The sequence below is a fragment of the Myotis myotis genome, unplaced genomic scaffold, assembly GCF_014108235.1.
Source record: "Myotis myotis isolate mMyoMyo1 unplaced genomic scaffold, mMyoMyo1.p scaffold_m19_p_6, whole genome shotgun sequence".
NCBI lineage: Eukaryota > Metazoa > Chordata > Mammalia > Chiroptera > Vespertilionidae > Myotis > Myotis myotis.
Genome location: NW_023416368.1, coordinates 30,452,106 through 30,523,532, shown reverse-complemented (window position 1 = coordinate 30,523,532; position 71,427 = coordinate 30,452,106). Strand labels below are relative to the sequence as shown.

Here is a 71,427-nt window from a genome sequence, read left to right as displayed (position 1 = left end):
TGCAGATGGCAGTCCATGTAAGTTTCAGTCTTCACGACAATCCTATATGTAGATATCATTAACATTAGCCCTATTTTACATTTGAAGAAGGTGAGATACAAAAAGCCTGGGGAGCCCTAGCTGGTTTGGCTCAGTGGATAGAGCGTCGGCCTGGGGACTGAAGGGTACCAGGTTCGATTCTGGTCAGGGTCATGTACCTTGGTTGCAGGCACATCGCCAGTAGGGGGTGTGCAGGAGGCAGCTGATAGATGCCTCTCTCTCATTGCTGTTTCTAACTCTCTATCCCTCTTCTCTATTCCTCTCCCTTCCTCTATGTAAAATATCAATAAAATATTAAAACAACAACAACAAAAACACACAAAAAGCCTGGGGAAGGTACCTCGCCAGGGAGTGGCAAAATAGGCATTCAGACACAGAACCATATGACCCTGCTTGGCTGGGCCTTCCTACCCTGCAGGAGGCCTCAGACAGGCTCACCACTCTTGCCCCTTAATGGACAACTCCAAGGATAGGTGGTGAGAGTGGGTCCCCTACCCAGCCCTAGGCACTTGGGATGGGGAGCTCAGACCTAGAGCAGAGAGACAAGGGAATCCTGGTTCACTGCATGGTTCCTTAAGAAGATTTTTATAGCCCTAGCTGGTTTGGCTCAGTAGATAGAACATAGGCCTGCGGGCTGAAAGGTCGCGGGTTCAATTCCAGTCAACGTACATGCCCAGGTTGTGGGCTTGATCCCTAGTAGGGGGCGTGCAGGAGGCAGCCATCAATGATTCTCTCATCATTGATGTTTCTCTCTCTCTCCCTTCCTCTCTGAAACCAATTATATATATATATATATTTTAAATGTGTGTGGTGGTGGTGGTGGTGGTGGTGGTGGGGTGGTTACAGAGGGATGAAGCCCAAGAGAGTCACAACCTCACCTCTACTCCCCGCACCCCCCCCCCCCCCATTCAAATACCTTGACCCCGACTTTGGGATCCTAGAGACCTTGACCTGCCCTCCTCCCTCCAGGTGTCATCAGCACCCTCCTTCCACATACACATCTGCTTTGTTTTTATTTTTTCAAATATATTTTTATTGATTTCAGAGAGGAAGGGAGAGGAAGAAACATCAGTGATGAAAGAGAATCATTGATCGGCTGTCCCCTGCACTGGGGATCAAGCCTGCAACCCAGGCATGTGGCCTGACCGGAATCCAACCTGACCTCCTGGTTCATAGGTCCACGCTCAACCACCGAGCCACGCCAGCCAGGCTGCTTTCTGTTTAAATTCAGAAAAACAACACTTCCCCTGGATTCAGAGCTAGAGCTGGTCTTCCGCCCCCGGAATCCCTGTTGTCTCTGGGGTGCGCATTTAACTGCGGGCAGACCGGCCGGGGAAGGGCTTCCCTGTTTGCGTCCGCCTCCCGGGAGGCCTGCGGTCACGGTTCCCGCCCCCACACTCTCCATCTCAGGGACGGAAGTGTCCTCCCGCCCGGAGTCCGGTGGCCTCGGCGGTGGCGGCTCCCTGGGGACTGCGGGGAGAGCCCGGGCTGCGGCGCCTGCTCAGTTCGCGCTCACTGCGTCTCCGGCTCCCCCGCCTGGCCCGGCGCCCGGCACCGGAGCGGGAGGGGGAGCAAGACGAAGGAAGAGCCCACTCGGCAGGGGCCGGGAACCGAGCTGGAAAAGGGCCTCCAGGGGGCAGCACCGCACCGCTGGGCAGGTCCTCTCTGCTACTAGCCCGGGGTCCCCACACTGCCCGCAGGGAAGCCCCCTTTCCAGATTCCGCACTGTCCACCCCGCCTCCACCTGTCTGGATAAAGATGGGCAGGTCTCCCACCACCACAAGGATCCCCGGTTCCTGGTGGGAAAAGGACTCAGGTCTCCCCGGGGGCAATCAGATTCCCTCATCAGGTCACCCAAAGGTGGTCCCTTTCCCGGAGGAGACCAGGGAATAGCCTTTCGGTTCTGGGTGGCCAAGAGGGATCCCCAACTCCAATATCCCAGTAGGAAATGTCGGGGAAGCGGGCGCCCAATGCAACGCATAAAAACCCAGGAACCATAGCTCTTCTGTCCCAGCCTCGGCTCCCGGGTGACGACCTGGAAAGGCCCTGCGCCGCAGGTCGAGGCCGGGGTCAAGGCCCCGCCCCTCCTGGGAGGCCTCCGACCCGGCGGTCCGAGCCGCTCCTCCCCTTCGCTCCCGCTCCCACGGTCCCCGAGGTGGGCGGGCGGGCGGGCGGGCACCGGGTGGCGGCGATAGAACGCCGGCCCGGCTCGCCCTCGCCCCCGCCCCGGCCCGGGCTTCCCCAGCCCAGTCCCGCCGGGGAGCCTCGGGAGCCGAGGCCTCCGCGCCCGGGCGTCCCCCGCTCTCGCACGCGTCCGGGCTCCCGGCTGGTAAGCAGGGAGGAGGGGGAGCCCGGGCGCAGCCGGCGGAGGCCCGGAAACGCCATATAAGGAGCAGGAAGGATCCCCGCCGGAACAGCCCTTATTTGGTCAGCGCCTTATTTGGAGCGGCTCGATATGGCCCGGCCGCTTCCGGCTCCGGGCGGGGGGAGAAGGCGGAGGGAAGGGGCGGGGGCAACGTCGGGATCCCGGGGCAGCTGGGATCCGGGAGCGCCCAGCTGCGGCTTCGGCCTTCGGCTTCCGCGAGGTTTGGGCTCCGGGGCTGCGGGAGGCGGCGTAGGGCCCCGGGGTGCGGGATGGCAGTGCCCGCCGGACTGGGACCGGGGGCTTCACGTCACTCCGGGTCCTCCCGGCCGCCTTTCCATATTAGGGCTTCCTGCTTCCCATATATGGCCATGTACGTCACGACGGAGGCGGGCCCGTGCGGTTCCAGACCCTTCAAATAGAGGCGGATCCGGGGAGTCGCGAGAGATCCCAGCGCGCAGAACTTGGGGAGCCGCCGCCGCCGCCAGCTACCGCCGCCGCCAGCTTCCGCCGCCAGCACCGGCCGCGGCCCGGCCTCGGCAGCCACGCCGCGCCCACACCGGCCGGCGGCGAGGGCCAGCCTGGGGACCCCACCTGCGCTCTCCCCAGTGTGCCCCGAGCCCCGCATGTGACCCGGCCAGGTTCCCGAGCGTGTGTCCCCCGCATCTCCAGCCCCGGGCTGCCCCCCTCCGCCCCAACCACCGCTCTCCAGCCCGCCCGTCTGGGATGGCCGCAGCCAAGGCCGAGATGCAGCTGATGTCCCCGCTGCAGATCTCTGACCCGTTCGGCTCCTTCCCTCACTCGCCGGCCATGGACAACTACCCAAAGCTGGAGGAGATGATGATGCTGAGCAACGGGGCTCCCCAGTTCCTCGGTGCCGCCGGGGCGCCCGAGGGCAGCGGCGGTAGCAGCAGCAGCAGCAGCGGGGGCGGTGGAGGTGGCGGGGGCAGCAGCAACAGCAGCAGCGGCAGCGCTTTCAACCCTCAAGGAGAGGCGGGCGAGCAGCCCTACGAGCACCTGACCTCAGGTAAGCGGTGGCCTACGCCGAGGATTAGCTCCTACGCCACCATCCCCGCGTCCCATCCTTTCCCACAGCCTTTGCAGGACCTCAGGGATGCAAGTGGGGTTTCCCTTCTATTCCTTGCGTCCCAGAGTCAGGTGTTAGAGGGATGCCTGGGGACGTCCCTCACCCCCACCCTCCTCCTCCCCAGCGGTGCGCGGAGGAGCCAGCTTTTGTTTTGGATGGAGAGCTCTAGGGCTGCGTGGGTGGGTGACGGTGGGGGAGGGCTTGTTTTGATAAGCAGGACGGCGAGGCCCTCTCCCCCTCCGGAAAAGCTTGCCTTGCCTGGCGCCCGTTCCCAAAGAAGGGCTGTGATCCGAGGCCAGGGATGTCCCGGCTCCCGGGGGTAGGGGATGCGCACTGGCGGTGGCTGAGCGGGTGCTGGCGGGAATCCCTGGGCCGCGCCGCCGCCGCTGCGGAGCGCTGGGAGCTGCAGTGGAGGGGGATTCTCCGTATTTGCGTCAGCTGTTGTTGAATTGGGTTCTGCCGCTGGAGCGGGTCCAGGAACATTGCAGTCTGCTGCTATCAATTATTAACCAGCTCGGCCGTCAATGGTAGCCGGCCCGACCTCTTGCCTGACAGCCCCGCTCCTCCTCTCCTCCTCGTCCTCCAGTGATTGCTCTCCAGTAACCCAGCCTCCTCCCTCTCTTTCTCCTGCCAGAGTCGTTTCCTGACATTTCTCTGAATAACGAGAAGGTTCTGGTGGAGACAAGTTATTCCAGCCAAACCACCCGGCTGCCTCCCATCACCTACACTGGCCGCTTCTCTCTGGAGCCTGCACCCAACAGTGGCAGCACCTTGTGGCCTGAGCCCCTCTTCAGCCTGGTTAGTGGCCTCGTGAGCATGACCAACCCACCGGCCGCCTCATCCTCAGCACCATCTCCAGCAGCCTCTTCCTCCTCCTCGGCTTCCCAGAGCCCACCCCTGAGCTGCGCAGTGCCGTCCAATGACAGCAGCCCCATTTACTCAGCGGCACCCACCTTCCCCACACCTAACACTGACATCTTCCCTGAGCCACAAAGCCAGGCCTTTCCAGGCTCAGCGGGCACCACGCTCCAGTACCCGCCTCCTGCCTACCCTGCTGCCAAGGGTAGCTTCCAGGTCCCTATGATTCCAGACTATCTGTTTCCACAGCAGCAGGGGGACCTGGGCCTGGGCACCGCAGACCAGAAGCCCTTCCAGGGCCTGGAGAGCCGTACTCAGCAGCCTTCCCTCACTCCCCTCTCTACCATCAAGGCATTTGCCACACAGTCGGGCTCTCAGGACCTAAAGGCCCTCAACACCACTTACCAGTCCCAGCTCATCAAACCCAGCCGCATGCGCAAGTACCCCAACCGGCCCAGCAAGACACCCCCTCATGAACGCCCCTATGCCTGTCCAGTGGAGTCCTGTGACCGCCGCTTCTCTCGTTCAGATGAGCTCACCCGCCACATTCGCATCCACACTGGCCAGAAGCCCTTCCAGTGTCGCATCTGCATGCGCAATTTCAGCCGCAGTGACCACCTCACCACACACATCCGCACCCACACAGGCGAGAAGCCCTTTGCCTGTGACATCTGTGGGAGAAAGTTTGCTAGGAGCGATGAACGCAAGAGGCATACCAAGATCCACTTGCGGCAGAAGGACAAAAAAGCAGACAAAGGTGTGGCCTCCTCTACCACCCCCTCCCTCTCTTCCTACTCATCACCGGTGGCTACCTCCTACACCTCCCCGGTCACTACCTCTTATCCATCCCCAGCCACCACCTCATACCCATCACCTGTGCCCACCTCCTACTCCTCTCCTGGCTCTTCGACCTACCCATCCCCTGTGCACAGTGGTTTCCCCTCGCCCTCAGTGGCCACCACATACTCCTCCGTTCCCCCCGCTTTCCCGGCCCAAGTCAGCAGCTTCCCTTCCTCAGCTGTCACCAACTCCTTCAGCGCCTCCACAGGGCTTTCGGACATGACAACAACCTTTTCTCCCAGGACAATTGAAATTTGCTAAAGGAGAAGAGGAAGAAAAGGGAAAAGGGAGGAAAAGAAACAAGAGATTGAAAGGACAGGAGGAGGAGGAGATGGCCATAGGAGGGTTTCCTCTTAGGTCACATGGAGGTTCTCGGAGCCCATCCTCTCCCTCTACTTGACCCCCGGGGTCAGCGTGGAAATTCTGTTGGCCAACAATCCTTTCTGCCCTCTCCCCCTTCCTCATCTCCCTTTGACTTCAGCTGCCTGAAACAGCCATGTCCAAGTTCTTCACCTCCATCCAAGAACTTGATATGCATGGATTTTGGATATATCATTTCAGTATCATCTCCACCATATGCCTGATCCCTTGTCCCTTCAATGCTAGAAAATCAAGTTGGCAAAATGGGGTTTGGGCCCCTCAGAGCCCAGCCCTGTACCCTTGTACAGTGTCTGCTATGGATTTTGTTTTCCTTGGGGTACTCTTGATGTGAAGATAATTTGCATATTCTATTGTATTATTTGGAGTTAGGGCCTCACTTTGGGGGGGAAAAAAAAAGAAAAGCCAAGCAAACCAATGGTGATCCTTTATTTTGTGATGATGCTGTGATGATTAAGTTCGAAGCTTTTTTTGAAACAGCAGTCCTTGGTATTAATCAGAGCATGTGTCAGAGTGGTGTTCCGTTAACCTTTTGTAAATATTGCCCGACTGTACTCTCTCACATGTGGCAAAATATGGTTTGGTTTTTCTTCTTTTTTTTTGAAAGTGGTTTTCTTCGTCCTTTTGGTTTAAAAAGTTTCACGTCTTGGTGCCTTTTGTGTGATGCGCCTTGCTGACAGCTTGACATGTGCCAGTTTAAGGGACGTGCTCACCTCTAGCCTTAAGGGGGGCAAGGAGTGATGATTTGGGGGAAGCTTTGGAAGCAAAATAAGGAAGAGGGCTGAGCTGAGCTTCGGTTCTCCAGAATGTAAAAAAAAAAAAAATCTAAAAAATCTGAACTCTCAAAAGTCTATTTTTTTAACTGAAAATGTAAATTTATAAATATATTCAGGAGTTGGAATGTTGTAGTTACCTACTGAGTAGGCGGCGATTTTTGTATGTTCTGAACATGCAGTTCATTATTTTGTGGTTTTATTTTACTATGTACTTGTGTTTGCTTAAACAAAGTGACTGTTTGGCTTATAAACACATTGAATGCGCTTTATTGCTCATGGGATATGTGGTGTATATCCTTCAGAAAAATTAAAAGGAAAATAAAATAGCTATGGTTGCACGTATCTTTCCTGGGCTGGGGGTGGGCTCTGCAGTCATCCTCCTTGTTGAAGGTTTTGAGGATATTCCCACCAGAGTTGTGGTGCCCACTGTGTGTCATTGGAGTGAATTCTTTTTTTAAAATTGATTTTAGAAAGAGAAGAAGGAGAGAGAGAGACGTCAATACGAGAGAGATACAGCGATTGGTTGCCTCCCGTATGTGCCCTGACAGGACCACACACACAACCTAGGTATGTGCCTTGACCAGGAATCGACCCCGTGACCTAGTGCACAGGACAATGCTCCAACAAATTGAGCCACACCGGCCAGGGCTGGAATGAATTCCTTATAAGGACTAGGTGTGGGTCTTCTCTTTGTTTTTTCTCTTAAGTACATATTTTTAAATTTATTTTTTAATTGTTTTCAGAGGGAGAGAGAGAGAGAAACATCAATGATGAAAGAGAATCATCATTGATCGGTTGCCTCCTATACATCCCCCTACTGGGGATAAGCCAGCAACTAGGGCATGTGCCCTAACTAGGAATCAAACGACCTCCTGGTTCATAGATCAACACTCAACCACTGAACCACACGACAGGGCAGGGTCTTGTCTTGTTGATTCTGGGCCTGTTCCTTCTCCATCTGGTGGGCTTCAGCTTTATCTTGGTTAGTTAAAGCGAAAGAAGGCCGGAGGTAGGGGGAACACATGTGGTCAGAGGCAGAACTATTCTCCTGGCTCCAAATGTTCAGCCAGCCCTGCCCCCCATCTCTGCCAAGGGTTGGGAAAAATCTATGTCCTTGGGAATTCTTGCCCATATGCACTTGGCAGGAGTTAAGGAGTGGTCACAGGGCTCTGGGAAATAGTAAACGCTGGAGCTGATTCAGGCTCTCCCTCCCATCCCCCATGTCCCCAGGAACCTGAGGGTGTTGAAGAAACTTAGACGAGGCGAGGGCCAGTTCTCAAGCCAAGAATCCTTCCAGGAAGAAATTTCATTACTTGCCAGCTGGAGCTGCCATCCTTGGCAGCTTCCGGGGGCATGAGACAGAGTGGGCAGGAGACTGGCCTGGTGTTTAAGGTTCCCATCCAGACTAAGTCTGTACTGTTTTGTAGGAGGCCTGAGATGCTAGGTTCCTCTGGTCCCAGCCCGTGAGGTTCCACATTTGTGACTATAGCAATCCTTGTGGGCTCGTGAGCATCTTATATTCTGAGAGGCCTTGAGCTGGCCACAACCACCATGCAGATTGCCAGTTGGGGAAACAGAAAGGTTAGCCAAATATTACAACATGGTGTTTTGTTATATAATATGGGCAATCATGGGCCTCTATGGGAGCGCAGGGAAGGACACCCAACCCACCCCGGGGCTTAGGAAAGGTGGAAAAATTGAGTTGGGAAGGATAAATAGGAGTCAACCCAAATGACTTGCTTTGTGTGTCAGGTAGGAAGGGTGTTGGTTGAGCTTTTGGCGGGGAAAGTGATGGATGGATCACTGAATGGAAGTATTACCTTCAATCCTAAATCTTCTGTGAATTGATCAGACACCACCATCTATTGGTCAGATGGGTGCAATAGATTTGGTGTCCTTAAATTCCCAAGCCTTGGGTCCCCCCTCCCAATTCCTGACCCCCCCCCCCAAATTAAGGATAATGAATAATTGCCCTCCCTACCTGGTATTGTTCTAAGTCCTTGAATGAAGTCAAAGTCTCACCTGCCTCCACTCTTCTCTCTGACGGTCTCTCCCAAGTTACCCATGGACACCTTCTTCTGGGCCCAGGGGAATTCCAGCAATCCCCTGGAATTGGCCCAATTCTTTTTCTTCCATTCCAGCCTTCCCGAACAACACCGTTGATCTCTGCCTTTTCCCATGATACCAGACTCCTCAGCCTGGAGCAGGGGAACCAAGCCATATTCTCTAGCAAAGGGCATATCCTTGTGTGCCTCCAGGCAAAATTGCCAGGTAGTGATGGGACAATATTTGCATTGGCGCACCTCTTCCCAGCCCCACCCACCTCTCCCCATCTCACTCTAAGCCCAGGAACACAAGCCTATGCCTGTTACAGATTCTTAAGAATTTCTCCCACATACTCCCAAGAAACAAAACACGGCAAGAATAAAGTATGAGAGAAAGAGCAAAGAGAATCTGTTCCTTTAAAGCAGAGGGTCTCCTGTGCTATTACAGTGCATCAGAACCAGATTCCCAGATTATCTGCTTCTTGAGGTCTGGGACGGGGTCCTGGAACTAGCCTCCGTAGCAAGCACCCCAGGCGATTCTAATGCAGATGGCGTGGTGAGCAATTCTGCCAAGGCTGCTAGCTACTTTTTATAAGTCCTGTCAGCAGGGTATCTTTGGGTTCTGACGGTCCAAACTCAAATTCCTTGGCATGGTTAAAATAGGCCAAGACTCCAAAATTGCCCCATTTTATAGTCCTATAGTATAAAATAAAAGTGTCCATTTTAACTCCTGCTCCTGGGAGGGAAATCTGAAACCAAGGGCATAGGACAGTGCTGATAGAAGCTATCATCATAAAGGCTAACGTTAGGGGAGGGACCCAGACAATGTTGAGCAACTGATAGATACCTGGGGACATTGTCTAGGGCTTCAGGAATGTGGGGAAGGATAGAGAGGAGAAAGGTGATAGAGGCGAGAGGGTGGGGTACTTCTCCAGCAAAGGAAGGGTTTAGATTCTGAAGAAAAAGAAAGAACCAGGTCCTAAGGACTCTTCACCCTTCCTCTCAGGACCTGAGAGAGACTCTTTTCTCTTGAATTTCCGGAATGTTCAGCCTCTTTCATTTTCAAAGATTCTAAGCACTCAGGACAGCGAGCTTAGCCTGATTGTCAGGCAGGGTTGTCTATCTCCCCTCGCTCTGAGCTCCCCCACCCCCAGTCAGAAATGGAGTCAGGAATGGGTACCATAGGCTCAGAGGTATCCCTGCAGCATCACCCTCTCTCCCCATTCCTGCTGTTTTCCCCAGTTCGGCCGTACATAGGACCGTCTGAGAGGGAAAGATTGGGCAGAGTGAGATGCCAGTGTCCTAGAGAAAACGAGGCCAAGTCTAAGAGAATCAGGTGTTGAACGAATAAAATTACAACATTTTACCCATAAACCTTTTGGTGCTAATAAGACTTTTGCACCCAAATAGCAAATCTAGCCCTCCACTTCAGTGATTTTTCTCCCCATCTCCCTTTTCCTATTGCTAGAATCTAGGAGAGCCTTTTTGAGGCAAAGCTGACTTGAGAAGGTCTCTTAGGTCAAGTTGGCACAGCTCCTCAGAGCCAGGTGAACACTATCTCGTCTCTCCTTTCAGAGAGCTCTCCAACAAGCCCATTCTCCTCAGTGCTAAGGTTGTTTTATTATTATTACAGTGGGGCCTTGACTTACGAGTGTCCTAACGAGTTTTTTGAGATACCAGCTGTCTCTAGGCTGATTTTTTGCATTGAGTTGACAGAGTAATTTGAGTTAATGAGCTCCTTAACGAGCTCCTTAACGAGCTCGGTCTCAGAACGAATTAAACTCCTAAGTCAAGGCCCCACTGTATTTTAAAAACTTTGTGGGAGTACAATTGATATACAGTAAACTGTACATATAAACTGTCCAATTTAGGGGTCTTGATGTATCAGTGCACAGGTGAAACCATCACCACAATTAAGATAATGAACCTATCCACCACCTCAAACACTTTCCTCCTGTCACTTGGTAATCTCTCCTTCTTCCACCCCTGTCCCCAGGCAACCACTTACCTGCCTTCTGTTGCCATATAGATTAGTTTGCCTTTTGGAGAGTTTCCTATAAATGGAGTAATTCAGGATACATTCATTTCGGTCTGGGTTCTTTCATTTAGCGTCATTTTGATTCATCCATGTTGTTGTGTGAATAAATAGTTCACTCCTTTTATTGCTGAGTAGTATTCCCCTGGATGGCTATAGTACAGTTTGCGTGTTCTTTCACCTGTGGATGCATATTGGGTGGGTTCCCCTTGGAGCTGCTGTGCACACTTGAGTACAAGTCTTTGTGTGATGTGTCCCCATTTACTCCAGAGCCTCCCATTCCGGCTCTTTCATCCCAGCACATCTCCATTTCCTCGCCTTGCTCTTACTCAAAGCAATAATCACCCATCTCCACGCCACCCCCCCTCCCGCCCCCCGACACACACACACTCAGAGTCAGGGCCCAGCCTCCTAAGGGTTTGTTTCATTCAGTCTTTCCTCCTATAAACAGAACCAGCCCCTTCATCATTTTTATTGCTCTACTTCAAACTCCTTCCCGTTTGTTTATTCCTTCCCTGTAATGAGATGTCTGGGACTAAGTAAGATATGCTGTCATCATTTATTCAGCTTGGCAAAGGTATGTAAGTCCTTGGTGATACTTTTCTAAAGAGAAAGGCTGAGAGAGGGTAGGCTACATATTGATGAGGCACTCCTACCTCAAAAGGAGGAAGGGGCTAAGATCAGATGACGAGGAAAGTTACCCTGGGGAGACCAGTCCTAAGAAGTTATCTGTACACTTTGCCTTCTATGACTATCTTCTGAGGGTTCTTTCTCGGATGGTGTTTCTGGAACACAGGCCCTACTCACCCGACGGTTGTCAAAAACCCTATATCCTACCCACCTCTGGGTTCTGAAATAGTGTTGTAATCACATCTTCTCTTTCTTCTCTTTGGGCCCTAGGAGCCCGGGACTGTGGAGCAGCCTGAGTGAAAGGGCAGCGGAGGCCAGAGGTCTGGTCTTGGTCTGTGTTCCCAACTCCGATGAACTGGCCCTTGCTGCCTGCCCAGGTATGTGTCAAGGCTGGGACAGAGGGAGGGTGGCTTCACTTATTTTAGGAAATGATCCTTAATAATTAGCTTTTCCTGACAGATAATAACAGGCGTTGGTGAGGATGTGGAAGAACTGGAACTCTCATATGTTGCCGGTGGGCATGTAAAAAGGAGCAACCACTTTGGAAAATGGTTTAGCTCTTTTTTTATAAAATGAAACATACACTGATCATGTGACCAAGCAATTCACACTCCTGGGTATCCACCCAAGAGAAAGGAAAATGTGTTCATATAAGTATATGATGCGAATGTTCATAGCAGCAGCATTCACAATAGTAAAAAAGTGAAAACAATGCGATGTCTATTTTACTGGTGAACGGATAAGCAAGAGGCGGTACCCCCAAACAAATACCATTCAGGAGTAAGAAGGACAAAATGCAGGTGTGTGCTACAACGTGGGTAAACCTCAAACATGTTATGATAAAGACGTTAGGTGCATGTTGTATGATTGCATTTCTATGAAATGTCCAGAAAAGGCAAATCCATAGAGACAGAGAGTAGACTAGTAGTTGCCAGGGGCTTGGGGTGAGAGTAGGTTTTGACTGAGAATGAGCTTGTTATTTGGGGGATGATGCAAATGTTCTAAAAAGGGATTGTGATGCTTGAACAACATTGTAAATTTACTAAAAGTCATTGAATAGTACACTTAAAATGGATGCATTTTGCTGTATATATCTGCTTGGAGGACACAGCCCTCTAAAATTATGGTGCTGATTTGCAAACTGGAGGCCAAAGAGCAGGCCCGGGAGTAGTGGGGAGAAGACCTTCCTAATATTCTCATTGGGACTCATTTTTTTTTAAAAAATATATTCTATTGATTTTTTACAGAGAGGAAGGGAGAGGGATAGAGAGCCAGAAACATCAATGAGAGAGAAACATCGATCAGCTGTCTCCTGCACACTCCTCAATGGGGATGTGCCCGCAACCAAGGTACCTGCCCTTGACCGGAATCAAACCCGGGACCCTTGAGTCCACAGGCCGATGCTCTATCCACTGAGCCAAACCGGCTAGGGCATTGGGACTCATTTTGAGGAAGGGGATTTAAGAAATCTGGGGAGAACCCTAGCTGGTTTGGCTCAGTGGATAGAGTGTTGGGTTTGATTCCAGTCAAGGTCACTTGCCCGGGTTGCGGGCTCGATCCCCAGTAGGGGGCGTGCAGGAAGCAGCTGATCAATAATTCTCATCATTGATGTTTCTATCTCTCCCTTTCCCTTCCTCTCTGAAATCAATAAGAATATTTTTTTTTTTAAAGAAAGAAATCTGAGGAGAACCCTGGCTGGATTTCTCAGTGGTTAGAGCATCAGCCCGAGGTCCGAATGGTTGTGGGTTTGACTCCAGGCAAGGGTTGCAGGCTCGATCCCCAGCCCTGGTTGGTTAGGGTACATGCAGGAGGCAACCACTTGATGTGTTTTTCTCTTTCCCCCTCCTCCTCCTTCCTCTCTTCCATTTCGTCTGGAAATCAATGGAAAAAATATCTTCGGGTGAGGATTAAAAAAGGAAAGGTAAATGGGTAGAAATGAATTTATTCTGAAGTGTCTTCTCCCATCCCCATGACCAGGTACAGCAGGCTGAGGCCGGAGTGTGTCCTCAGGTCCCAGACAAACACAGAAGTTGCTTTTCCACAAAACCAGCAACGTGCCCTCCTCAGAGACAACTTCAGTCTCTGCGGAAGCTAATTCCTCCTCAGAACCAACTTCTCATCCTAGAAGCTCTCCAAATCCAGTGACCAGACTCCTGAGAGCCAAATTGCACCTCATGTAGTGAAGAAATTAACAGAGCACCTACTGTGGGCAAGTTGGTCCAGAGGCTTTAGAAGGGTTCTGGGAGAAAGAAAAGAAAAACCACCATAGCTTGCCAACCATCCTTGAATCTCTCTAGAGCCAACTTTGAATTTCCTCAAACTGGCTTCTCAGAGACAGCAACTCTCCTCCTGCCGCCTAATCAGAACTAGTTTTCAGCCACTCAGCACCAAAGGTCCACTCAAACTGTCCTCTCAGAACCACCCATTTAAACTCTCAGGTCCGCCCTGGCCAGGTAGCTCAGTTGGTTAGAGTGTTGTCCCAATACGGCACACCAAGGTTGTGGATTTGATTCCTGGTCAGCACACATACAAGAACCAACCTGCCCTAGCCAGTTTGGCTCAGTGGATAGAGTGTTAGCCTGCAGACTGAAGGGCCCCAGGTTCAATTCTTGTCAAGTCACATGCCCGGGTTTCGGGCTCTATGCTCAGTAGGGGGTATATAGGAGGCAGCTGATCAATGCTTCTCTCTCATCATTGATGTTTCTATCTCGCTCTCCCTTTCCCTTCCTCTCTGAAATAAATAAAAATATGTTTTAAAAAAAGAATTACCAATGAGCCCTGGCCGGTTTGACTCAGTGATTAGAGCATTGGCCCATGGTCCAAAGGGTCACAAATTAGATTCCCAGTCAAGGGCAAGTACCTTGGTTGCAGGTTCAATCCCCAGCCCCGGTCAGGGCACATGTGGGAGGCAAGGAGGCAACCAATCAATGTCTCTCACATGGATGTTTCCCTCTCTCTCTCTCTCTCTCTCTCTCACTGCTTCTGATCCCATTACAGCAGCCTCAGAACCAATTTTGCCCCCTCAGATTTGTGTTAACTCCCCCAAATCATCTTCTCAGAATCACCTTTCATTCTCTTCAGAGCCAGATTTCATTTTGGACTAATGAAACTACCAAGGTCCTTAGAATTTTCTTCTCAGACCATCTTGGCTCTACCCAGAAAGATTTTTTTCAGTCTCCTCAGACCCACCTGTCAGGCTTCATTCATAAAGCAAATCTTTAAGTTATTAATCCATGGCCTTCGGGTTCCCCATCAGTTTAATGGGGAAAATAATGCTTATTCTTTTTCTTGAAAAGAACAACATTACTTTTTTCTGAATATAGAAACACCTCACCATTTTTACAACTTACCTTTGACACACAAAACTCATACACTGATGGAGGGAGAATAACCATCACATGCTTTCCCGAGGGCAATTCAAGACCATGCACCCAAAGCCTTATTAGAGTTCATGCCCTCAGACCTAGCAATTCTTCCAAGACTGCTGTTAATTACAGTATTATTTGTAATGGAGAAAAGTTGGCAACAACATGAATGTCCCATGGCTGATATCAATTGTTATATAATGGACTACTATGCAGCCATTACTATAAATCATGTTTTGAAATAATTATTGACCTGAAAAAATGCCCACAATATAACACTAAGTGATAAAGTAATATATAAAACTTTCTATATGGCATGACTCCAATTTTATAAAATACATACTAAGGTGCTTACATATACATCAAATGTTAACAGTTGTTACTTCTGGTGGGACTATGGAAAATTTTTATTTCATATTTTATACTTTATTTTCAAATAAGCAGGCATTTTTTATTATCAGAAGAAAATTATTCTATTTATGAAAGAAAAAAATAAGGCTAGGCAAGCACATAATTCTTCTCTTTTTGGGGGGTAGGGAGGTGACTTAAACAACATAAATTTATTTCTCACGGTGCTGGAGGCTAGAAGTGCAAGATCCAGGAGCCAGCCGACAGTTTTATTTTCCTCTGAGGGCTTTCTGCTTGGCTGCCCTCTTGCTGCCTCGTGACCACCCTCTGTGCACACAGGCTCCTGGTGTCTCAATAATTATTTTCCAGAATCTGTGTGATGTAGGGGTCATTTTTCTTTCTTTTATTTTTTCTTTTTCTTTTTTGTTGTTGTTGTTGATGTAGGGGTCTTTATGAAGACTCTGATGGAATATTCTCTCCCCTGCAGATACCTGCCCCTTCAGCCGTAAGGCATAAAAGAAAAGTGCTAAAAGTAAAGAAGGGAGAGATTTTGCCGAGCCGGTTTGGCTCAGTGGATAGAGCGTCGGCCTGCGGACTCAAGGGTCCCGGGTTCGATTCCGGTCAAGGGCATGTGCCGTGGTTGCGGGCACGTCCCCACTGGGGGGAGTGCAGGAGGCAGCTGATCGATCTCTCTCATCGATGTTTCTGACTTTCTGTCCCTCTCCCTTCTTCTCTGTGGAAAATCAATAAAATATATTAAAAAAAAAAAAAAAAAAAGAAGGGAGAGATTTTCTAGGAACGCGGGGCTCTAGGTTCTTTGCTGAGTGGACACATTTGGCTGTTAGTATTGCCCGTAGGTGGGTGGTCTGTTGGGGCAGGATAGAAGAACCAGTGAGCTGCTGCTGGCTTCTGAATTTGGGGGCTGTACATTTGTGTGTTTTTTAAGTCAGAAAGGGTAGTTATTTTATTAGATCATCAAGCTCCCTCAACTACTTCTTCGAGAATTCATGAGATCTTGCCCTTATCTCAGAATGATGTCTCTATCTCCATTACACACACACACACACACACACACACACACACACACACACACGCATGCGCGCGCTACAAGGCTCAAAGCCTTGCTCCTAAATTTCTTTCTCTGCTTATTACTGAGCTGGTGTTAACCAGGTGGTCTTGTTGGTTTTCTTGGATTGGACTGTTTGCCTGGGTTGAGAGGGCTCTTGGAAGGAAGAGCCCAAATCTGGATAACTTTCTTGGGACCATACCCAGCACTGGACCATCCAAAGTCTACGCTGCTCCTTCCGTCGCTCAGTCGTGTGTCAAATACTGACTTTATACCAGGCCCTGAGCATGTAAAGATAAACTAGATGGAGTCTGGGGCAGCGGAGAATTGGGAGGTGGTGGTGGTGGTAGGTTTAGAAATAAATAATTACCTTACAGTGTGATGATTTAGAGGTGTATATGGAACAGAGAATGACTAATTCTGTCAAAGAGGAGGAAAGAGAGAAACAGGTTGTAGAAGGAAGCTTGGGAGTTCACGGGAGGATTTGCAGGCAGAGGAAACAGCAAGTGCAAAAGCAACAATGTTCAGGGATGAAAGGTGGGGTGGGGTGGGGTGGGGTGGCCGGGAAGTAAGGAGAGCAGGAGCAGGAAATGCTGCTGGAAAGGCAGGTTGGGCCAGATTTGGAAGGTTCTACTTTTCTTTTTTTAATTGATTTGAGAGAGAGGAAGGAAGAGACAGACAGAGGGACACAGATTTGTTGTTCCGCTTATTTATGCATTCATTCGTTGATTCCTGTGTATGCCCTGACCAGGGATGAAACCCACAACATTGGTGTATAGGGACGATGCTCTAACCATCATTACTACCCAGCCATTGCTGGTTCTACTTTTCTTAGAAGCAAGAAGGACTAAAGAGATGTTACAAAGAAGACTGACAACTTAATTTGAGCACGTTTCCAGGTGTTGGAAAGTTGTTCTCTGTTCCATTCACACTTCTAAATTATCTCTCTGCTTCCTGCCTCCATGGGCGGGTCCTGGTGCCCCTGATTCACTTCCAATGTAGTTATTGCAATAATAGCAGTAATGATAAAATAATTTGGGCTGGTCACTTCAGGTTGTATACATGCTCTTTAATTTCAACTTTCAATAAAGTATGAATTGCCTTGAACTCAATTATTCAATCTTAGCCCATTTTCTATCAAATAAGATATAACTTCTAACTATGATCTGATTTCATGAATAATAATTTTTTTTGTTGTATAAATTTTCAGTCTCAAAAGTAGGAGGGAATAGTGTAATAATCCTCCCTGTATCTATCAAGCAGTTTGACAGCTGTCAATTCACAGCAGCCTTGTTTTGTCTATACCGGCGGTCACCAACCTTTCCGACCTCATGGACCACCAGTGGTCCACGAACCACCGGTTGGCAACCGCTGGCCTATACCACACCCGTTCCTCCTTGCCACTGCACACTGGATTGCTTTGAAGCAAATTCCAAATGTTATATAATTTCATCTGTAAATACATCAGTATATATCTTTGTAATTATTTTTAAGTTCTTTTTTATTGAATCAAGACCTAAAAGAGACCACACTTTGCATTTGGTTGATAGGTTTTAAGTTTCTTTCACTCATTACGGTTCCTCTTACTACTTATTAATTGAAGAAACCAGGTTATTTGTTCTGAAGAATTCCCCACTTCCGGAATTTGACAGATTGCACTTTCCCCCTATAATATGTTCTTCTACCCCATGAATTTCCTTTAAAATGTGTGTTACATCTAGGGGCTTGATCAGATTCAGGTTTACTTTTGAAGTGATGCGATGTTTTTGCTATTATAACATATCGAGAGACACATAATTTTTAGTTGTATCTCTAATTTCCTACATGGTTTTTTAAAATTGCAGTATAATTTATATAACATAAAATTCTCCATTTTAAAGTGTATAATTCAATAGTTTTGACTATATGTACAATGTTATACAATTATAGCCACTGATTTCAGAACATTTCCATCATCCCCAAAGGAACCCCCCTACCTGTTAACAGTCACCCTCCATGCAATCCCTACTCCCAGCACCTGGCAATCAGTAATCTACTGTCTGTCTCTATGGATATGGATTTGCCTATTATGGGCATTTTATATAAGTGGAATAACAGAATATGTAGCTTTTTGTATCTGACTATTCACTTACGGTAAGCATAATGTTTTTAAGGTTCATCTATATTATAGCATGCATCATTTCTTTCTCTTTTTTTTTGCTGAATAATGTTCCACTGTATGGACATACCACATTTTGCTTACCCATTCATCAGTTGGTGGACATTTGGATTGTTTTCATTTTGGGTTATTATGAATAATACTGCTGCTGTGAACATTATCGGCAGGTTTCTATGTGAAGATATGTTTTCAATTCTCTTAAGTGGTCTCTCTTTTTGTGATGTTAAAGTTGATTGGTGGGTTCAAGTATTATTGGTATTTTAAAGTTCCCCTCTATCTTTCACCCAGTGGTTTTAGAAATCCCCAATGATTGCTGATCCTTATCTAAATCCATTATCTCATTAGAGGTTACAAAATGGTGATTTTGTAATTCTATCATTCTATTTGCATTTATTAGCCAGAATTTGTAAAAGAATAGACACTAAATCATAGTTGTAAAAAAAGAAAGGATAAATACGAGACTGCTTTCTTTTGTTTCTCAAATAATGATATTTTGTACTTTCCTGTATGGAACCCTAATAAATTCTGGGTCTCAATATGGTTAAAGTGCTACATGAAGTTGCAAATAAAGAATTATGATCCTGGAGCCCAAAAATAAAAAAGTTATTTCAACCTCTACTTGGGGAATCCATTTAATGCCCCACAGCAATGCTAGTACTTCATAAAATTCTCCTACCTTTCCTTTCTAATGGATCTCTTTCCCTTCTCCCTTCCCCTTCCTAGTTCTTTATTATATAGATCAATTTACCCTCTCAGCCCAAGTCCTTCCTTTCCCAGCCCCTTAGTCTCTGTCTCTCTCTCTCTGTCTTTCTCTCTCTGTCTCTCTCTCTGTCTCTCTCTCTCTCTCTCTCTCTCTCTCTCTCTCTCTCTCTCTCTCTCTCCAGTACCCCCTCGACCCTATTCTGATTCTACATTACGAAAGATCCAGAAACTAGGCTGGCAAAGACCAAACTCTAAACTGGAAACTAGGATTGTATTCTGAGCTGGAAACCTTTAGGGAGAGGGTAAGAGGAGAGAGAAGAGGGAGGAGCACTCACACTAACAAATCTTCTTTCCATCACTTGTACTTCCTGTAATGAACATGCGCCACATATGGTGGAATACAAAATAAATAAATAAAAGGCTTTAAAAATAAGAGAGATGGCAGGGAAGGAAATGAGCACTACTCTTTTTCACTTTCCAGTTCCCCTTCCTCTCCAGACAGGCTGGCTGCCACATCCTTGACTTGTCCCAGGGAAAGTGAAGCGGAACCTGTCCTCTGACCCAGGACTCTGAGTGTGTCCCACCCCCACAGCCCAGCCTGGTGGGTGGGAGCAGTGGCGTCTGCTCCTGTCACAGCGCGGAGGAGCCTGCCTGGCTGGGGAGGCCGCCGCTGGCTGTTCTTTCTCCCTGGTTGAAATCGCTGGGCCCTCCATCCTCTTCTCCAAGCAGCGCCTCCCTGGGTCTGAAGGAGATCTCCTGAGGGCTGATTGATGTATACATTTTTGTATTTCAAGGCCCGGGGAGGGGAGGGAAGCTCTCTCCAGGTTTCCTCCTGTTGGCGTTTGCATTGGAGACAGCCACCGTCCCATGATACAGTGCCCCCAGAAATACTCTGGTGGCAAGTCTGAGTTAACAAGTGAACACTCCTAGCCAGGCTGCCACTTGTGTGGTGAGCACCAGGGGAATGTAGGTGTGGGCAGGTTTTTGTGGCCCCAGCCTATGTGAGTAGGAGCCCCGGAAGGGGTGGAGAAGACTTGGGGGCAGCCTGGCAAAGTGGTGAAGCTCTGTAGTCCCACAGACAAATTCTAACCCCTCACGCTGCCACTTATAGTACTTAGTGGTCACAGGCAAGTTCCCTACTTCTCTGAGCCTTGGTTTTCACTTGGAGAAAATGGGCATCATGGTTTCAACTCATGGGTGTGTAGTGAGGATTAAATGAGATACCGTCTATAGTGTGCCCAGCCTGTTTCCTTATCTCTAAAGCAGGCATAACAGTAGGGTCTGACGGGATTCAATTAGATAATTAATGAAGTGTGATTGACACCTGTAAATATTAACCATTAATACTATTCACACCTCCCCTGTTCTGCTGGAGGTCGCAACCGGATAGTTCCCTGCTCTTGCTGCTTCCTCACCCTGTTCCGCTGCCAGGACATGACTTTTCTCATCTTTTTAGACAGAAGACTCGCAGAAAGAAGAATGATCCCCAGAGCCCTGGCGGGTGTGATGTGGCTCAGTTCGTTAGAGTATTGTCCCTCCACACCGGAAGGTCTCAGGTTTGATTCCCAGTCAGGGCACATGCCTAGGTTTCGGGTTCAATCCCAGGTAGGGGTGTATACGGGAGGCAACCTATTGATGTATCTCTCTACATTGCTATTTCTCTCTCCCCCCTAAAAATCAATTAAAAAGAAAAAAATGATGCCCAGAAAAGAGCTCATGAGGCAAGGAGGAGATCCTGAGGTCCCTCTCCCTCCTGAAACCTGCCTCTCCTTCCTTCCGCAGCACTCAGACCCAGGGCTTTCCTACTGGCATCTCTCCCGGGCAAAGCTCTGGCCCAAGGGTTCATTTAGTGACTTGTATAATTTCCAAAGGATCAGTATTAATCTTCTCCACCTACAGGATGAGTGGCAGCTCGAAGCCAAGTGCTTCCCAGCCAGGGAGAGAGAAGTTTCCCTTTTTCCTGCGTCTCTCTCCCCCACCCTCCCTTTTGCGGGGGAGCTGAATGTGCTCACTCTGGAGGGACCGAGGGAAGCCCGGAAGGACTCTAATGCAATTTTGCCTCCATGAAGCTGGCGGCTGGGAACCACCTTCCCTCGGCTTGCCCTCTGCTGGGGAAACTCCATGACAGAGACGAGGCAGCTGGCAGGGGGAGGCCTACTGAGTGTGAGGACGCCGCCGCTGCTGCTGCTGCTGCTGCAGTGCCAAGCCGGCCCACACAGGACTCCGCAGGACTGCGCTGCCACGGAGACCGAAGCTGATGCCCATTTGGTTCCTAGAGTTCCTAGAAGGCGATGCCTTGGGACCTGGGGAGGATTTCTTTTTCAGGGACACGGTAGCAAATACATCATAGGAAGACAGGATTTATTAGAAAGCTTGTGGATTGGGAATCTGAAGACCTGGGCTCTCACCCTCAAGCCGCCACTCCATGGCCATGTGATTTGGGGTCAGGTTGCTTAAGATCTTTCCCTAAATTTTAGTTTCCCCATTGGTAAAATGAGTGGTCTACTACCTCCCTCATAGGATGGTGGGAAGAATTAGTTGAAATAATGTATGGGCCCTAACCGGTTTGGCTCAGTGGATAGGGCAACGGCCTGCAGACTCAAAGGTCCCAGGTTCATTCTGGTCAAGGGCATGTACCTTGGTTGTAGGGAGTGTGCAGGAGGCAGCTGATCGATGTTTCTCTCTCATCAATGTTTCTAACGCTCTATCCCTCTTCCTTCCTCTCTGTAAAAAATCAATAAAATATATTTTAAAAAAAGAAATAATGGATGGGAAACTGGAACAAGTGAGATGGTTAATAAATACCTATTTATTCCACAGAGGGGCTATGGAGAAGGGAAATCACTGGATTACAGAGGCTTTATGGGTTATCAGCTTCTATAGAAGCAAGCACCAGCATTATGCGGTTTGTTGGGTGCCTGGTTTTAGTGAAGATGTGTGTTTACCATTCACCATGAGACCCTGAGAGACTCCCTAAATATCCTGGTTTCTCTGGGTGGCTAAGGATCAGCCCACAGGGCAGAAGGAGCCTGTTCCTCAGAGATCCAGTCAGGATCTCCGTTAAGCCCTCTCCTGCCCTCCATGAACCAGACCATCTTTTGTGCCACCAGCACTGTATCCCCATTCTGGGGGAGGCCAGCATGACACAGCTACTTGTCTCCTCGTGATCTACAGTGGAGGGAAGGAGCTATGTCTCTGCTGGAATTGAAAACATCCTTGAGGGCTGCAACTTATACAAGGAAGGTTACCATGCCAACCACAGCCTCCTTGTCCAACAAGGACGGAAGAAAACAAGGCCGTGGGTGATATACATCTATTGTGTGTGTCCACAAATTTGCCTGGAACCTCTAAGGGCTGCTAACTGCAGTTCAGCAGGACGTAGAGGCAGGAAGATTCCGGGTGGATTTAAGTGGGACTCCACGGCGGGCAGAACTGATGAGGGCAGGGCAGGGCCAACACGGGAGGATTGGGAAATGCTTTTCTGAGATTGATACCCATCTCCTGTTGAAATGTGTGGGTGTGGTACTGCAGCAGGCGTGGGAGGGTATGGTGTCCTAGATACCAGGTTCTGACTGTGATGGGAACTTCAACTTCCTCCAGGTTCTTTGTGCCCTTAGCAGACATTCCAGGTCACCTAAGCTCTGAGGTAGGTAGAGAAGAGAAGCAGGGAGGGAGGGCAGGTTATTGGGATGGAGAAAGGGGAGCACCAGGGCCAACACCCGCCTCTGGTTCAGGCACCAGATCTTGGCAATTAGGTCCCATAGATGCCACAGAAGGGACAGTCTTCCCCGAGGGACAGGTTTCCAGGGAGAAAGGTCAATGGAGTCCTCAAGCTTTCATGTCTCCTTCTTCCCACACCCACTTGGGAAGGTGCACAGAGAACTGAGGCGCTGACATTCCTTAAGCACCTTCTCCAGGTCCGGCACTTTCACACGTTTGATTTGGTTATCACAACAACCCTGCAAATCAGGAACGATTACCCCCATTCTACTGATCAGGAAAGTGAGATTCGGAGAAGGAAGTGCCTTTCTCAGCATCAACCACTGGTAAGGGGAGAAGCTGGGACTGGAGCTCCCTCTGTCTAAACGCTGCAGTCTGGAAGGGAAAACTCTAGATTTGACGGTTGCCCTATTTTCTTCTGGAAATCTCTCTTCTGAATCCGTCAGCTCCCCTAGAAGCCCTGCGTTCACGCTCCCCGGCCCTGCATTCCGCTGGGAAGAGGCTAGAAGGGCACACACAGCAGGTGACAGGGAACACGGCCTCCTCCCCGCTTGTGATGGTGAGGACGGCGGAGATGTCCCTGCGGGCCCTGCCCGCTGCAGGAGAAGCCTAAAGGGCATCCTCTCATTTCATCCCCATCAGCCTCGGACGAGGAATCCGAGGCTCAGAGACCAAAGCGCTTCACCCGGGGCCACGGAGCAGGTGCGCGCGGAGCTGGGAATCCCGCTCGTCTCGGTCTGGCGTTCACGCCAGGCTGGACCCCGGACCCCGGACCCCGGACCCCGGACCCCGGCGCAGGGCGCGCGGGAGCCCCAGTGCCCGTGGCTCCGGCGCAGAGAGGACCGAGCGCGCAGGTGGGGGCTGGGGAGCAGGGGAGGCGGCGGTCGCCGGCCGGCCTGGACCCGACCCGCAGCGGGGCGCGGAGGGGGCGCGGAGGGGGGCGCGGAGGGGGGCCGGGGGGGCGTGTGGCGGCTCCGCCCGCGGCGGCGGAAGCCTCCTCCATCCCGGGCGGGCTCCCCGCCCCCGGCCCGCCCCCGCCCGCCCCTCGCCATGTTTGGCGCTTCCTCCCGGGACCCTACGAGGCACTTCCTCCCGGCGCGAGGCCCATACATGGCGCTTCCTTTCCGGCGCGGCTGGCAGGCGGCCCGCGGGCGGCTGTGGGCGGGAGCCCGGCCCTCCGCGTCCGCCCGCGCCCTGGAGCCAGCGGCCCGGGAGCCGCTGCCAAGGAGGGGGCGGCCGGCGGGCCGGGAGCGCGGCCAGGGCCTGGCCGGGGTGAACGCGGGGCCGGCGGGCCTGGGAGTCCCCGGTGGGCACGGTGCCTCCTTCCACCCCAGAGGCTCTGAGGTTCTCCCCCCCACCCCCGGCCGCCCCACGCCCTGCCCCCCTCTCTCCCCAGCCCGGGACGCAGCACACGCTGCTGGAGATCCTTCCGCAGCTCCAGCCCGGGGCCCCCGCCCCGCGCCTTGCTGCTCCTGCCCTTGCCTTTGGCCAGTTGGTCTTTGGTGTTTCTCCCTCTTCCCTCCTTCCGTTACCGAAGCCGTCCCTCGGTCTGGAATGCCCTTCCCACATTCTGGGAGGCCAGCTTCATCCTCTACTTGGTTCAGACGCCCGGCCATCTGGAAATCCTCCCACCCCCACTCCACAGGCCTGTTATGCACTTACACAGCATCATTATATATATATATATATATATATATATATATATATATACACACACACACACACACACACACACACACACACTATATACTGTTTATTTGAGACTGCGACCTGATCTTCCTCTCTCTGGGTTCCTGGTGGCTAGCTCAGTGAGCGCTGTTACTGTATCTGAGCAAGGGGAAAAGGGAAAGGACCCTGTGGTCAGGCCAGTCACAGGGCCTTCACCCTGCACAGGGGCCCCTAGTATCTTCTGCGAGGCTCCCTGTGGTCTGGCGGGTCATGAGCCTCTGCGTGAATAGTTTGACTCTGTAGGGAAAGTTGGGTGTGGGGAGCCGGAGCTGGCAGTGGGGCTGAGGTCTGGATGCAGTGCAACCCAGGTGCCCCCACCACCCAGAATAGCCTCCCTTACTTCAACCTGACAACTCTGGTTTATCCACTGCATGAACCAGCAAGCCTCTACAGGCCCTCCCTAGAGCGCTTCCAGAGACTTCAACCTGGCCCAGCCACACATGACTACCCTGATCTATCTGCCAGGAGATGAGCAGAGGTCAGAGAGAGGGACCAGACCTACGCAGAGTTCCTGAACCCCCAGCCCCCAGCTCTTCCAGAAGTGCAACATGTCACCAGAATACAGCGGTTCTGTTGGACTATCTTGTGAGCCCTTGATTGTTGTGCCTTGGGTGAGGCAGGGAAAGAAAAGCTCAGAGTTTGGGACAGAGTCAGGGAATATGCCAGGGAGGAGTTTCTAGTGCCAAGCAGCTGTTGGGCTTGATCCAGAATAAAATCACTCACAGGCTCCCAGTATTTGGCTGGGCTTGTACACACACACACACACACACACACACACACACACACACACACAGTGGGGTATGGCCAAAAGATGAGGAACTTGTTGGTCTCTTGAGCCTCAGGTCAGCTGAGGGCCTGTGAGTTGGCTGCATGGAGAGGAGATGATCTGTAAAGTCCAGAACTGAAGAATTAGGGGTTAGATTTTGAAAAAAAAAACAAAAAAGAGCTGGGTCTCCAGGCCTGGGCTGCATACCCAGGGCTAAGGATGCCTCTGGCCTTGTTTTCCCACCTAAGGCTGCAGGCCCCCAACAGCCTCCTCTTCCCAGCTACCATCTAGCATTGTGGGTAATGTAGTACATAGCCAGCTTCTCTCTGGAACTAGCTCCCACCCTCCAGCCCTCCCGCTCTTTCCCCCGCTGCCAGCTACCACCCCCTCTGCTCCAGGCTGAGGGCAGCACAGGGTGAGAAGGCGGTGCCTGTGTTGCAGGGCTGGGAGATCCCCAGCTGGAAACCAACACGCTATTTATAGCTGAGCCTAGCAGAGGGGGAAGTCCTGAGAGGAGCTGGGTAGCGCCAGCAGTCTATGCTCCAGCTACAGAATCTGCAGATCTCTGCTGGGTAGGCCTTGGGTTCTCTTCTGGGTGAGAGGGCTTTGAGCCTTAGAAACACTTAGGAAGCAGTAGCGGTCCTGGGAGGCTCCCTGCCTCGAGAGAGACAGATACTGCCTCTCCTCCGTGGGAATGTTTGGAAGCTGAGACTTTTTGCAAAAAATGCCAATATGACAGTTGTCTGGTATGTCTATGTATTTTTCTTCTCATTGTTTTCCTATGCATGCCTTCTCATTAAAATTATATTCCCTTTAAGGACAGGAACTAACCCTCCTTTTGCTATTGGCACCAACCCCATCTTCATGCTGTTAACAAGTGATGTTGCCAAAAGGAAAACCAATTCCTCCCTGCCAAGACTGGGTTGGGTGTGACTTTTGTCCTCCAAATCCTCTGCCCAGTGCCCTGTGTCTTTCCCAACAAAGCATAGAATCTTTACTTGACGGGGTTCACCACTTGTTGACATGGTGTCTGCCTGGTTGCCGGCTATATCCCCATTGTCTGGCATGATAAACAATTGTTGAGTGAATGAATATGAGCCTATGATAGCTAATACTGTTTGTAGAGTATTTGATACATGCCTCATCACCACACTCCCCCTTAGTTCTCCGAGCTTCATCCACACTGCTTTCCACTCACCTCCTCAACTGCCCTCCCCCAAGCCCCACATGTTGTTCTTGTACCGCTGATGCTCATCCTTCTCTTTGCCCATTCCAGCACCAGTGTCTTTAGAAAAGCTTTCTGTGAGTTCACTGGCCAGGTCAGATTCCTCTGTGGCAGACTCTCACTGCGGCTTTCCTTCAGTGTTAACTGCAGCAGGGATTTCACATTCATTGGAATGATCCACTAGCCTGGAAGTCCGCTGGGACAGCAACTACGTCTCTGCGCCCTGTGACTGTATCCTAGGATCTAGCACAGTGCTTAGCTGTAGTAGGCACTTTTATGTAACAAATGAAATAAAAACTTAGTTTATTTAACAAAGAACCCTATTTTAAATGTAAAGAAACTGAAAGAAATAACATCTCAAGATTACACACCTAATAAGTTGGTAGAGTGGGACCTGGGCATCTGGCTCCAGTGTCTGTGTTGTTAACTCCCTGCACTGTGCTACCTTTCCATCTGCTAAATGCTTTTGACTTATTTTTTTTTGTTTCTTTTTAAAAATTTTTATTTTTTAAAATCTTATATTTTGTTAAGTGCTTTTTAAAAGTAAAGAAGAGAATAAGAAAGGTATCTGAGAGAAAGGGACTCCCCCTCTCCACTCATGGAGATGCAGAATTGGAGAGTAAGAAGCTATATGAATGGCTAATAAGCACATGAAAAGGTGCTCAACATGATTAGTCATCAAGAAAAGGCAAATCAAAACCAGAATGACATCACCAATGAACAATCCAAAAAAGAAATTGAGAAAGTAATTTCATTTACTATAGCATCCAAAAGAATAAAATCTCTAGGAATAAATTTAACCAAGGAACTAAAAGACATACGAAGAATACTATAAAACACAGCTGAAATTAAATACGAAATAAAGGGAAAGACATTCAAGTTTATGATTGGAAGACAAGATTAGGATGGCAATACCACACAAAGCATTCTGTAGAGTCAATGCAATCCTTATCTATCTGCCGTTCTGCAATCCTAATAGCCGTTTTGCAGAAATGGAAAAGTTGATCCTCAAATTCATGTGGAATTGCAAGGTGCTCTCCTAGTACCTCAGTGTGTTCACTAACCAACCCGGAAGTTCTCTGAACCCCATTATTTATGGGTTTTAGGGAAGTGCCATTACTTAGGCATCATTGGTTAAATAATTGGCCCTTGGTGATTAACAATCTCCAGCCCCTCTCTCCTTCTGGAGGGGGCTGTAAGTTCCAACCCTGTAAACCAAGCATGTCAAACTCAAAGGCTAACATGGCCCAAATACATAAGGTTTACGTTTATGTGGGCTGCAAAAAAACACACTTCAATTTTCATAGAAACGCAGGTTTATTTCAATAGAGACATATTGAATACAAAGGGCTGAAATGAGTAATCATTAGCATAAAATAATAGAACATTTTAATAAAAATTAATATTTTTTCTTGAACATTAACTTACCAGACACTGAATAACTGCACAAATAAGCGTAATCAAATAAACCTATTTTTCTTGTTCTCTGAAAGCAAAATATTTCCTGTTGCACACACCAAACAAGTCGGTCCAAGACTAATGAAGTGGCAATTGGCTGCTAAAATATTCACTGCTAGTATTAGTGGAGAGAAATAGTGCGCTTGCATGTAAGGCGCATAAGGGAAATGAATGCAACATGATTATAGTAATCAGTCATTAGTGAATGCTGTAGTTTGTTATTAATAACCAGAGGCCCAGTGCACAAAATGCGTGCACAGGTAGGGGCCCTAGGCCTGGCCAGTGATGAGGGCTGATTGGGTCCTTCCAGCTGCCAGCCAGGGCCTCCCTTCCCCAGCTGCTGGCTGCAGGTGAGGGCCTCCCTTTGTTCTGCGCTGCCCCCTGTGGTCAGTGCATGTCATAGCAAGCAATTGAGCTCCCAGTCTTCCTGTCGAACTCCCATGGGGACAATTTGCATATTAGACATAGATAGATAGATAGATAGATAGATATAGATATATATTATGCATAACAGGATATTGTAAAAATTAAGTTACGACAAATTTTTTAAATATATTTTCCCTTTATTGATTAAGATATTACATATGTGTCCTTATCCCCCCCAATGTCCTCTCATCCCCCCAGTTCTGCCCTCACCCTCACCCCCTGTTGTCCACATTCATTGCTTATGCTTATATGCATGCATACAAGTCCTTTGGTTGATCTCCCCCCCTCACCCCCGCCCTGAAATTTTTATTAAAACGTTTCTTACACACCGTTATATTGGCTGGGTCGCAAAAATATTTGTTGTGGGCCGTGAGTTTGACATGCTTGCTGTAAATCATACCTTCTGGTAACCAGCCCCCATCCTGAAGCTTTCTAGGGCCTCCAGCCACCAGTCATCTCACTAGCATACAAAAGACACTTATCACCCAGGAGATTCCAAGGGTTTTAGGAACCGTGTGTCAGAAACTGGGTACAAAGATCAAATATGTACGGTTGACCCAACAATAACATGGGCTTAAACTGAGTATACAGTTTAGACTCAAGTTGTTCAAGGGTTAACTGTATTTCTTTAAAAAATATATATATATATATTATCGATTTCAGAGAGGAACATCAATGATGAGAAAGAATCATTGATTGACTGCCTCCTGCATGCCCCACCTATATGGGAATGGAACTCGAAACCCAGGCATGTGCCCTGACTGGGAATTGAACCACAACTTCCTGATTCATAGGCTGACCCTCAAGCACTGAGCCATGCCAGCGGGCTGTGTTTCTTATTGTATCGCACTGCTCAACAATAAAGAGGAACATACAGGTGATGTGTTATAGAATTGTACACTTGAAACCTATATAATTTTATTAACCAATGTCACCCCAAATGACTTTAAATTAAAAAAAAAAGCAATAAAAAGGAACAAATATGGAACAATATGGATGTATCTCAAAAATTTACCTAAATGAAAGGAGCAAAGTTAAGGAAGCTTGGTGAATAAAAGACTACATATTGTATTGTTCCAGTAATATGAAGTTTCTGGGAGAGGCAAAACTTAGTGAAACAGAAAGCAGATCAGTGGTTGTGTAGGGCTGGGATGGGAGCAGGGGTTGACTTTAAAGGGATACAAAAGACCTTTTGGGGTAATAGACACAGGATTATTTTATGTTTGCACAATGTACAATTTTATTTCAAAAAACAATAAACTTACACTGAGTGCATTTTATAGGTTATAAATTATACCTCAATAAAGCTGTTAATAATCAACAAAAATGATAGCAGGGTGAAAAAAAATCAACGTTCTGAAATCTGAGTGGCTTCCTGGCCTTTAGGGCAAGTCAGAAACAACTCATTTGCCTCTCCAAGCTGACCTCTCACCTGTCCAGGCTGGTCCCTGCTCACCAGGCAAGGCACCCCAAGAAGAAGGGGGAGCCACCTTGTCCTCCCCTTGTCCTTTAATATTCCTTATTCTTCCCAGCCAAACTCCCTGAATAAGAAACAGACATTTGCTGTTTTAAGCCTCTGTGATTTGAGGCTTGCTAGCACATCATGACCCAGCCTTCTCTGACTGGTACACCTTTTCTGGTTAATTGGACCCACTTAGCTAAGCAATCAAACACCACTAACACTTTCCTTTCCTTTATTTTCTATATCCAGATGGTCAATAGCCCTGATAGTTGTCCCCTTAAATATCCCTTAAATCATTTTTTTTCCTTCCATCCTAACTGCCACTATTCCTCTTGTAATTACATTTTTATAAATTTTCTAAATGGGTTTCCTGTGTCACCCAGCTCTACCTCTACACGGTATTCTTTGCTATCTGCTAGTGTTTCAAAATAAAAATATTTTTTTCCTTAAAAAATAATACTCATCTTTTATTGTCATTCCTTGATATCTCTCTTGCTGGACCATTGACCAGTAGGGATAATGCCTGTGTTGGTCACCGCTGTATCCCAGTATCTTGCACGGGGCCCAGTGTACAGGAAATGTCTGGATATGCCTGCTGAATTAAAAAATGAGAACAGGGTTAACTCAAGTCCATTGTAAGGAATAGAGGTGGCAGTGGGCTGTGTCTACGGGAACTGAAAGCTAGAGGAGACTGGGTTCCTGAGGGCATTTGCTCAGCTCCCCAGGGAGAGGCAGAACCCCTTCTAGACAGTCTCCCTTTAGAATCAGTTTGACAGGTAGGGGAGGGCCTGTAGCCCTAAGCACAGGAATGCATCTTTAGGAGCTTCAACTCCTGTTCCCTGGGGACATCCTGCCCTAGTACAGAGTCCCCTTCTGCAGGCCTTCCAGTGGGGCTGCGTCAGGAGGTTGGTCCATCTCACCCCACTGGGGAGCCTGTGCTGGGAATGTACTCAGGTCTGGACAGCCATGTAACATGGGACAGGCGCTTGCATCAAGCCCTGATTTCTCCTCATTTTCAAGTCCAGTTCCCACTTCCCTTTCCCCATGTAGCAGAATATCCCTGAATCCTTGCCTTTACCTCAGAAGATCCTTGATGTATCTGCTTAGAGAACCTCTATGAAATCTCCACTCTCCTATCCTGGTCTCCAGGCTTCCCTGGAAATGGGTTTGCCCTTTAGGTTTCCTTTGGGTAGGGGTGGAGAAGAGAGGGGCTGAGCCCAGGCAGGGCCCTCAGCAGAGTGGAAAAGCCAGAAGTCTGACAGAGAAACCTAGATGGGACTAATTTGGAACCCTGGGGGCTGGACAAGCAAGTTAATCTACACACTCAAGCCAACCCTGACTCACAGGAAAATGACTTTGAAACAGCTTTCATAACCCCACCTGGATGTTGGCCACCTTTCCCCTCCCAACGTTGTCTTTGGCCTCAGGCTGCTCACTTACTCTCTCTGATCCTCCCTTTTCTCATCCCTAACAAGGAGGAGGAAAAGGCTTAGATGAAGAATAAGATCATCCATGTGCAACCTTCTATCTCTTGAATGAGGGAATTGGAGTGTAAGGCGCCTTTCAGGTGCTACAATTATGATTCCTTAAGAAATGAAAGTATGGAGCAACAGAGCTACATAGGATGTGGCTGGAGATAAAGGACGAGTCTAATGACACACTTGTCTTTTTTGAGAATGGGCTCTAGGCTCCCAGGTACAGCTCTGCCTTGTTCCCATCATCCCCAAGGTTCCCCACCCACTCCAAAGCCCTTGCTCTTGATTCTGCCTCATCTCAACCAGCACCAGGCCAGACCCAAAGCCGATTTCATCTCTGAGACATGTGACAGCAGCTCCTCTCCTGACCCTGCCTCTGCTCCTCTTTCTTCCAGCTTGGGCCCAAATTCCAGGCTCAGACCACACCCTATCCCCTCTTACTGGCTGATTCAGAGTAGGGATTTCTCCTGAACTGAAAAAACCTTTAGCAGAACTATTCTAAATGCTGACCTCTGAATCAAACCCAAATTCTGAGTAAAAACCGAACTTGAATAAGCAAACCAAAGTTGTGTTTTAAATACCTTGTGAAGCAGTTAGAACCTAAACACTCATTATCACATTCATTCTATAATAGATGGTCATGATAACTCAAAATTATTAAAGACAATTAAATGATGCTCTTACCTTTTTCTTCTGCATTTCTGAAAATTCAAAAATTTCCTTAATGTCTTATTTAACCCCTTTGATACTTCAATGTATATTTCCTAAGGAAAAGGGTATTCTCTTACATAACCACAGTATAGTTATTGAATAGATTTAACATTAATACTTTTACCTACAGTCCACATTCCAGTTTCGTTAATTGTCCTATTGGAGACATATTTAAAAGCAGGGACAGACACCTTAGTCTTTGAGAAATTTCACTACACGTGTATTTTTCTTTGAAGATGTTGGGTAAATTATAGGGGTCTTCTACAGAGTCACAGGGAGCTCCTTTTATCCATCTTCAACTATGGCTGTGGATAAGGTGAGCTGACCATCAAAGCGTGTGTGTTGGGCAAGGTCAGAACTGTTGGATGGGTGCCTTCCAAATGCAATCTGAGCCATTGGTTGTCTCTGAAAACACAAGCGTTGGTGAGGTGAGTCCACCACCTCACATCTTCTCGGCAGTACCAGCAAGTATTGTATTCTTGAGCAAGGAATGACATGCATTTGTGTTGGCCTCGGAACTAAATAGACTTGTCTTTGAGCCCCAGATTTTGCCACTTAGTAGCTTATGTATCTACCTCATTGTTTTTCCAAGAATTAAATGAGACCATGCACATGACACAGCACCCTGTCTGGCACATGGTAATGATTTAACAAATATTAGTGATTATAGTTATTTTATAGATGGGTAGCTTGAAACTCGGAATGACTTCAAGGACTTCCTGGACACTTCTCTCTGTTCTATTTTTTTTAAAAAATATATATTTTATTGATTTTTTAGAGAGGAAGGGAGAGGAATAGAGTTGGAAACATCGATGAGAGAGAAACATCGGTCAGCTGCCTCCTGCACACCTCCCACTGGGGATGTGCCCGCAACCAAGGTATATGCCCTTGACCGGAATCGAACCTGGGACCCTTCAGTCCACAGGCCGACGCTCTATCCACTGAGCCAAACCAGTTAGGACTGTTCACTTCTTTTGGTAGTTTGGCCCCTCTATTGCTCTAAATTTTAAGGGTAAACAAGCTGTACCAGGAATATCTTAATGCTTGTCACAACTCCCCTCCAGAACCAACCAATGTCTTCCACAGCCAGTATCCTTAACTTTAGCACCACCTTGTGGTTTGCCAGCACAAACTCACCCTGGCCCCTTCTGGAGGACCAAGGTTGTTGGCTGCTCCCATCTTTGAGCCCTTGCTAAGTGCACAGCATTGTATTATGCATTTCACATGCCTTATTACATTTAATCCTTACCATAATCTAATTGTTACAGTTAGGAAAATTGCTTCTCAGAGAGTAATTTGCCAAATCTCACTGGCAGAGCTAGATATCAGGTATCTTGCTCACTGTAATACTATCTTGATAGCTTTACATCTGAAAAGGCTCTTTAAATTCACAAGCTTCCTTACAGTAAGAAAACAGGGATAGAAAGGGACTTACCTGAAACCACAAGCACAGCTAATGGCAGAGACAGAACCAGAGCTGTTTGTCCAAAGAGCCGACTTGGCCCTGGACTCTCAATTGAGCCTCAGTCTGAGCCTGCCAAGCAATTTCAGACTATCCCCATAACAGACTTCCCAGACAGGGTTTAGAGGTGACTATTAGAGAACCCTGGAGGTAAACTGATTTCACATTACCTCTATTTCCTGTTGTTCACCCATGTCCTCATCAACTCTGGCACCCAATGCTTCCATACTCTCTGGCTGGTCAATCCCTGTCCCTGGAGGAACAACAATCCCTTCAGGGTGGGACTCGGCAGGTGGGAGTCCCGACAGGCGCTCACTCAAAAACTGGCAACAAAGGAGAAGCTGGCACAAGGTTTAAAATTCCACCTTGGCGCTTAGCCCTGAATCCACTGTGCCTGTCTGGGAGCACCATGGCATGAGAACTGGAGCCAGAGAACAAAAGATGGCAAGTGCTGCAGGCCCAGACAGGCGAGCACAACAGCCCACATATCCGGCACCACTGTGCTGCCTTCCAACTTCTGACTTCAAACAGCACCCAGGGATGCATGAGGAAAGGCATGCGTAGGCACATCTGCCCTTCCCAGAGGGTGACTGGGTTTCATCAAAGTTATCACCTAGATCAGATTAGAAAAAGGGCCAAAGTATGCTGAAAAAACAAACACAAAGTGACAGAAAAAGTGCTATTATGGGTCACTTTCATTTAAACATTGTTTTCTGGAGAAAGCAAATCATGCACCACTCTGGCTCTAGGCTTCCTCAAGTACCACAGAGGAGCTCCAGCACCTAACTTTGGGGAAAACTAAACAAACCCTTTCTTGCTGCTGACCTGGGTCAGCCTCATAAAACTTTTTACTTTACAACAGTGTTACCTATGCAAGATCGAGTGGAAGGTTACTTTCTGTTCTTCCATTTGGACCATTCTATTGACTCAAAGGAAACCAGATATATAAAGAAAATCAATTTTGAAATTAGGCCTGGGATAAAATGACTTTGCTACGAAAGAGCTATTACTTAACCTCTTTTGACCTATAAAATGGGGTACATCATCTAGTTCCATGGAATGTTGAGTTACATGGGACAACAGTTAAAATGCCTTAAGAAGGGGGACAGGTTTTCCTTTGGTGTACATGTGGAATCGAAGATACAAATCAGTTTGGTCCCAGCAACTTGAACCTCCTTCCTCTGGTAACTGAGATCATGACCTCAGACATCCTTTGCATATATCTTCCCACAGGCAAATGCAGTGAAGACAACTAAAATCTTAGGCTGAAAGTTATCAGCCATGACTAAATTGACACATACCTTGGAGAGCTCACTCAATCTCCACATTCAGATCTTTCTAGGAACAATCCTAAAGAATCTCAAGCACACAAAATATATTCTTAAATATGGTTTAATACTCTTCTCCATTTCTGTACATCACGACACCAAGGTTTTGCTGCTTAGGATCTCTCTGTAGAGACTATAGAGAATGCAAAGGCTACGGTTTTTACCCCCTCATATTGATGTGTTTGTATGTTAAGTGTAATACATATCAGTATATATTGATACACACATCAATATATAATGCAATATATATCACCAAAGAGAACACATTGATTAAAGAAATACAAAAATTTGGCATCATTTCCAAACTTAAATAGTAAAAATAAAAACTACAAAAGGAGCTGCATACCCTAAATGTATCATGTGAAACAATAAGCATAGTCAAAAATGTAAATTTACATCCAATTTCTCTGGTCTTGTCATATCACATCAGACCCATTTACAATGGCAAAACCCTAAGGTACTGCTGCGAAGAGGGCATGTTTGCTCGCTCTTGGGTGTTCTGCAAACAAATAGCAGAGCCCAAAGCAAAAGCCTGTTCCAGTGAAGCCTCCCGCATTGGTGAATACCAAAGAACTGACTCTTCTCATTGGGGGTTGAGACATCAGGTTACACATCGACAGACAGTCATTTGGACCTCAGAGTACAGTGTGAGAACCAGAAACTTTACATTTAAGACATACTCCCTTCATTCAAGTGAAACAGGATTATTGGAACGATAGGCAGGTCTGCAACCTAGGAACAAGGAGCTGGTTCAGACCAATAAAGCTACGAGTGACTGAGTCAAGTTAATGAAGAACAGCAGTCAGGCACTAAAGTGTTGAAAGTACCCAATTTGAAAACCAAATGCACCCCACTACCCTATCAGTGTGAGGTGATACCAATTGACTTTTAAAACCTTTGGCCCTTCAAAGTCCATTTGGTATACTTTTGTCCACTGCTACCACTGGGCACATCCTATGCACTTTGTTCACTGTCACCACCTCGGGCACATGATGACCTTGCATGTCAGCTGGGGTCAAGTCCCAACGCACAGCCCAGCTGTGAAGCATGAGCTTCAGGTTTTCAAGCCCATTTGTGGACCCACATGGTTATGTCCTGGTGCCAGAAGCTGTGTCCCATCCCTTCCCGCCCTTCCCACCCCCCCTCTCATGTTTTCTCCTATGAGAGGTACTTGCAAGTCCCATATTCGAAACAGATGCTCCCACCCCACCAGGAGGTCAGGGGTTAAAATTACATGCAGTCACACATGTCTTATCTGTTGTTCCTATGAAGAACCTTGCAGTTCATCTTTAAAAAATCAAAATATTCACATAATCTCATGCCATCCAACGCAAGGAAAACACGACCACCTCCCCTTTACCAAGGACAGACCCAAACAAAATAAAATAATCTTTAAATTTCTTTGCTTCCACTTAAATTGCATGTTTTATTTATCCCACTCCCAGCAATAGCACAGAAGCCCCAACATGTGCATCCCAAACTGGTTTTAGGCTAAGATTATGGGAGCCCTTGTCAAAGCAACGGATGCTAAGGGCTCCCAAAACCCCGGCACAAATTTGCCTGCAAAACACATGGAAGGAAACAGTGCACTGGCCCGATGCTTCATGTGTCAGCTTGACTTGACAATGCACTTTGCATCCTCGAAACTAACAGTCTGGAGGGGGGACGGGTAGTGTGAGGGAGTGAAATTGCCTATTAGCTCACCCTTTCAACATTAAACAAGAGACCGAGAGAGAAATGATTCCAACATTTCACCACATATATTTCTTCTTATGCAGTCTAAGCTGAGAATGCCATGTAAATGGGTCACTGCGAAATGCAGCAATTTAATTTTTTCCAATCAAAATAAGAAACAAATCAGTATGATCTCATGTCTATTAACTTTTGAAGGTTTCCAGCAGTTAAAGTATTTTTGCTTCTATGTATGAAGGTTAAAAAAATCATTTTTTTTTCATAAAATACAAGAGCAACCAATTTCACCATCAAGTAAAAGTAAAAACTGGGATTCTTGTTTAAATTAGTCCAAAGTGGCATTTAGGAACTTAGTTGTAGGCTGCTGCTGCGCTGACACCATGACAAACCAAAGTGTAGGGTTGGATCTGGTTTTGTTTCCGTTTTCTTTTCAGTATCCAATGCTCATGGATTAAGTTCTGGAAATGTTCCAATTGTAAGGCAGGGATCTGTTTGGATTCCACCACGGGTATGCTCCTTGGGTTGGATGCTGGAGGGTGAGGCACATTTTGCCGGACCCATGTCGACTACCTAGTAGTCATCAAGGTCAAAAAATTCGTCGTCTCCTCCTTGGTATTCCATTCCCTGGAAATCTACTCGGTACCGCAAGATACCTGGGGACACAAACCAAAGAGTAATCACCAGTCTTCAATAGAACGAGGAAGGCCCAATTCCCTTGCAGAATTAAAGAAAGCTACTAGTAACAGGTAATGATTAAAAAACGCTTCCAACCACGGAACAGGCATCCACGTGCTGCCTCTCCCTCCTCCTTCAGTGGATGATGAAATGAGCACACCTCACCTGAAGTAACTATTTTGGAAAGGCCTTGGGCCTGGCTTTAAGTTCAGGTTTCTAATTGGCTACTCACCTCCAATTCCACCAAATCCTTTCACAAATTGGGATCCTTCTTGTGACTTATCTGTGACAATTTCCAATGTAGCTCCAAATTTTTTGTAGTTATTAGCAAACCATTCCAGCAAGGGCATGCTCTCAATTAGTTCATGTTCTTGTCCTGTCTTCAGGGGCGACCATGAGATACAGAAACAATGGGATTAGAATATAGCAAGACTTAGCAACTCTTGTTCCCCTGCCCCCCTATCATCCTTCCTCTCATTATGTATATGTTTGTAAAACTCTTAAGTGAATTCTGATTTCTGGTGACATAATTGTAACAACACAGAAATTCTGATTATTTCAAATAATGTTCTTCCCCAGGCTCTAGCATCAACAATGAAATGTCAAAACACACTTAGCACCTCTTCAACTTATGGATCCTACTGTTGTCTCTAGAAGTTAGGCTGTTCTAAAGGGTCTCTAGGCATTCAAATGGCCCAGAAGAGACACACAGAATTGTTTTTGGGAGCAGGCTGATCAAAATAAAGTCTTACATCTCAGAAATGGAGGAACCTACCACCTGCTGTGCTGGGCAGGTGGCACCTTAAGCTCTACTGATGCTTTTACACCAAACCTGCAGAAGCCATTTCAGCAAAACAGCTAATGCAGTAAGTAAAAAAAGCAGCACAGATTTCATGAGGCAGGAGAGGCACTATTACATTAACTCTACCTCTGCCTGGCCAGTGTGGCTGTGTTTGAGCGTCTACCTATGAATCAGGAGGTCATGGGTTCGATTCCTGGTTAGGGGACATGCCTGGGTTGTGGGCCGATCATTGATGTTTCTATCTCTCTCTCCCTTCCTTTCTGAAATAAAGATATTGCCTGACTGGCGTGGCTCAGTGGTTGAGCGTCAACCTATGAACTAGGAGGTCACAGTTCGATTCCCGGTCAGGGCACGTGCCTGGGCTGCGAGCTCGATCCCCAGTGTGGAGCATGCAGGAGGCAGCTAATTGATGATTCTCTCTCATCATTGATGTGTGTATCTCTCTCTTCCTTTCCCTTCCTATCTGGAACCAATAAAAATATATTAAAAAAAAAAAAAGATATCTTCGAACCAAGATGGCGGCATAGGTAAACGCCTATACTTGCTGCCTCCCACAACCACATCAAAACTACAACTAAAAGACAAAACAGGTATCATTCAGAACCATGGGAAGGCTGGCTGAGTGGAAGTTTGACAACTAGAGGAAAAGAGAAAAGCGCATCTAGACTGGTAGGAGGTGCAGAGGTGTGGAAGAGTGGAGGTACAGAGGAGCGCGAAATGGGCTGGCAACTGGGTACACTGTGGTCTTTTTCAATCGGGAGGGAGATACAAATTCCTGACTACTCTAAAATCCACTTCCGGGCGAGATTCTGGGGACCCAGGCTCATACGGGGAGAAACTGGACTGTCTGGCATTGGGCCGGAACACGAGGGAGGCTTTCTCTCAGAGGTGCTTGCAGCGTTCATTGTTCCTGCATGGGGCCATGACACAGAGACCCAGGGACCTATCGGGGCAGGGCTGACGGGCAACCATTGCTGTTTGTACCGCCCTGTGATTCCCTGAGACCACACTCAACCCAATTTACAATCCCACCCAAGCTGTGTGCAGAGGCTTTTGCATATAAATGGCCTGGCCTTCCGCAACCTAACCTAATAAACTGCAGCTGGGTCAAAAAACCCCCCTCAGAGCTTCCAAAACAAGGCCTAAGGCACGCCAGCAGCCTGCATTGCTTCATAGCTGCGCCTCATCTGGGAACCTCCAAACCCCAAACAAAGAGGAGGAATCTGCAGATCTCTCTGTAGCTCCTGCTGGGTGGCCTCAGGCAGTGGCTGACTTTACACCTCCTTGGAGACCCAAGAGTCAGTGTACCCAGTGGTCAAAGTGAGACCACACCAGATTACAACTCTTCAGATCCGTAAAAGACACATTCAGGGGGCAGACTCAGAAGCACCAAAGCCCCACTGAAGCAAGTCCTGCCCCATAAGGGTGTTTCCAGCACAGAAGTTCTCCCACTGTAGACAAAACTGGTCCTCACAGCCAATTGATCTGGAGGTCAATTCCTCCCAGTGATACCTACAATAATAAAAGCTTAACTCTAAGAAGACTGTGCACACAGCCCACCTCAGGTGACTGGGGAGCCTGAGCCACTGGGCCCTATAGGACACCTAGCACACAAAACCACTCTATCAACACAGGGAAGCAGCCAAAATGTGGAGACAAAAAAACATGTCACAAACGAAAGAAATGGAGGAGAGCAAACTACTGGATACAGAGTTCAAAACCACGGTTATAAGGTTACTCAAGAATCTTCTAGAAACCTCCAAGAAATTTAGTGAGACCCTTAAGGATATGAAACAGGACCAATCAGAAATTAAGCATACACTGACTGAAATAAAGAATAATATACAGAGATCCAACAGCAGACTAGAGGATCCCAAAAATCAAGTCAAAGATTTGAAATATGAAGAAGCAAAAAACACCCAACTGGAAAAGCAAAAAGCAAAAAGAATCTGAAAATATGAAGATAGTGTAAGGAGACTCTGGGACAACTTCAAGCGTACCAACATCTGAATTATGAGGGTGCCAGAAGAAGAGAGAGAGCAAGATATTGAAAATCTATTTGAAGAAATAATGACAGAAAACTTCCCCTACCTGGTGAAAGCAATAGACTTACAAGTCCAGGAAGCACAGAGAACCCCAAACAAGAGGAATCCAAAGAGGATCACACCAAGACACATCATAATTAAAATGCCAAGGGCAAAGGACAAAGAGAGAATCTTAAAAGCAGCAAGAGAAAAACAGTTAGTTACCTACAAAGGAGTACCATATGATTGTCAGCTGATTTCTCAACAGAAACTATGCAGGCCAGAAGGGAGTGGCAAGAAATATTCAAAGTAATGAATAGCAAGAACCTACAACCAAGATTACTCTACCCAGCAAAGCTATCATTTAAAATTGAAGGTCGGATAAAGAGCTTCACAGATAAGAACAAACTAAAGGAGTTCATCGCCACCAAACCAGTATTATATGAAATACTGAAGGGTATTCTTTAAGAAGAGGAAGAAGAAGAAAAAGGTAAAGATAAAAATTATGCACAACAAAGTGACAACAAATACATAGCTATCAACAAGTGAATCTAAAAATCAAGTGAATAAAAAATATAATGAACAGAATAAACTGGTGAATAGAATAGAATCAGGGGCATAGAAAGGGAGTGGACTGACAATTCTTGGGGGGAAGGGGTGTGGGAAGAGACTGGACAAAAATCAAACACCTATGGATGAGGACAATGGGGGCGGTTAAGGGCGTGGGGTGGGGTGGGAATCGGGTGGAAGGGAACTATGGGGAGAAAAAAGAGGAACAACTGTAATAATCTGAACAACAAAGACTTATTAAAAAAAATCTTCCTTTTCACTATTTCGAGAATGAGAATATTTAACTACTTTAAAAATAACTACAGTAACCATGACTTGGCCTCCTTCTTTGGAATCAGGTTGGTATGTGGCGGATAGTAGCTGACCACCTCCTATCACCCCCAACTGACAAACAGGAGGTTTGGTTTCCCAGATGGATACTGTACACTGCCAGTGCTCTAACATATGGATTCATCTTTCTTTGCATGTATTACCAAGAAAACAATCACATACCTCTTTGTCTGTGAAATGGGATTTATCCTTCTCTTGTTCTGGAGTTAGATAGAGAATTTTCTCCTCTGCAGTAATGGGGGGGAAAAATGTGTTAACTTGGTTCTCACATGCTAACAAGTATAAGCCCCATGAGATGAGTTAGGTTGGATAAAAGGGCTTCTGAACTTATCCTACCAACATTTTTTCCCATATGATTATTAGTCAGCAAGCATTGAGTATCTACTGGGTACATTGCTCCTATCATGAGGAACCACCGAAGACATCAAGATACAGTCCTGTTCTCCAAAAATTTAACAATCTTAAGTAGACATTTAGCAGTTCAAGCAAAAACTATGCAGGAATATGCTACAGAATGAAAGAGATGGGAACAAGGTATAGATCTGCCTTCTGATTGGTCCTGCAATCTGTCATCTCTCCTAAATCTACCCCCCACCCCCACCCCCGGATTCCTTCATACACAGGTAACAAACAGCAATCTGATTTTCTCATTCTCATACCTTCTGTGCCTTGGCAATGAAGGACGTATCTCATTATATCCAGATTTTCGTAGACTATTAGAATTTCTACAGCTCCCATTTCTAAAGCTTTTAGTGTATCTTCAACTCCAAAACAGTACTTGCCCGTGTCCTGGCTGATTTCATCAAAGTATCGTCCTGTAAGTAGGGACAAGTCAGTAAGGACATACATTAAAGTTTCTTTTGTAGATATAGACCCTCTTACACTTAAAATCAAGAGAGAGAGATATATTAAAAAACCAACTTAAAAATGAGTAAGTGCTTGCCCTAGCCAGTTTGGCTCAATGGATAGAGCGCTGGCCTGGGGATTGAAAGGTCCTGGGTTTGATTCTGGTCAGGGGCACATGCCCAGGTTGTGGGCTCGATCCCCAGTAGGGGGCATGAAGGAAGCGGCCTATCAATGATTCCCTCTCATCATTGATGTTTCAATCTCTCTCTCCCTCTCCCTTCCTCACTGAAATCAATAAAAATATATTAAAAAAAAAAAAAAAAAAAGAGCCCCAGCTAGCATGGCTCAGTGGATCAAGCGTAGGCCTACAGACGGAAGGATCACAGGTTCGATTCTGGTCTAGGGCATATGCCTGGGCTGCAGGCTCAATCCCCAGTAGGGGGCGTTCAGGAGGGGGCCGATCAATGATTCTCTCTTATCATTGATGTTTCCATCTTTCTCTCTCCCCTGCTCCCTTCCTTTCTGAAATCAATTAAAAAAATATTAAAAAAAAAAAAAAAATGAGCCCTAGCCGGTTTGGCTCGGCAGATAGAGCGTCAGCCTACAGACTGAAGGGTCCCAGGTTCGATTCTGGTCAAGGGCATGTACCTTGGTTGCGGGCATATCCCCAGTAGGGGGTGTGCAGGAGGCAGCTGATCGATGTTTCTCTCTCATCGATGTTTCTAACTCTCTCATCTCTCTCCCATTCTCTCTGTAAAAACTCAATAAAATATATTAAAAAAAAATGAGTAAGTGCTCAAAACCAGTGAAGAAAATACCACTAGTTGAGGCTCCAAAAATTGACTCTGAAGAGGCAATAGCTGAGCAAACAATGGCCACACTAGTCTTTAATTCAGGCTATCTATTCATCACTCTATTACAAAGGATAATTAATATGGGACATAAGACTGAAGTTTGGGCCTGGCCGGTGTGGTTGATCATTGACATGAACTAGGAGGATAGGGCACATGGCTGGGGGTTGCAGGCTTGACCCTCAGTAGAGGGCATGCAGGAGGTAGCTGATCAGTGATTCTCTCTCATCTCTGATGTTTCTATTTTTCTCTCCCTCACCCTCCCTCTCAGGGAAACGTGCGCGCGCGCACACACACACACACACACACACACACACACACAAATATATTATATACTAGAGCTGTGGTTCTCAACCTTCCTAATGCCGCGACCCTTTAATACAGTTCCTCGTGTTGTGGTGACCCCCAACCATAAAATTATTTTCGTTGCTACTTCATAACTGTAATTTTGCTACTGTTATGAATCGTAATGTAAATATCGTAATACATCCTGATATGCAGGATGTATTTTCATTGTTACAAATTGAACATAATTAAAGCATAATTGATTAATCACAAAAACAATATGTAATTATATGTGTGTTTTCCGATGGTCTTAGGCGACCCCTGTGAAAGGGTTGTTTGACCCCCAAAGGGGTCGCGACCCACAGGTTGAGAACTGCTGTACTAGAGGTCTGGTGCACGGATTTGTGCACCGGTGGGGTCCCTTAGCCTGGCCTGTGCCCTCTTGCAATCTGGGACCCCTCAGGGGAGGGGATTGGGCTGAAACCAGCAGTCTGTAGTCCGCCAACCCCTGAAGGATGTAGTAGTGCAAGAAGTGGCAGGCGGCCAGGGAGGAGCCAGAGCCTGGGGCTAGGCGGCGCTCAGCTCCTGCCAGAGGCTGGAGAGGCTTGTGCAGCTGTAGCTGCGCTCAGCCAGCCGTGAGTTGCATCAGGTGAGCCGTATCAGCTGAGCGGAGCTCCCACTGTGGGAGTGCACTGTGTTGAGCGTCTGCCCCCTGGTGGTTAGTGTATGTCATAACGACCAGTCAAACAGTCACCTGGTCGCTTAGAGTTTTATATATATAGATTATATAAAAAGACTGAATTTTGGTTGCTATTGCCAAAGGGTAAAAATAGTGCAAATACAAACACATTTATTAGACCTAATGACTAAAGAAAGATTAAAATGATTCCACTGCGAAACATCTTAATAAAAATGCTAAATCTTCCTATTACCCTTTCAGCATCATGTTTCATATGTACAATCACGTATAAACTTATAAAAACATTTCACAGAATAAGTAAATAATTTGCATTCCAATGATACCTATTAATTTCTTTTCTTGAATGAATTTCACGTTGGAGAGGACTTCAGTAGATAACTCAATAGCTTGGTTGAATCCATTTTCCCCACCATAGGATATATCAACTAATTTTAAAACTTTTGATTGCAACCTCTGACACAAAGAAGGAAAAAAAAAAAAAGAGAGAGAAGCATAATTAGTACTTCAAAACACCGTCACTAAGACCCACTACCTCTTAATGGCATGCAAAACTTGGCAACTGATCATGAAATCTAAAGAGGGAGAACATGGGGAAAGGGCCCAACTTATTCATTAGCAGGTCTCAGTGAGCAACACTGCCAGGATATACTTCCCCAACCAATCATATCACATATTCTATTGGACCTATATAATTCATTAAATATAAAAAAAACTAAATTTCTTGGGAAGAAAAGAGAGAATTATTACTTCTTGCTATATAAGGTAGTACAGTACAAGACAACTTGGTTGGTGAGCCTACCATAATGTTACCTCCCTCACCCACAATGAGACCACCTTGGGAATGTGTCTTACGGCCAAGCCCATGCCATAAACCAAAAGATCTTTCTGGATTAAATGCTTTAGACTTAATAAGCCCTGTCATATCACTGCTTTACTTACCTACAAGAATAAGAAAAAGAAAAAGAAAAAGCCAGTTCCTAGTTTTTTGAAATCAAGTTTCATTTTAAAGCCAAGTATGACAACCCACTCAGACGCGTCTATAAGACCAGAAATATCCTCTCTCAAAATGGCTGATTTCAAAAGTGAAAGGGCCCAGAAACGCATGGGGGAATGTTTCCTAATAAACACCCAAAATCTCGCCAACTCAGAAGCCGTAAAAATAAAAAAGATGTGCATGTCCCAGTGGCTCAGAGGTCCCACTACTCCCACCAGAAAATTACATAATAGAGCATTTACTTCTCACTTACCTGATCAAACATATCAGACTGACTTAGTTCAGTTTTAAAGTCAGCAGATCCAGCTAAAACGAGACCAGCCACATTCACTTTGTCCCCAGAAATAAACAGCTGCACAGCAGTCTCAGCTACTTTCCGAACATAGTTATGTCGCTTTTCCATTCTTAAACGGGCAAAACGCAAGGCTGACTGACCTCCTCTACCTTTGACACAAAAGTGGAGAGGGAAAAGTAAATTATTAAGAAGTACAAGATGTCTTGCTAATTAAAAACTAAATAAATAATCATGCTATCATCCCCCAAAAAGGACAGAGAAAAATCACCATCTCCTTAACTAAATATTTGGCATAAACCTTTACTTGTTTTCAGAGAGTGAGCACTAATTCTGTCAAAAGAAGAGCCATAAGCACCACTGAGTCATTTCATGATGCTTCTCCCTTTATCTGGACTTACCACCCACACCCCCATTATACTATCTGTTCCCTCACTGCTAGATATAAAGCAATGGGCTCATGTTCTCTTCCTATATTACCATGTTTCTTTGGGAGATCCACAGTGAATTTGTGCAGGACTTCTCTTGTGTTCCCTTGGAGTGTGCCAAAAAGTGCACCACTACCATCTATTACAATGAAGCCAAATTTGCTGTCATCTGAAAGTAGTGCTGTAAGTGCCTGAAAAACAAACACAAGTACCATACAATAAATCTCAAACTTTTGATAAGGTCATGACAACTCTGAAAGGACACTGCACTCAGTATGGTATGAATACCACAGGAAGACCATTTTATGGAGTAATTTATAGACTTCAGCTATAAATATGACTCACAGAGACAATTTTGAATTTCTGATGCAGGAAAAAGCCAATGATATTGATGTGAAGCCTTTCAACAAAACTGACCTGGGTACATGATTATAAAACCCAGAGTTATAGGGCTTAAATTCTCCCTAATCCTTGATTTGATTTAGACTGATGGTAGTCTATGAACACAATATTCAAATTAAAAGTTTAACCTAAAAACGTTGAATTTCTGTTACTATTAGTAACCCCAGCATTATTAGGCAGTATTCATCATAGCAAATATCTTGTAAATCAACTCTAGAGTGGGAGTACATGAGTACAAAAACCAAGAAATGGTCTATATAAAGATCTACTTTGGAAACGTTTAACTCCTATGTCTTAAGCATCATTAATAATATCAAGATACAAAACTCAATTAAAAAATGTTTAATTATCTCTAGGAAGGGAGAAGAGTAGATAGAAACATTAATGAGAAATATCATTGATCAGCTTACCTCCTGCAAGCCCCCCACTGGGAACTGAGTCTGCAACCTAGGCATGTGTCCTGACTGAAATCAAACTGTGACTTGGGTCCTGAGTCAATGCTCAACCACTGAGCCACACCAGGTCGAGCCAAAACTCAATTTTATTTTAGAGGTGGTATAGCTAATGATTATGAGTTTTTATGGGGGAAAACCCTCCTTCTACGTTAGCAGTATATCCCCCATATTTCTGCCTCCTGAAAAAGCAAATATTTAAATAGTCCTGGGATTCGTATAGATAAACATTTTCATGATGGACTTTGAATACTATAGGCTTGTTAGATAACTTGCTAGATGGCAGCCTCTTTAGAGCTAAGAAATTACCCATTCCATTTTAACTAAGGAAGAAAACAGCCTCTTCAAAAATTGACTAGAAAGCAGATTAATCACTAAAAATCAATCTTTAACCAAATCATGCTTGATAATTAGCATTGACATAAATATTGCACGTGTTAAAATTTTTGCTTTACTGAAATGCTGTTAGGTGGCCTGATTAATGCCAAGTTTTTAACAAGTTTGCTCATCATAGAACACACTTATTCCTCATAAAAAGGTATAATTATCCTGATTAAATAGGACCTAAGTTGTGCTATGCAATGTGCCACATTCACATCTTTTTTTCTCTCCTCACATTCACATCTTGTTATTGACATATCAACTGAAGAAAAAAAAAAGCTAGTAAGAATAAACGGTACCTTGGAAGAGGAAACTAACTTAGTAAGTAAGCTAAAGCTAGAAAATATGAGTACCAGGTACTATTTAATTTAGTAAGATACAAAATTTGCTTTCACCAAATCAGATCTAGTAAGTGGGATAGGGTGGCCGAGAGCTTCCCAATGAAGATTTTGCCAGAAGAATGTGATACCCAAGAGAAGAACAGTCTCAACATCTATGCACCAACCAAGACCCAACTTGAAGTGCGCTTCCTGTCAAATGAGCAAAAACCATCCACTGTACACTGAATTGACAAATGTCAGTTCTAATTCCATTGTAGAGATTTTCCCCTAGGTCAGTGGTCGGCAAACTCATTAGTAAACAGAGCCAAATATCAATAGTACAACGATTGAAATTTCTTTTGAGAGCCAAATTTTTAAAATTTAAACTATATAGGTAGGTACATTGTTATTAACTTAATTAGGATACTCCTAAGGCTTAGGAAGAGCCACACTCAAGGGGCCAAAGAGCTGCATGTGGCTCGCAAGCTGCAGTTTGCCGACCTCGGCCCTAGGTTGATGAAAGGCAAGAGACTGAACTAGGAGCCAGCTGTGAATTCTTGATTGTTCTATTGTTGACTGATTTAGGTCACTCTAATGAGGTTTCCTTTCTGCCCTAACATTCATCTTATGGCAGCTCTGTCACTCAAAAGTTTTATAGGGGAAAAAAAAGAAAGCTCTTAAAGTCTTGTTAGTAAAGATTTTATAATTTGTGAGCATGAACACAAAGAGTTCAAGGAATACAGGCAAGCATCATAGGTACAAAGGGAGAAAAAGAGATCAGGTAGACAATTATTTCTTCACCTGTAGTTATCCAAATCAACTTAGCACTTTCCTCAAACATGATCAATGATCATGTCTTTCAGTGTGTCATAATAAAGATAAACTTTTCTATTTTTTTGAAAATACCCACCCTTAAAATGATACAATGATTCAAAAAACAGTCTTGCAATTCCTCAAAAAGTTATACATAGTTACCATAGGATCCAGAAATTCCACTCTTAGGTATATACTACCCTCAATGAAAACATGCTCATACAAAAACGTGTTCATGTATCCCTGGCCGGTGTGCTCAGTTGGTTGAGCATCATCCCACGCACCAAAAGGTCACTGTTTGGATTCCTGGTTAGGGCACATGCCCAAGTTGCAAGTTTGGTCCCCTGTTGGGAAGTATTTGGGAGGCAACTAATATTTCTCTCTCAAAAAAAACCCCCCACAAAACAAAAACAATAAAAACGTTAAAACACACACAAAACTTGTACATGTAGCCGAAACCGGTTTGGCTCAGTGGATAGAGCGTCGGCCTGCGGACTGAAAGGTCCCAGGTTCGATTCCGGTCAGGGGCATGTGCCTGGGTTGCGGGCACATCCCCGGTGGGGGATGTGCAGGAGGCGGCTGGTCGATGTTTCTCTCTCATCGATGTTTCTGACTCTCTATCTCTCTCCCTTCCTCTCTGTGGAAAATCAATAAAATATATTAAAAAAAAACACAAAAAAACAAAACTTGTACATGTATGTTCAAAGCAACATTATTCATAATACCTAAATAGTGGGAATGCAAATGCCCATAAACTGATGGACAAATAAAATGTAGCAAATATCTGGCAATAAAAAGGATAAACAGATTCAATACCACAACACAGCCCTAGCGGGTTTGGCTCAATGGATGGAGTGTCCGGGCTGTGGACTGAAGGGCTGCAGGTTTGATTCCAGTCAAGGGCACATGTCCGGGTTGCAGGCTCAATCCTTGGGGTTGTGCAAGAGGCAGCCACCGATCAATGATTCTCTCTCATCATTGATGTTTCTCTCTCTCCCTTCCTCTCTGAAATCAATAAAAACATATTAAAAAAAATACTACAGCACAAATGAACCTTGAAAACATTATGCTAAGTGAAAGAAGCCATTCACAAAAAGCCTCTAGAGCAGTGGAAATTCTGTTTCTTTGTTACTAATGTTGTGGCCCCACCCCATAACAAAGAAACAGAATTTCCAGAGGATGAGGCCCAGAAATCAGGATTTTAAAAAGATTCCCAGGTGATTCTAATGTGCAGCCAAGGTTGCAAGGTTGAGAACCACTGCTCTAGAGTCTAGTTGTATGATTCCATTCATATGAAATGCCAATATAAGCAAATCTACAGAGATAGAAACAGATTAGTGGTAGCAGAGAGAGGAGGGATCTTGGTGTGTTTGAGGGAAACGAGAACTCTCTCATTGCTGATGTTTCTGCCGCCCCCCCCCCCCCCCCTTCCTCTCTGAAATCACAGAGAATGGGAGTGATTAATAGGTATGCGGTTTCTTTTGGGGGTGATGAAAATAGTCTGTACTTGAACTTCTTACCTCTGTATGGAATTTGTTGTCACACAGATACAATGATGTATTAATTGGTTTGAAAGGTTCAAAGTCAATGTTGACTTTCTTTTCCTTTCCTTCTTCTGTTACAATTGTACCACAGTAAACAACCAGGCCATTTGGAGGTACTGCAAAAAAAAACAACCCACAAACAATTTCTCTACATGAACCCACAGCTAATTCCTCCTCATAGAAAATTATTCCACAGTCTACAATCCCTGCCCTTTAAATCCTAAATAAAGCAGAAATATCTACAAATCTCTCAGGCAGAATTCTATCCTGGAATTTGAAATTTACCTGAGATGTTTAATACTAATACTACTTAACTTTCAAAAAATAACTTGAAAAAGGGGGTTAAATTCCAAGGTCAAAGGGACACTTCTGAAAGGAAACACTAGTGACCAAAAGCCTAAAGGCAGGATCCAAGTGGAAAATATAACCAATACAAACAAAGCAGAGGAGAAAAATGATCAAGCTCCAGATTACCTTTTTCTTTTTCTTTTACAAACAGTAGTTTATTTTTAATGTTTGAGGAACCACCACAGTTTTCCAAAGCAACTGTATTATTTTACATTCCTATCAGCAATGCACAAGCATTCCAATTTTTCCACATCTCACCAAGGCTTGCTATTTTCTGTGATTTTTATTTTTTATAATAGACCTTTTAATGGGTGTGAAGTGGTAACTCATTGTGGTTTTGATTTGTATTTCTCTGAAAACTGGTGGTGTCGAGCATCTTTTCATATTCTTTTTTTTCTTTCTTTATTAAGGTATTACATATCTGTCCTTATCCCCCCATTGCCCCCGCAAACCCCCCTTCAGATTACCTTTGTTATAAAGTTTGAGTCTTTGTTGTACAGATGTAATGGCTCCCAGGACTGAAAGGCGGTTTACTCGTGACTTAATGTTAGACGCAGTTCCAAACTCATCTGCTAACATTTTTGCTACTCGTGAAATCTGGTCTTTGGGAGGAATGATCAATGATATCATGCTTGTGCCATTGCTGTGAAAGAAAGAATAACACCAGAGGTTCAAGTACCACATAAGAGTTTAAATTCATGTGAGATTCCCCTAAAATAGTAGAAATAGATCACTCTCAAAGTGACCAAGAAGGTAGGGACTACAACAGTGTAATCAAAGGATACCCAGAGCTACAACACACACTTCCCTTAAAATATAGCTCTTAATTTTGACTGTACAAAAATCACCTGGGGAGTTCATTCACCTGGTTCCTTTTCAAAAAAGGTTCCTGTAAGTTGCATTCCTTAAGGTGCTTTTCTCATCTCTGACTTTCTTCTTGGTTTCAGAAATGCAAATATAATGAGCTCTCATTAACACCCAAACAGCATGGAAAATTTCTATTTATAAGATTATTTAGATCAGGTGGACTTCATCAAAATTAAAAGTGGGCAAAGGACATGAAGGTCTAGAACAGGCAACCTAGACACAGAGAAAGGAGTGATTGCCAAGGTGGAATAGGGAATGACTGCTAACGGGCATGGGAGGTTTCTTTTTGGGCTGATGAAAATTACACAGAGGTGATTGTCACACAACTTTGAAGAAACAACCCAGTGAATTGCACATTTTAAAAAGGGGTAGGCCAGCCCTAGCTGGTTTGGCTTAATGGATGGAGGACTGAAGGGTCCTGGGTTCAATTCTGGTCAGGGGCACATGCCCGGGTTGTGGGCTCAATCCCCGATGGGGGGCATGCAAGAGGTTGCTGATCAGTGATTCTCTCTCATTGCTGATGTTTCTGTCTCTCCCCCCACCCCCCACCTTCGTCTCTGAAATCAATAAAAATGTTTAAAATAAAAAAATAAAAAGCGGTAAGCCAGGACACATACCACAGGAGTAACGTGCTGGTCGGAGCACCTGCCCCCTGGTGGTCAGTGCGTGTCATAGTGACTGGTTGTATGAACGGCCAGACACTTCAATCAGCTGCTTCCTGCACGCCCCCCACTGGGGATGTGCTTGCAACTAAGGTACATGTCCTTGATCAGAATCGAACCTGGGACCCTTCAGTCCCTAGGCCGGCGCTCCATCCACTGAGCCAAACCCGTCAGGGATACCAATTTTCTTTAATCTCTGACACTTCTATTATAGAGAAAGGGCGAATAGTGCTATTAAAATAGTTCTAATTAATTTCCTTTCAGTGTGCATGAATCTGTGCACCGGGCCACTAGCTTAAAAAATATTTTTAAAAAATGACTATGATAAGTTTAATCATTGTAAGTATTAGTATCATGTGGAAACAGGTTAGCCTCTTTTTTTTTTTTTTTTTTTGCCCTAGCCAGTTTGGCTCAGTGGATAGAGTGTCGGCCTGCGGACCAAAGAGTCCCGGGTTTGATTCTGGTCAAGGACACTTACCTTGGTTACAGGCTCCTCCCTGGCCTGGGCCCTGGTCAGGGCTTCTGCAGGAGGCAACCAATAGATAGATGTGTTTCTCTCACATCGATGTTTCTTTCTCTAAAAATCAATGGAAAAATATCCTCGGGTGAGAATTAACAACAAAAACCCCCAATGACAACAATTTTTTTTCTTATTGATTTGAGAGAGAGAAAAAAAAGAGAGAGAAACACTGATTTGTTGTTCCACTTACTTATGTACCCATGGGTTGGTTCTTTTATGTGCCCTGACTAGGGATCAAAACAGAAATCTACCTAGCCAGAGCAAGGGTGTTTTTAGATAAACTGGGAAGGCTGTCAAAAACGCCTAAGGGTCCTAGCTGGTTTGGCCCAGTGGATACAGCATCAGTCTGCAAACTGAAAGGTCCTGGGTTCGATTCCAGCCAAGGGCATATGCCTGGGTTGTGGGCTTGCAGGGGGAAGCTGATCAATGATTCTCTCACATCATTGATGTTTCTATCTATCCTCCTCCCTTCCTCTCTGAAATCAATAAAAAACCAAACCAAACAAACAAACACCTAAGGGGCCTGGCTGGTATGGCTCAGTTGGTTGAGCATTTGTCCAGTGCACAGAGATTGCTGCTTCAATTCCCAGTTGCGGCTCCATCCCTAAATGGGTGGGGGGTGGGGGGGTGGGAGGGTGGTGGTGGTGCAGGAGGCAGTCAATTAATGCCCCCCCCCCCACTCTTCCTCTTTAAAATCAACAAAAATACATTAAAAACAAATGTACCACTAAGGCCCAGCTGGAGTGGCTCAGTTGGTTGAACATTGTTCTGTGCACCAAAAGGTTGCTGGTTAGAACGGAAGGCAACTGATAGATGTTTCTCTCTTACCTCTCCCCCCACCCCTTCCTCTCTCTAAGCATGTCCTCGGGCAAGGATTTAAAATAAATTAATAAATAAAATGTCTCAGCTTAAAACAAACAAACAAACAAACAAACAAACAAACAAACAGCCGAGCTTTCCACTAATTACATACATCCAGTGTCCGGTAGAAACTGCCAAGAAAAAGAAACTAGAAAGATGGATACAACAACAAGTCAAATGGCTTATGTGCCAAGTGACTAATAAAAAGAACCGAAGAAGCACAGTCAGGGGAACAATAACAACATTAGAAGAAACCCCTATATTAGCTTTGTTATAGGACCTCATTTACATAAGACCCTGCCTTCTGAAAGTTTTCTCCTAGTGGTAAATCACACAGGTCCTCTGGTCAGATGCATTCTTTACAAGTAAACAAACTGGCTTGCTATCTGGTCCTTCCACTATCAAAACAGTTAGTTCTGTCCTGGCCTGTGTCCCTCACTGGTTAGAGCATGGGCCCTTGAAGCAAAGGGTCATGAGTTCGATCCCTGCCCCCTAGCCAGGGCATGTGCCGGAGGCAACCAGTCGATGTGTAAGACATAGATGTCTGTCTCTCCCTCTCTCCTACTCTCTCTGAAAAGCAATGGAAAAAAATATCAGGTGAGGATTAACGACAGCAAAAAACAAAGCAAAACAAAAAGTTAGTTCCAGGTTGTCAGCTCATGTTATAGCTCCAAATGTTGGTGTTTCTACTCAAAATCTAGAGGGCTGGTTCACAACCTTTGTGATCCTTTCCCCAAGTTGATTAATGACAATATGGTGTTTGCTCTGCTGCCACCCCTTGGATAGGGGAGCAAGCAATTCTAGTCAAACCAACAAATGTATGATATGTAGCTTCAGTTGTCATCAAACACAAGTAAAGTGATCATAAAACAAACCTCTTTCCAAGATACACCTATGACATAAATCTCCAAAATACGAAACCTGACCCATAGTTATTTATCTACATAAATGTTCTTTCCAATATTCAAATCAAGCTAAAATTTCAATGTAGCGGTGACAAACCAGAGTGATCCAGAACGATCCCTTGCTTGTGTGTGCATACACATGTGTGCATATGTAGACAGATAGACACACACACACACACACTCCTATTAAGTCAGGCGTATTGCTCTCTAAACTTTTTAATTTTCACAACATAACCACATTAAAGGAACTTTAAAAACTAGGACAAAGTGCTAAAAATCAAAAGATCAGACATAAATAAAATTCTACCTGTGGCCTCATTCCAGTTTTTGAACTAGATGGAAAAAGAATTCCAAATGAAACGAATGTATCTTTTATTACAAAAAAGAAAAAAAGAAGCTATTTACAGTCAGTGAGTGTTCTTTGGACCCTATTTTTAACCACTCATATGCAACAAACTGCTTTTTTTCCAATAATTTATCTTTCTAGGTTTCTAAAGAGGGATTTCCAAAAAACTTTTCTGATAATTCTTTCTGGAGTTATGTTAAACTCCATATGCCGAGAGAGAGAAAAGGAATTCGTTCTGGGAGTGGCTGGAAACATTTAACTTCAAACACAGTCTCCATGGTTGGCAAACTGCGGCTCACGAGACACATGCGGCTCTTTGGCCCCTTGAGTGTGGCTCTTCCTAAGACTTAGGAGTACCCTAATTAAGTTAATAACAATGTACCTACCTATATAGTTTAAGTTTAAAAAATTGGCTCTCAAAAGAAATTTCAATCGTTGTACTGTTGATATTTGGCTCTGTTGACTGAGTTTGCTGACCACTGGTCTAGACTGTAGGTGCCACCTACCTGTCTCTACACAGGGATTGTCAACTTATGCAAATGTACAATATGCAAATATGTAAGATAGGGAAAATGAAAGACAGATAAGTTTGAATACTGACTTTCCTGGCTTGTACTTCCTTTCAGATGAACAATTCTCAAGAGCATTTTTCTTCACCCTAGAGGCTCCTGGAAATCTTTAGGGACCAAGGGAGTTATTTCTCAAAAGGGCTCAATTTCTAAATGCTGATGTGCTCTGATTTACAGAGTAGTTTCCTAGGAGATGAAACTAGCAAAAAAGGTAATCAGTAGGGAATGGAATGAGAAGGGGCTCCAAGGATAGCAGAAGCAATGGTTCATAACTTAGGAAACAAACAGGCACCAAAACACCCCAGGATGGAACATTTGGGAGAATTTGAGATCTTGCTCCCTGGCATATGTTGTCAGTATGGCTCAAATAAACGCCTAAACTAAAAAAACAAACAAAAAAGATGGAAAATTTGAGGATAGAGAAGATGTTGGGACAAAATAATGGAGAGAACCCAAAATGCCTGAAGGAAATCCTTAAAGCAAATAACCATGTGGAGGACAAAGCAAGATCTTAAAAAAAGCAGCTATTGTCCAGGTGGTGTGGCTCAGTGGTTGGGCGTCAACCCACAAACCAAGAGGTCCTTGGTTCGATTCACGGTCAGGGCACATGCACAGGTTGTGGGCTCAATCCCCAGTTGGGGGCATGCAGGAGGCAGCTGATCAATGTTTCTCTCTCATTGAAGTTTCTATCTTTCTATCCCTCTCCTTTTCTCTCTCTATAAAAGCAATAAAACATTTTAAAAAGCATATTTAAAAAAAAGATAAGCAATGATTTACTTTCTACCATAGATAGGTTAATAAGATATAGGCATTTCTTTTTTTTTAAAAAAAATATATTTTTATTTATTTCAGAGAGGAAGGGAGAGGGAGAGAGAGATAGAAACATCAATGATGAGAGAGAATCATTGATTAGCTGCCTCTTGCACGCCCCCCACTGGGGACCAAGCCAGCAACCCAGGCATGTTCCCTTGACCAGAATCGAACCTGGGACCCTTCAGTCCACAGGCCAATGCTCTATCCACTGAGCCAAACCAGCTAGGGTGATATAGGCATTTCTTAAGTAACTTTACTGAAGAGTCACCAGAGTTGGGCAACCTTCCACTCACATCCAAGTAACTTCTACAGGGGACAAAGTAGTGAAGATACCAAAGAACATAATCTTGTTATAGGATTCCAACTAAATAGTGGTTCAGCTGTCTGGCTGGAGTGGTTCAGGTGGTCGAGTGTTGTCCTGTGTACTGAAAGGTTGCAGGTTGAGGGTGCATATGGGAGGCAACTGATGGAAGTATCTCTCTCAGATTGAGGTTTCTCTCTCTCTGGAAAAAAAAAATAAAGGTTCAGAAGTGTAGCTTGCCAAAAACTTGTTTGATAAATCTCTACCAAGTTGCTTAATATGAAACACTACTCCAAGTTAGTCTTGGCCTCTTACTCCTGAATTTTGACTAATGTTGAAAAAATTACCTTTCACTAGTTTTCCTTTGTGACTTTCCCTAGCTCATCCGAGGGAAACACCGTCTGGGGGTAACCTTTACTGAATTCATCTTTATTATAAGACACCTGACCGGTAAAGAGGAAGTAAGTATTACTAAATAGCTTCCACTTAAGAAGTTTAAAGGCTACTTTATAATTTCTGATGTTTTGTATCTTGGGTTTAATACAAGCAGATTAAAGTTTTTCCAGGAAAGTTTCCAAACACAATAAATACTCACTTACTCTACAGGCAAGCCAATCAAATCAAAGTTGTTAAACCAGTTTGTGTAAACACCAAAATAAAACCAAGGGTGCCGAATACAAATTTCATTTTAAAGTACAGTGAACAACCCCAGGAAAGCGTAAGAATTATAAAGCCAAGGAACTGCTGGCTACGTATGCAAACTACACCCTTTTTAAGTTTTAATAGTTTTCATCCACTCTTCTGCTTTGTCACTATATCCCTTTTCCAAAATCAAAGACACTCATTCCAGAGCTAGTGAATCATCAGGGACAGCAATGATCAACATGCAGGTTGTAAAAATTTGGCAAAGGAAGACACAACATATAACAATGTGCTAATGTAAGGCTTCCAGGGACCTCTGCTCTCAACCCTTTCCCTATCAAAGAAGGGTTCATCAATGCTTCTACCCAGAGAACTAACTTCTGAGAAATAAAACAGCTGAGAGACAGGAGGAAAGAGTTGTAAATAGACTAAATATGGAGAGTAAATAAAACTAGACAACACTCAGGAAGGGAATTAAAACCAAAAACTAAAAACCATATAGCTATAGTTTTTCTTTCCCTCACTCTCAAATAGACTGTTGAAGGAAAAGTCTCTCTCTCTAGGATGGGAGGGAGGTTAGGGTAGTCCTACCAGTTACTCATCCAATCCAATGTTTCATGGCCCCTGAGCACTATGAACATGGAAATATTTGTCATTGAACTGCCATTACTGAAAGGTCTCTAAGTAAGAAAACTCAAGGTAATTAGAGCAAAGCCTAGGGCTAGGGCGCTGTGGTGTCTTTTTGTGTGTTTGTGTAACTTTAGGGAGTTCTAGCCTTTGAATACAAGGTGGCTTCTGGTGAGTCATAACAAGGAAATGTAATAGGCACTGACCTGTAAGTATCTTTTAAAAAATAATTATTAATTTTAGAAAGAGAAAGGGAAGAAACACCGATTTGTTGTTCCATTTATTTATGTATTCATTGGATGCTTCTTGTATGTGCCCACTGAGGAGCGAACCCACAATCTTGGGATGTTGGGAGAACACTCTAATCACCTGGCCAGAGGTGACCTGTAAATATCTTATGAAAGCTCATCATCAACAATGCTGAGGGACACTTTAGAATAGGTGTAAAAAAATGTGCTTCCCACCAGCTCGTCCACTGACTAATTTGCATGAGAACTCTGAATCCTTGAAAAGCTTTCTAAAAGTAAATACCAAAAACCCCCCACAAATAACCACAAAACAAAAAAATCAAAAGATCCCCTTTTCCTGTATTCTAATTCTATAGCTCTTTTGTAAAAAAAAAAAAAAAAAGATTTCAGAGAGGAAGGGAGAGAAAGATACAAACATCAATAATGAGAGAGAATCATTGATCAGCTGCCTCCTACACACCCCCTACTGGGGATTGAGCCCGAAACGCAGACATGTGCCCTGACCAGGAATTGAACTGTGACCTCCTGGTTCATAGGTCGATGCTCAGACCCTGAGCCAGGTCTAATTCAATAGCTCTTAAATAGGGAACATGAGGTTGGTAACTGTGGGTAAGAGGGAATCTCAATTTTCAAATAGATTGATTCAAGTAGAATCAGAAAAATTCTAATGCATAACTAGGATTGAGAATCAATGTGTTGGACTTGCTTCCTACACCTTTAAGCAAGAAGTCTTGGCCTGCTGAAGCTAGAGAGATTCTATGACTTCTCCTCCCCTCCTAAGAAGAAATTCACAGAGCCCACTTGATTGCAGGTGAGCTGCTGTCATTTACCCCAGCACTAACAACCAGTGAATTGTCAAGGCTCAGAGATGTCCGTATTTTTCCAGGTAGAACATTCATTCCCCATGAAATGCCCTGCCATCCATCTCATCATCCCCACATAATAGAATTACTTTTAGGTTTGGGCCAGACTGCCTACTACAGGGGTGGGCAACCCCTGGCACGCGTGTCAAATATGGCACGCCAGTAACTTTTGCTGGCACGTGAAACCCTCTGTTATAATCTTCCATTTACAATTTTTTTCTTTTTCTTTTTTTTTTTTTAAATATTTTATTGATTTTTTACAGAGAGGAAGGGAGAGAGATAGAGAGTTAGAAACATCGATGAGAGAGAAACATCGATCAGCTGCCTCCTGCACATCTCCTACTGGGGATGTGCCCGCAACCCAGGTACATGCCCTTGACCGGAATCGAACCTGGGACCTTTCAGTCCGCAGGCCGACGCTCTATCCACTGAGCCAAACCGGTTTTGGCTACAATTTTTTTCTTTTTTCTTTTAAATATATTTTATTGATTTTTTACAGAGAGGAAGGGAGAGAGATAGAGAGTCAGAAACATCGATGAGAGAGAAACATCGACCAGCTGCCTCCTGCACATCCCCCACTGGGGATATGCCCGCAACCCAGGTACATGCCCCCGACCGGAATCGAACCCGGGACCTTTCAGTCCGCAGGCCGACGCTCTATCCACTGAGCCAAACCGGTCTCGGCTACAATTTTTTTCTTAATATCGACTTTTTTATTTTTCAGATAAATTCAGTGTAGGTGCATCTTAGATAAATAAATAATTTTACATAACAAGTTATCTTAAAGACCATAGACATGGATTGACAAGAGAGGGGAAGAGCAATTTCTATGCCTCTGCCTTAACTCTCCCTGCCTTCCTAGATCCAACCAGTGTTTTGGTTTCATCCACATACGCCTGTGAATCTTTGTTCTCAGTGATGTATTTTGTTAAGTCTCGTAATAGGAGTAGCCTGACGGATGAAAGTAGCTCGTGCATATCTCTGAAGGTCACGAAATATAAACCTGATGTAAAATCTGTCATAGTGATGCAGCAGCAAAAGTCCCACTGATATCAAACGGAGTCATAAAGTTTTCTGTCGGCCTATCAGTGTTCATGTATACATTAAAAAATAAATGTATTTTTCATCATCATACACTGTGTTTTTGTCGCTCAAATGAATTTTATTATTTCTTCAAGGTTCTTCACCTTAAGAGATATCAAGCAGGCGTAACATGTTCTCAAAAAATTAGGGTTGGCACGCAGAAGAATTTTGAGTCAGAGATTTTGGTTTTGGCACGCACTCACAAAAAGGTTGCCCACCCCTGGCCTACTATAGTCTCTGGTTGGGATTTAAAGTATATGCTCTCCACCCTAACCGGTTTGGCTCAGTGGATAGAGCGTTGGCCTGCAGACTCAAGGGTCCCAGGTTCGTTTCCAGTCAAGGGCATGTACCTTGGTTGCAGGCACATACCCAGTACGGAGTGTGCAGGAGGCAGCTGAATGATGTTTTTCTCTCATCAATGTTTCTAACTCTCTATCCCTTTCCTTTCCTCTCTGTAAAAAAATCAATAAATATATTTAAAAAAAAAATAAAGTATATGCTCTCCAAGAAGCTTTTCATCTCAATGTCTGATGACTAGTCAGAAGATATGGATGGCTAAGCTTGCCATCCTATACCCTTTTCAGGTCCACGAAGCTTAACTTAAACCTCAGTTGCCCTGGCCAGCTCAGTTGGTTGGGCATCGTCCCATACACCAAAAAGGTTTGATCAGGGTTTGATTCCTGGTCGGCCCGTATGGGAGGCAACTGATAAATGTTTTCCTCTCACATCAGTGTTTCCCTTCCTCTATAAAATCAATCAAAACATACCCTTGGTTGAGTATTAAAAACAAAAAACAAAAATGAGACTAAAGCAATCTTTTTTATATGGGTTGAATATGGGAACAGAAAGGTGGTTATGAGTTAGCAAAGGTTTTAGAATCAGACAGATTTGGGTTCATGTTCTGTCCTATCTGTGTGACCTACAGCAAATTACACAAATCTCTTTGGGCCTCAGTTTCTACTTAGTTTACAAGGTCATGAGGATTCTGTTAAGATAATATATATCAAATGCCTAGCATGAATAGTAGATAGTGTTCACTAAATGGTAACTAGATGGAACTCTAGCTCCTTGTGCCCTAGCCCCCTGACCTTTAATGGTATCGGTCAGAAAGAATTATCATCAAAGCACAGAAAAAAGGCAGTTAGGTGGTGCTGAAGTCAATCTAAGGAGAGAGGGAGAGGGAGAGGGAGAGGGAGAGGGAGAGGGAGAGAGAGAGAGAGAGAGAGAGAGAGAGAGAGAGAGAGAGAGAGAGAGAGAGAAATGTTGACCTTGTGGCAGGTGATCACCTTTACTGGATCAGAGGACTTGCCAAATCTTCCAATAGAACAAGAGTACCAAGCCAAAAATATAGTTCAAAATAATATGGCCAGCCCTAGCTGGTTTGGCTCAGTGGATAGAGCATCAGCCTGCGGCCTGAAGGGTCTCGGGTTTGATTCCGGTCAAGGGCACTTGCCCTGGTTTTGAGCTTGATCTCCAGTGGGAGGCAGCCAATCAATGATTCTCTCTCATCATTGATGTTTTTCTCTCTCTCTCCTTCTCCCTTCCTCTCTGAAAGCAATAAAAAAGAAAACAATATGGCCAGAACACCAGAAACTATTTTTAAATATGTCATAAGGGAGTAAAATTCATTCTCCTCTAAAACTTTAAATAGTTATATTATACAAAAGCTTAAGTGGCTTTAGCTTACAGTTATGGAATGGGTTCCGTATTTTGATAAACCCAGAATCAGTCAATTCAAAGGTGTGACCTGTTTTTTCTTCCACCAAGGATCAATAAAACAACACATTGCTTACACTAGGTTTATATAAGCCTCTTGAGGGCAGAAATTATTTTAGCACACAGTGAGCACTCAAACATTTGATGAACGAATAAATGGTTAATCCCTAACATAAAACAACCTCTATGCTAGAGGACAGAATAAATCAGTTGTCCCAAAATTTTTCAGTAGAAAGTTTATAAAGCTTATTTTAGTATCATCCTCAGCAGGATTACTCAGTTATCTAAAACCAAAATGTATATATCTGATGGGCATTACTTTTTCTACAAGTACAGACATTTACTTCATCTTAAAAGAATTATAACAACTTCACAAAATTAACCTAGTGGAATATTCCACCAGGGAAGCAACAGAAGCTGGAAAATTTCTCTAGTGTTCTCACATCAGTGCAAAGTCAGGAGATACCAATCACAACCAGCAGTAGAGACTCATTACTAGTGTTCTACACAGGACTCTATAAATGAAAATCCAGCTCCTATCTTTTTTGACCACTATGTAAATACTACTCAAATAAAACGAAGCCATAAACTTCCTGTTAATCTTTCTAATACACAAATTAGCTTCTGGGGAGGGGTTTAAAGCAAGTTATTCCCCTCACTTGCTTTATGGATTCTCATTAGAAACGAGTATGTTCAGTACCCAAGTTTTTTCTAGGACAGACTTGCAAACAGCATGCCTGTTTCCCTTTTATCTTTGCTCCTGGGTCTCAGCACACCTGTTCCTTCTAGTAAACTCCAATCTCCTTGGACAAGTCTTTCTTTCAGAAAAGAATGGGAGATCTTTCTATTCAGAAATACTAGTCAAAGAGCAAGGCAGTATGGAATGTTAGGATCACAGGCTTCAAAGTCAGAAAAGTACAAACAGAATCTAGCACTGTCCCTTACTGTACTTCAATTTCTTACATCTCACCTGGCCAGCATGGCTCAGTGGTTGAGTGTTGACCTATGAACCGGGAGGTCAGGGTTTGATTCCCGGCTGGGGCACTTGCCTGGGTTGCAGGCTCAATCCCCACTGTGGGGTATGCAGGAGGCAGCTGATCAATGATTTTCTCTCATCACTGATGTTTCTATTTCTCCCCCTCCCTTCCTCTCAGAAATCAATATATATATATATATATATATATATTGAGTGCACACAGTGAGCACTCAAACATTTGATGAACGAATAAATGGTTAATCCCTAACATAAAACAACCTCTATGCTAGAGGACAGAATAAATCAGTTGTCCCAAAATTTTTCTATATAGATAGATAGATATCTATATATCTATCTTTTGGTATCTGACAATGTCCAACATATTTATTCGAGACCTGAATTATCTGCTTATACTATACCTCCTTCAATGTGTACTGTGTTATTATGTACTTACTACTAATATGGGGCTGGAAATGGTTCATATCATCACACTAGGGTTATGTGTCAGACCACATTCTCACTGTATTACACATTTCTTAAAAATGTCTATTGCCCAACTCACAACAGATGCTTGATGAAGTTTGTAAGCTGACTGGTTGCTAGTAAAAATTCATTTGTGGGCTTCATTTTTCATATACCTAGATGTTAGTTTGGGGAAAACAATATAATTTAAAAGGCCACAGACAGAGCATAAAAAGACAAATTTAAAAAAATTTTTTAATTGATTTCAGAGAGGAAAGGAGAGGGATAGATAGAAACATCAATGATGAGAATCACTGACGTGCTGCCTCCTGCATGCCCCCTACTGGGGATCAAGCCTACAACCCGGGCATGTGCCCTGTGTGATCTCCTGGTTCACAGGTCAATGCTCAACCACTGAGTCACACCGGCAGGGCTGAAAAGACAAACTTTTGTTTTGACTAGGATCAAAGTGACCTTAGAGATTCAAATGAAAATGTGAAAACAGAAGACTTACAGAACCAGTATCTGCATGACAAGAAACAGTGTCAGGCATCTCAAAATGTCAACTCTTCTGAACTGTGTAGGAAGGATGGTGACAAGATAAAAGACAAAGCATACATAGGACGAGAAGCCACATGTCTGAAAACTGGTGTTAAAATGAAGATATAGCCCTGGTGGGTGTGGCTCAGCTGCTTGAGCAATGTCCCCTACACTGAAAGGTCGCTGATTTGACTCCAGTCAGGGCACATGTGGGAGGCAACCAATCAATGTTTCCCTCTCTCTCTCTCTCAAATCAATAAAAAATAAAATAAAATTAAAAAAATAAAGGTCTAAAGTAAGTTGGAGGGTTAAAAAAAGGACAAAGCAAACATATAAAGAGTTATAAGGCACTTATTACATACAAATTAAGTAGATGAAAGAGAAAGGACTGGATTAAAACAGACAGCTTTAATGTCTATTTTAATGTTTCCATCTTTGTATCTATAAGAGAATAATAAAATTATGGCTCTTAATTAAACTCCATTATATTTGGGTTGGGAATAAAAGCAAAACCATTCTTTTTCTTGGTTTCTATGCATTTAGATTCAAGGAAGAAAAATACACCTGTTCAGGAAAAGTGACAAAAATAAGAAAAAAGGGAATTTCCTTTTCTAACAGATAGTAAGCAAAGTTCAAAGTGTGTCCAGTGGCAATAAGATCAAGTTGTTATCAGAGGGAACTTCATTATACTTTCTGAGGACAGTGTCCCCAAATGAGAAACCTCATAATTTCTAACCTGATGCAAAGAAGAGCCTTGAAACTCCCTTATCCCTTCTCCCCCTCACTAAGAGAGCAGGCTGCTGAAGAATTAAGAGCCACCTACAGAATGTATCCCAGAAGGTTCTATTCTGAGATACCTGGAGAGTAAGTTGGACTCAGAAGAAATTTCTGTTGTCCCAAATTCTCAGTTGGACAGTTCTAACAGATCTAGGGAAAAGAGGCAAATTTCTCCTTCTGACTCTTCAATAGGATTAAAGATGATTTAGTCCTGCTATAAAACTGACATTTTACATTTTCTCACAACTGAACACATTCCCAGCACCAGAGGCTGCACTGGGCACATACTCAACCCCAAGCTCAAAGAAAATGGGCCCTTTGCTAAAAAGGGTCCAACTGGTGTGTGTGTGGGGGGAGAAGGTGGGAATGGGGGATAGCCACCTGTAACCCACATTGCAATAGGCCTTAAATGGTATTCTAATTAGGTACTCTTGCTTACCTAGGAGTGTGTCCAGAGTAGGCCTTCCTTTCCTGGAAGGATAAGTATATCTGCTACTACAATGAGAAGTCTGTCAAGAGTTGAAATTCAAAGAGAGTAATTGTTCATTAGGTTCACAGTGCATAGAACACCATGCCAGAATACAAGGGCTGTTAGGACAAGTTCAGAGTTGAGGCAGGCAGCCTGTGACACTTGAAGTGGACGGAGGAACACCACCACACTCTATCAAATATACTCTTATCTGCCCCTCTTCCTTTTACTACCTCTCAAATTCATTGCCTTGAGAACATTCCAAGTATTATTTAAGCTAATGTTCTTAATCAACAATTTTCACTTGAGGAAGGTATTCAAACACATTTAACTTATTCAAATTATATTAACAATTTATATATATTTTATTGTCTAGAAATTTTTACAAAACCTGTTCAATGAGCTCTCAAAATTACCTTTAATTAAACACAATGTAAGAAATTTTGTGGAGATTTAAAAAAATCATGTGGTATAAGAAATAAATTTGGTTCTAGCCGGTTGGCTCAGTGGATAGAGCCTCAGCCTAGGGTTCAAAGGGTTCCAGGTTCGATTCTGGTCAACGGCATGCACCTCGGTTGCAGGCTTCTCACTAGCCTGGGCCCTGATCCGGGCTCATGCAGGAGGAAAACAATCGATTTGTTTCTTTCACATTAATGTTTCTCTTTCCCTCTCCCACTCTCTCTAAAAAAAAAAAAAAAAAAAAAAAAAAAAGGGAAAATATCCTCATGAGGATTAAAAAAAGAAAGAAATCAATTTGGTCTTAGAATTCCTTGATGGGATTGTTTCTGTTATTCATAAGGAATCCCTTTGAGGCACACCTGGGTTTATGCTAATTAAGTGACTTAGGGTAGGGCTCCTAGATAGCTTCAGAATGAGGTTGGTTATCAGAAAGACCAAATGAATTCAGGATTGGAACTTTCAGTTCCATACATGGACCTCAAGGAAGGGGAAAAGAAAGTGGCATGCTGCAGATTTTGTTCTATAAAATTCCTGAACAAGATGTACTGAACTTTAAATTCAGGTAGTGCACTCTAGGTCCCCAGGGGCATAAGTGCCCACACTCAGGCCCTTCTGGACCTTGCTCTATGACCTCCTCATCTGGCTGTACATTTGTATCCTTTGTATTATCCTCTGTAATAAACCAATAAACACAAATAAAGTGTTTCCCTGAGTTCTGTGGGCCATTGCAGCAAATTATTGAACCCCCAATTTATAGCCTGTGGATCAGAAGTAGGACCAGGTTTTCAAGTAGGGCAGTCTTGTGGGACTGAGCCCTTTACCTTGTGGGATCTGATCTTAATTTCAATGTCAGAAGTGAACTGAATTGTAGGACACTCGGCTGGTGATCACTAAGAATCGGAGTACTGCTTGGTGTGGGGAAACCCCCCACATATTTGCTTATCAGCATTATTGAGAATAGAGAATAGTCTCTCATCCAGCCTCCCCGGCCCCCGAATCATATTTGGGGGCAGGAAAGACAGCTATATATAGCCAGGTAATTTCTACTTCCTTCAAAGTCTAGGTATCTACAAGTTATTTTTAACTAAATAGTAAGCTTTAAAAATGCCCCAAAACAACCGATGACACCCAAATGAAGTTTACAAACTGCACTGATCTTCAAACATGGATTATCTGTTGGAGGGCTCATTATGTCTGAAATATTCAAGGTTCCCTGCTGAAGATAAATGAACAATATTTCTAACACATACAGACACAACTTAGTTCAAATTAACCTTGTCTGTTCCTGTGTCCTTACACCATTGTCCTTGGATGGAATAAGCTCTGGTTATGATTTTACTACCTGAAAACTATAAAGCTTCCAATACTATTTCTTGCTGGTTCAGAAAACAAGGAAAAAACAGCAACCAAAATTTCCCACCTACCATTCACCTGCTTTAGTTTCTTACTCAGAATATCTGCAACCACCTTCTATTCTAATGGCCCTAGTTCCAGTCTTGGCTTATGCACATATTTGTCCTCATTACACCAACTGTGGAGAATATACCAGGAGCAATCATAAATCAAGAAGAAACTACCACTAACTTTAAGTGTGACTTATGTCTCACCCAATTTAAATCAAGTTATACTGTAATACCCCTTTCAACTCAATTCTCTCAATCCACCACTATCTAGTGCTAATAACCACATAACCTGTTTTCTCCTGAAACCCAGATTGACCCCCCAAACACCAGCACACAGATTCATTTTTCCATTCAGTTTGTCCTTAAAAGTCCATTACATTTTCCCTTAAATATTTTAGTATTGGGTAAAGAAGAAAAAGCATTCTCACTGTACACTATGATAATCTGTCTGACTGTAACACAACTCAGCTATGAAAATACAATTTTGCTATTCCCAAAAAGAAATTGGTATGTACTGGAAAACCTCTGAGCCAGACAGAATAAACTTGTGACTCCTTTACTGATAGCTAGAGATGGCCAAGATTTTAAATTTTCATGGGCTCAACCAAATCCTGAATAAAATCTAAGTAGGCAAAGTAGGACATGATTATCAACTACATCGTTTATTTATAGGAAGACTATTCCCTAGATATTTCAAACAGCTTATTCCCGTTTAAAACTCCAAACTAACTCCATCACGCGGAAGAAAAGTTGAGTGTAAGAACTACATTTAAACTTTAATGGCCAGATAGCTCACTTGGTTACAGTGTTGTTATCTCAATGTGCCAGGGATGGGGATTCGATTCCTGATCAGGGCACACACAATAACAATGAATACATGAATGTGTGGGACAACAAATCTATGTTCTTCTCTCTCTAAAATCAGTAAGAAAAAATTAAACTTTAATAAACCTTGCTAATCAAAGGAATAAAGCCTTTCAAGTGGCTAGGAACAAATTTAAGAATAAGCTTCCTGCCGTAACCGGGTTTGGCTCAGTGGATAGAGCATCGGCCTGCGGACTGAAAGGTCCCAGGTTTGATTCCGGTCAAAGGCATGTACCTTGGTTGCAGGCACATCCCCAGTGGGGGGTGTGCAGGAGGCAGCTGATTGATGTTTCTCTCTCATCGATGTTTCTGACTCTCTGTCCCTCTCCCTTCCTCTCTGTAAAAAATCAATAAAATATATTTAAAAAAAAAGCTTCCTGAAGCAGTAGAAAGGAATGCTGTTACTTATTAAGCTGAGTTATTCCGTCTATGTTACTTCACTTGGACATCAGGCAAATTATAGTTGTGAATTCATAATCTAGACTTCTTCAAAGAATAAAATGTATATAAACTCTAATGTGTGAACCTGCTTCCAAGTTAAATAAGAGAACAAATCTACAGGTCAGAGACAATTTTAAACAACACTGCAACAACAACAATTTATAAAAGATAGACTCAATTGAGGAATTCAAGTAACACCAACAAAATATCCTAATGAAACAAAAGAACCCGGCTAATTCCTGGAAGTGCATCACAATGCGTCATGACCCATATTACCCCCTCCTGTACAGTATTCTTACACATGGGGAAAAACTATTCATTCTATCATGTGGCACAGAACTACCTGTGTTCAAATTCCTGTAAGATTATTAATTAAGTCTGAATATTCTATTAAGTCCAAAGAAAAACAAACTTAAAGAACAAAAAATAAGCTGCTACTTCAGTTCATATTAGCGTGAGCAAAAGCCCAAGTCACCAAACTTTCAGAAGCTTCATCCCAAGCAGAACTGTCACTAATTTATTAAGAACGAAAGACAATGGTAAAACCTGTCTTAACCTTGGGCCTTCCATGGAACCAAGCACACTTCAATTAAGAACTTAATCAATGTTATCACTGCAAATCTACCAATCAAGGACAAACCTGGGCTGGAAACCAAAATGTTCAATTCTTAAGCTGAAAACTTTCATAATGGCCTGGGGCACGTCACTCTTCTAAGAATACTCAAACACACAAATAAGTAATGTCCCAAACACTTTCTTCCCCCGGCCCCCTACTTCCTATAAATAAAAAGTTTCCACGAGTGAGAAAGAAACAAAATCAAGTAACTAGGTGAAAAAATAGGAATACCTGACACAGCTTCCCCAAACGAGTAATTTAAAAACATTTTTAAAAATAGAGCTAGTTTTAAACTAGTTTACCCTTCCCACAGTGGACTCACCTATCGTTTCTTATCAAAATTTACAAAAGGATACTCAAGCCCACCTAATTCAATTCTGAATTTACGCAAGCATCTGGCACCTCTATCCCCTGAAGTTCCAGAGAGGCCAAAAGGGACCCTGATGCTGCAATTCATATCAACAGCCCCGTATTCTGCATTTTTAGATATAGATCGTCAACCAAAACCTCCCCTACTCCCCCCTCCCCGTACACGTTGGCATTTGCAGTTTATAGACAGGTCCTGGAATAGCTAAAACCAGGAAGCTCCGGAATAATTAGAGGATCTGGGGGAAGTCATCGTGGGAGAAACCAGGAGATGTCAGAGGTTGTCCCCGACCACCTCTCCCTTCTGCCCCATCCAAACTTCACCCAACCGAGTCCCAGAAGCTCGAGAAGGAGAGGCCATTTTAAAGAGGCCTGACTGAGGAACGTGAAGGGAGGAAATCAGGGAAGGTAGTTTGGAAAGGAAGGCCGAGCCCTTTCCCCCAACAGCACCCGAGTTGGGTGGCAGCACCTGGAGCCTGAAGAAGGAGGAGCTGGGTTCAAGGGCCTAGGAGGGGTACAAAAGTAGCAGGAGTCTGCCACGAGGGGGGTCGAGTGGGCCGAGCCCCAGGACCGGGCTCTTTACCCCCAAGCGGGGGAAGGACTCCTTCCCGGGCCAGTCGCATAGACCCTAGCGGCTAGGCTAGCCCCTGGGTCGGGGACAACTCCCCAAAAGTCCAGAAGGCGGGAGTAGTGCCTGGTTCTCCTCATCCGGCCATGCGGCGCGGGGGCGGCCATCCTGAGGGGTCCGGGTACCAAGAGGGCACTTGGGGGCCGGACGCAGCGCTCACCCGCGGGCCGCCTCCAAGCTCTTAATCAGCTTCTTGATCTTCCAGATCTCCACGTTCCTATCCGCAGCAGTGGGGTCGTCCGCCATCTTCTCGCCTCCTCCTCCCTAGAGCGGCCCGGCGGGGCCCGGAGACATCAAGACCACAGAGTTAGCGCCGCCACTGGGCAGAGCGGCCCCCTTCCTTGCCACCCCCGAGAGGCCCTCCTCTTCCCGCCCCGCGCGACCCGCCGTGGGGGGTCGCTGGCCTCTCCCTCCCCCTGGCTCACCTAAGGGCCCAGTCCTGGGCGGCAGCGGCTGGTCCTCCCCGGCGGCGACTCCGCGGCGGCGGCTCTGACGTAGGACACCGGCTCCCTCTCTCCAGGCAGCTGCATGTGTTGCAATCCGCTCACATGGGGCCTGTGACATCACTTCCTCCGCCAAGGGCTGAGTGGAAGTCGGCGGACGGAAGGGCGGGGCCTGAGCGGAAAAGGGCACGCTCTGCGCGCGCCGCGACTTTCCATTGGCTTTCTGCGCCGCGGCCTACAATAAGCCTGCGGATTGGCCACAGCTGAGACCGCGCTGCCTTGTGAGGTCAGACCGGGGGGCGGGGAAGTACCGTCTTCCTTCCGTCCCGGTAAGCGGAGAGGAAGAAGCGGGCGGAATCCGGTGGCTCTCGCGAGGATTTACTCGGCGCCCCGCCAGGCTCGAATGGGGGTGCTTCTTAAAGGGCGAGGCACGTGGGTCGTCGTATTTCCGTCCCCCCCTTCTGGAATCGAACGGACTTCCGAGGGTAGGCGCTCGGGCCGGGACGCACGGTTTGAACTGCGCCTGAGAAGCCTCAGTGGGGGCCCCGCGGCTCGACAGCTGACGAAGTGCTCCTGCCCGCGCGCCTCTCGGCTGGCTGGGCTAGTTTCAGACCCGGTCGGGGTGTCTGGATTAGGAAATACCCCCGGACCGGGACCCCGCCACCTGCAGGGGCAAAAGAGGCACGTTCCTTCTCGCCTGAGTGCTAGGATGTGTTCACTTGCGGGGGGGTGGCTGCCTGGGGTTTGAGACTTGAGTATCTGAATTCATGAGTAGTTTGGTCTGATCTGTTCAGAGTGGAGGTGGGCAGAGTGTTGAAGCAAAATGGGTAGTTATGTCAGTTAGAACCTGATGTTTTCGAGTAAGAACTTTTAATTAGCTATTTTGTCTCGCTTCACCTTAGTTGGGTTTATTCAAGTATTTGGCCCCAAACTGTGCAAACTCGGCTTTCCTGAGGATCCTGAGGGAAACCAGATAACAGTGCCTACCTTCGTGGAGCTTTCAGTTTAGTTGGGTTTATAACCGTTTGTGCTTTTATACTTTATGTAGTCAATTAAAGAAGTACAAATAAGTACTTCAGACCCCCGTGAGAGTAATGAGAGAGGGTCCAGCTTTGCCCTGAGACCCAAAGGATGAGTAGGAGTTTGTCAGGAGGGAGCCGAACACATTTGAGGAACTTCAGAAAAGCCGGTGTGCTGGAGCAGAGTCAGGAATAGGGAGAGTGGCTTGGGAAGGAGGAAGGGGACAGATCGTGTAAGGCCTGGAAAGCTAGATTTAAGAGGTTGGCCTCTTAAGAACAACGCACAGCCTAAGAAAGGGTTTAGAGATGGGGAGGTGACAAGAAGATGTGGTTGTATTTTTAAGGAGGTGGATTTGCTTGCATTGGAAAGAGCAAAAGTTGGAAGCCTACAGGTCATTTTGGCTGCTGCAGTAATTCGTGTGAGAGATGATTGTACCTTAGAGTAGGGTGATGACAGTGCAAACAGAAGTGAATGATATGTGGGCTTCCCATGGATAGGACTGGATAACGGGTTGGATGTGGAGAAAGATACTGATATAATTGCATATGCTGAGCTGGGAAAGATGAGCAGGTTTTGGAAGATGATTGAAAATTTCATCTTGGGCTTATTTGAGATTGCTGATGAGACGTGCAAGTGGTGATGTCAATAGGCAGTTGTATTTGTGTGGGCTTTGAGTCTTTTTTGCATGTTACTGTAACTCTGTCCACACCTTGAAGGTGGGAGCATTACCCCCATTTCACAGATTGGGAAACTGAGGCAAAGAAAGGTACAACTTGTTTTTTAGAATACTGTAGATTCAGGCAGTTTAATTGTAGCCCCCAAGCTTACTTGCCCAGTTGATGCAAATTTACCATCTCCTCATTTAGTGTTGGAAATCAGTGTGTTAGAGGCAAAAGCTGGCATGGATCCCTAGTGGAAAACATTTGGGAAGGATAGAACAGGGATGCTATTTCCTTCAGCGAAGACAAGCCTGTTTTTATTAAATTCTTTTTTTTTAATTTAAATTTTTTGTTGAAAGTATGGCATATGTCTCCTTTTTCCCCCATTGATCTCTTCCCGGCTGCTCCTGCCCTCCAGCATATGCCCTCACCTCCCTACTGTCAGTATCCATTGGTTATGCTTATAGGCATGAATAACTTGTCCTTTGGTTAATCTCTTAACATCTCCACCCCCACCCCCCCATCCTCCCCTGCCTTCCCTCGGAGGTTTAATGGCTTGTTCCAATGCTTCTGTGTCTCTGGATCTATTTTTGTTCATCATTTTATGTTGTTCATTACATTCCACAAATGGGTGAGATCATGTGATATTTATCTTTCTCAGACTGGTTTATTTCACTTAGCATAATGCTCTCCAGGTCCATCCATGCTGTTGCAAATGGTAAGAATTTCTGCTTTTTTACAGCAGCGTAGTATTCCATTGTGTAGATGTACCACAGTTTTAATCCACTCACCATCTAATGGGCACTTAAGCTGCTTCCAAATCTTAGCTATTGTAATTGTGCTGCTATAAACATAGAGGTGCATATATTCTTTCTGATTGGTATTTCTGATTTCTTGGGATATAGTCCTAGAAGTGGGATTACTGGGTCAAATGGGAGTTCCATTTTTAATTTTTTGAGGAAAACTCCATACTGTTTTCCACAGTGGCTGCACCAGTCTGTATTCCCACCTGTAGTATACGAGGATTCCTTTTTCTCCACATCCTCGCCAGCACTTGTTGTGTGTTGATTTGTTGATGATAG

General features: G+C 45.0%; 2 protein-coding genes across 4 annotated transcripts; one reads left to right on the top strand and one right to left on the bottom strand.

Moving 5' to 3' along the window:
- Positions 1–2,856: 2,856 nt before the first annotated feature.
- Positions 2,857–6,668, top strand: EGR1 (early growth response 1). The gene is made up of 2 exons (XM_036313043.1): positions 2,857–3,428; positions 4,123–6,668. Exons 1-2 carry the CDS (start codon positions 3,128–3,130, stop codon positions 5,445–5,447), a joined length of 1,626 nt encoding a protein of 541 aa, XP_036168936.1. The 5' UTR covers positions 2,857–3,127; the 3' UTR covers positions 5,448–6,668.
- Positions 6,669–29,227: 22,559 nt separating this feature from the next.
- ETF1 (eukaryotic translation termination factor 1) lies at positions 29,228–68,804 on the bottom strand. Of its 3 annotated transcripts, none has more exons than XM_036312064.1 (11): positions 68,649–68,804; positions 68,384–68,487; positions 49,667–49,842; positions 48,828–48,967; positions 44,992–45,130; positions 44,473–44,663; positions 43,549–43,678; positions 41,203–41,358; positions 40,706–40,770; positions 37,050–37,197; positions 29,228–30,069 (listed from the first exon to the last, which is right to left on the bottom strand). In XM_036312064.1, exons 2-11 carry the CDS (start codon positions 68,467–68,469, stop codon positions 29,948–29,950), a joined length of 1,353 nt encoding a protein of 450 aa, XP_036167957.1. In that variant the 5' UTR covers positions 68,470–68,487; positions 68,649–68,804; the 3' UTR covers positions 29,228–29,947. The 3 variants fall into 3 exon arrangements, with proteins under 3 accessions (XP_036167957.1, XP_036167959.1, XP_036167958.1); XM_036312065.1 differs by lacking the exon at positions 29,228–30,069 and adding an exon at positions 34,499–36,795; XM_036312066.1 differs by lacking the exons at positions 68,384–68,487; positions 68,649–68,804 and adding an exon at positions 50,065–50,086.
- Positions 68,805–71,427: the final 2,623 nt, after the last annotated feature.

What these genes read in the sequence shown, in the direction of transcription:
- ETF1 (XM_036312064.1), bottom strand. Translation starts at nt 68,469, where the DNA reads ATGGCGGACGACCCCACTGCTGCGGATAGGAACGTGGAGATCTGGAAG. An exon ending in ACTCAAACTTTATAACAAAG is followed by an intron (nt 48,968 to 49,666) that starts GTAATCTGAAGG and finishes TTTTTTTTGCAG; the next exon opens with TACCTCCAAATGGCCTGGTT. An exon ending in TCAAGAAAAGAAATTAATAG is followed by an intron (nt 41,359 to 43,548) that starts GTATCATTGGAA and finishes CCCTACTTACAG; the next exon opens with GACGATACTTTGATGAAATC.
- EGR1 (XM_036313043.1), top strand. Translation starts at nt 3,128, where the DNA reads ATGGCCGCAGCCAAGGCCGAGATGCAGCTGATGTCCCCGCTGCAGATC. An exon ending in CTACGAGCACCTGACCTCAG is followed by an intron (nt 3,429 to 4,122) that starts GTAAGCGGTGGC and finishes TTCTCCTGCCAG; the next exon opens with AGTCGTTTCCTGACATTTCT.